This window comes from Manihot esculenta, chromosome 8 (genome assembly GCF_001659605.2).
Source record: "Manihot esculenta cultivar AM560-2 chromosome 8, M.esculenta_v8, whole genome shotgun sequence".
Taxonomy (NCBI): Eukaryota; Viridiplantae; Streptophyta; class Magnoliopsida; order Malpighiales; family Euphorbiaceae; genus Manihot; species Manihot esculenta.
Genome location: NC_035168.2, coordinates 27,152,906 through 27,224,994, shown reverse-complemented (window position 1 = coordinate 27,224,994; position 72,089 = coordinate 27,152,906). Strand labels below are relative to the sequence as shown.

At 39.7% G+C, this 72,089-nt stretch overlaps 1 protein-coding gene and 1 long non-coding RNA gene across 4 annotated transcripts; both read left to right on the top strand.

Moving 5' to 3' along the window:
* The first annotated feature begins 36,199 nt into the window (after nucleotides 1–36,199).
* On the top strand, nucleotides 36,200–56,808 carry LOC110620736. 3 transcript variants are annotated; one of them, XR_002488860.2, is made up of 4 exons: nucleotides 36,200–38,545; nucleotides 38,827–39,107; nucleotides 39,345–39,467; nucleotides 56,745–56,808. It is a non-coding gene; the product is annotated as an uncharacterized LOC110620736 (long non-coding RNA). The 3 variants fall into 3 exon arrangements; XR_006351625.1 differs by having other exon boundaries at nucleotides 36,200–38,752; nucleotides 39,360–39,467; XR_006351624.1 differs by having other exon boundaries at nucleotides 36,200–38,752.
* A 4,072-nt stretch (nucleotides 56,809–60,880) lies between these two features.
* Nucleotides 60,881–64,629, top strand: LOC110621600 (mitochondrial substrate carrier family protein B). The gene is made up of 7 exons (XM_021765869.2): nucleotides 60,881–61,354; nucleotides 61,882–62,058; nucleotides 62,157–62,306; nucleotides 62,465–62,566; nucleotides 62,650–62,720; nucleotides 62,841–62,908; nucleotides 64,057–64,629. Exons 1-7 carry the CDS (start codon nucleotides 61,100–61,102, stop codon nucleotides 64,296–64,298), a joined length of 1,065 nt encoding a protein of 354 aa, XP_021621561.1. The 5' UTR covers nucleotides 60,881–61,099; the 3' UTR covers nucleotides 64,299–64,629.
* Nucleotides 64,630–72,089: the final 7,460 nt, after the last annotated feature.

The following is a 72,089-nucleotide window of genomic DNA, read 5'->3' as shown; positions in this document are numbered from 1 at the left end:
GTTCCAGAGATTAAAGATGCGAGGAACTCGTCGATCCGCGAGATTGACTAGAGTCCCACCAAGAAGTGAGGGTACAGCTGCTCGTCCTCCTGCATTGCCAAGGGTAAGATCTCACCGGTCAAGCAGGGAAGGAACGTCACGAGACCCTAGAAGGTCTTCTGACGAGAGTAGAAGAGGAGTCGAGAGAGGGGGCAGATCAGAGGAAGAAAGAGAGGATATGGATGTTGGTCAGCGTAGAGAGTAAAGTATGGGTCTAGGAAGGTCGGCAGAAGGTATGGGAGAATCCCAAGGAGGTGCTCAGGCCTCGGGGTTTAGCTATCCACCCTTTCCACAGGGCCCGAGTTATCCGATGGGAGGTACGTCGGATTTCTCCAGCTTTGCCCCATATCCACCTTATATGCCATATATGCCTTATCCTTCTTTTTACCCACCATATCACATGTATCCACCCCCACCTGTTCAGCCAAGTCCAGCACAACCTGAACCAAGAGAAACAGTACCTCCACCACCACTAGAACCTGTAGCCCCTGTTATTGAAGCACAACAACCTAGTTCATCAGGGGGACATAAGGTGAAGATGACCGAGTACTTAAAGTTGGATGCTCCTAAATTCAATACAGGAGATGATCCCGTTGAGTACCTTAGTGCAGTTAGAATGATAACCAGTGAGTTGAGAGCTGATGAGAGCAGGGCCATTGAGATGGCAGGGTTCACATTAAAGTGCAAGAAAGCCAGAGAATGGTTCAAGAATTATGTGGACCCTAGAATAGACAACATGACATGGGAAGAGTTCGCCAATGAGTTCGCAGGGTGAGTTTTTCCTGACAGTTCCAGGGAGATGAAGGTTGTCGAGTTCGAACAGCTGAGACAGACAGAGGAGATGAGCATTGATGAGTATACAAATAAGTTCCTGGAATTGTTACCATATGTAGGTCAGGCGTATGATACGGATCAGAAGAAGGCAAGGAGATATGCCACAAGGCTTCACCCCAGGTATTTCTCATTGATTCTTCCAGCAGAAAAAGAGAGTTTCCACTCTATTGTGGATGCCGCCAGAAAAATGGAGGCAAGTGCCATCATATAAGGAACAGGAAAGCGGCAGGTGGCACAGTCTGCGAGTGCTAAGACCCCCAGTGCAGCAGTTTCTGGCAGCAGAAAAGGAGAAAAGTTTAAGTCCAAGAGAGGCAAGTTCTGGAGCAGGATTAAGTCAGGATTGGGAATGGGAAGCGGCTCCAGCTCTGGCACAGGCAATCCAGTATGTCAGAAATGTGGAAAACCACACAGAGGAGTTTGTCTGATGGGATCTACAGCCTGCTATAGATGTGGGCAAGAGGGACATATTGCACGAGAATGTCCCCAGGCGACCTTTATGGCACCATCCCAGCAGATGACCTCCGGCAGTGTAGCACAGCCAGCAGCTTCAGCCGTACCTCAGAGTAGTGGCAGAGGTAGAGGAAGAGGGTCAGCCTCTTCATCAGGGATGGGTTCCCGAGGTGCAGGTCCATCAGCCCCAGCACGGATTTTCACCATGACTCAACAGGAGGCAGATACATCGAACACAGTGGTGTCAGGTAATCTCATCATTGGGTGTTCAGAGGTGTATGCTTTGATGGACCCCGATGCTTCTCACTCTTTCATTGCTTCTAGAGCCGCAGAGAGGTTGGGTTTGATAGTCTCCGAGTTAGAGTGTGCTCTCTGGGTCAGTGGACCTAGATGTGACCCATCATTGGCAGAGTCAGTCTGTCAAGTCAGTCCAGTGTGTATAGAGGGTAGATACCTTCCAGCTAACCTTGTGGTTCTAGAGTTGACAGATTTTGATGTCATTCTAGGGATGGATTGGTTATCTACGTATAATGCTACCTTGAACTGCAGGGATAAGGTAGTCAGGTTCAGAGACCAGGATGGGTCAGAGTGCGTCTTCAGAGGAGACAGGAGAGGGACACCTAGAGGTTTGATATCAGCCCTCCAGGCTCGTAGGTTGTTGAGGAGGGGTTGTCAGGGGTTTCTAGCTCATGCGAGAGAGCTAGACATGCAGGTTAGGGAACCATCCGCAATACCAGTTGTTAGAGAGTTCCCAGATGTGTTTCCTGAAGAGCTTCCAGGACTACCACCTGATAGGGAAATAGAGTTCGAGATAGAGTTACTGCCTGGTACGAGACCGATCTCTATTCCTCCCTACATAATGGCACCAGCAGAGCTGAGGGAATTGAAAGAGCAGTTACAGAACTTGGTAGATAAGGGTTTCATCCGCCCGAGTACCTCACATTGGGGTGCTCCAGTACTGTTTGTTAGGAAGAAGGATGGACCGCTTCGACTTTGTATCGACTACAGGCAGTTGAACAAGGTCACTACCAAGAACAAGTATCCTCTACCCAGGATCGATGATCTCTTCGACCAGCTGTCAGGAGCAGGTTGTTTTTCTAAGATAGATCTGAGATCCGGTTACCATCAGTTGAGAATCAGGGAAGAGGATGTACCCAAGACAGCTTTCAGGACCAGATATGGGCATTATGAGTTCCTAGTAATGCCGTTCGGGTTGACTAACGCCCCTGCAGCTTTCATGGATCTCATGAACAGAGTTTTCAAAGAATACCTGGATCACTTTGTGATTGTCTTTATAGATGATATCTTAGTGTACTCCAGGGATGCAAAGGAGCATGCCCAACATCTGAGGATAGTCTTACAGACTTTGAGGGAGTATGGCCTGTATGCCAAGTTCTCTAAGTGTGAGTTCTGGCTGAGGAGCATTTCTTTCTTGGGGCATGTAGTATCAGATGAAGGTATAGCAGTGGATCCCAAGAAGGTAGAGGCAGTAGCCAACTGGCCTACACCTATGACAGTAACAGAGATCAAGAGTTTCCTGGGTTTGGCAGGCTACTATCGGAGGTTCGTTCAGGACTTCTCAAAGATTGCTGCTCCGATGACCAGATTGACCAGAAAGAACCAGAAGTTCGTATGGTCAGAAGAGTGTGAAGAGAGTTTTGAAGAGCTGAAAAGACGGTTGACTTCAGCACTGGTGTTAGCTCTGCCGATCAGTGATGAAGACTTAACAGTGTTCTGTGATGCATCCCGAGTGGGATTGGGTTGTGTGTTGATGCAGAATGACAGAGTGATAGCTTATGCTTCTAGACAGCTGAAGAAGCACGAGCTGAACTATCTTACACACGATCTGGAGATGGCAGCGATTATTTTTGCACTCAATATGTGGAGGCATTACCTCTATGGGGTAAAGTGTGAGATCTTCACAGATCATAAGAGCCTGCAGCACATCTTGAGCCAGAGAGAGCTAAACTTGAGGCAGAGACGGTGGGTAGAATTGCTCAGTGATTATGATTGCAAGATCCAGTATCACCCGAGTAAGGCTAATGTTGTAGCTGATGCCTTAAGCCGGAAGTCATTCGGCAGTTTATCCCACATTACAGCAGAGAGGAGGCCGGTGGTGAAGGATTGCTACAAGCTCATGGAAGAAGGGTTACAGTTAGAGTTATCTGGTACAAGTGCTTTGATTGCACAGATGAGAGTTACACCCGTGTTTCTAGAGCAGGTAGCTCTGAAACAGCACGAGGACCCTGAGTTAGTGAAAATTGCCAGGACTGTTCAGTCAGGCAACAGTGTAGAGTTCATATTTGACAGTGAGGGGATTCTTCGTCACGGGAAGAGGTTATGCGTGCCAGATAACAGCAGGTTAAGGGAAGACATTATGAGGGAAGCTCATAATGCAAGGTATAGCGTTCACCCTGGAGCCACCAAGATGTATCAAGACTTGAGAAAGGTGTATTGGTGGCCAGCGATGAAGAGAGAAGTGGCACAGTATGTGTCAGCCTGCGAAACATGTCAAAGGGTGAAGCTAGAGCACCAGAAGCCGACTGGAATGCTTAACCCACTGTCGATTCCAGAATGGAAGTGGGAGAATATAGCGATGGATTTTGTAGTGGGGTTATCGGTGACGTCCAACAGGCTAGACTCCATGTAATACCCGGCTAGACTCCGGTATCGGGATTCCTACCGTCCGGTGGAATCTTGGATGTCGGAAGCCTCTAGTAGGGTAGAAACATGTTTTCATAAAATGTTTTAAAGCATTTCATGGTTTTAAGTATGAAAATTAAATGAGTTTTTGCATGAAAAGTCTTTGGAGAAAAACCCAGGTTCGGCCGCCGAAAGTCAAGTTCGGCCGCCGAACATGCATGCGTTTTGGAGGCACGTTAGGCCCCCGAAAGCATGAGTGAGGGAAGTTCAGGTTCGGCCGCCGAAAGTCAAGTTCGGCCGCCGAACATGGCATGCGTGCGGAGGCACTTTCGGCCCCCGAACGTGGTCTGGCCAGCCACTATAAAAGGGGCACTTAGCCGAAATGGGCGAGCTTTCTCCCATTTTCGGCCACAGCTAGCTTCCGACCTCCCTCTTCCAGATCTAGTGTTCTTCCTTCAAATCCCCACCATTTTTCTTGAGTTTTAAGCTTGCATTGGAGGTTTTGAACTTTTGAAACAAGTTTTGGAGCTTTGGGAACCCAGGAGCTCATTTTCGTGGATCTCCGAGTTTAGGTCGTCTCCCTCTCAATCTTCAAGAGGTAAGAACCGATCTTAAGCTCCTTACATGTTTTAAGTAAGTTTTAAGTTGTTTTATGGGTAGAGATGCATGATAGGTTTTAAGTTGAGTTTATGGGTTTGATGTATGTTCTTGAGCAATGTGGCTTGCTTGTGTGTTGTAGTTGGGGTTTAAGTTAGTTTGAGGCCCCTAGGAGCGTGTATGCTTGTGTATGAGTGTTGTAGAAGAGTTTTATGCATGATTAGGAAGTTTGGGAAACTTGGAGGCAAGAGGAGCCAAGTTTCTGCCCTTTGGCAGAAACCAGGTTCGGCAGCCGAAGGGAGTTTCGGCCGCCAAACATGGCTTGGGAGGCAGCTTTAGGCTGCCGAAGCTTGCCCCCGAAAGTTGGAGTTTCGGCTCTGTCCGAGACTTTCGGCCGCCGAAGGTGCCGCCGAACATGCATGAGTTTCGTCTCTGTCTGGGAGTTTCGGCCGCCGAAGGTGCCGCCGAACCTGCCTGACTTTCGGCTCTGGAGGGACTTCCGGCCGCCGAAGGTGCCGCCGAAAGTGCCCTATCCAGCCTTTTCTTGCATGTTTTCTAGGGGTGTTTTGAGGTGTTTTTAGGAGGTTTTTGGGGGTATGTTTAGAGTCTTGTTTATGTTTGTTTGGTACCTCATTTAAGTCCACCTGTGTAGGTTCGGACCTGAGGAACCGAGACCCCCGGCAGTGAGATAGCTGCCTTTGAGTTGTTAAAGCTTCAGTCGTCAGGTGAGTGGAACAACCCCTTAAGTTTTAAAGTAAAGTAAATGAATAAATGAATGAATCATAAAGCATTGCCCATGCATCACTAATGCCATGTAATATTTCAGGATGTTTGCATTAGAACTCACGAATATGCTGCATTGCATAAATTGATGTTGATGTGGATGGTTGATTGGATGATCCATAGTCCTCGATATATTATGATGAGATATGGCATGTTATGTATGAAAGTCCAGGTTGTACCCATTCTACGTCCCTGGCACAAAGAAAGAGAAAGACCGGTTGACCCATTCTACGTCCCGTCATATTAGAATGTTATGTTATGATGTGATATGTAAGAGAAAGACCGGTTGACCCATTCTACGTCCCGGCACCTTGGAAAGGAAGAGGACTAATGGTGACAATATCATCCTTTATGTGATTAGCTGTGATGTGCTGCATTTCATGAAAGCATGAAAAAGAAAAAGAAAAAGTTAAATAATATGATGAAATAATAATAATAATAATAATAATAATAATAATAAAATGAATAATAATATACCTAAAAATGGAGGAATTAAAATCAATGTTTTTAGTTTCTGCTCATTGGGCTTTATAGCTCACCCCCTCTCCCCTAACCCCAGTCTTGTAGGTGCAGAGTAGATAGAGAAGTCAGCAGAATAAGAGAAGTTTATGTAATAGCTTAGCTGTGGACATGGTTTGTTTGTAATGTAAAAGTACGATGTAATGTAATGAAAGTTTAATAGTGTGCTTGACTAGAGTCTGTTGTATTCCTGTACACATGGTCTTGTATGAGATATAATGTTTTTATGATGCCTATGTAACCCAAGCCTATGTTATGTTATGTTACCCCATTGGAGTATTTGTTGAGGACTCCAATGAGAGGTTTATGTTATGTTTGTGCATGCACAGGCTAGGCTTGGCAAAGAAATGTTTGAATGAAAGAAAAGTTTTAAGTTTTTTTTTATATGTTACTGACCATGTATGGGATTAAACAGGTTCATAGGATGTATGTTTGGCTTGCTACGGGTTCTGGCGGCCTTAAGCCGACCTGAATCCTAGCGCCGGTAGCGGTCCGGTTTCCGGGTCGTTACACTCCATATGGGTGATTGTGGATAGACTGACTAAATCTGCTCACTTCATTCCAGTCAGGAGTAACTATTCTGTAGACAAGCTAGCGCAGGTGTATGTAGAAGAGATAGTCAAGCTGCATGGAGTTCCTGTGTCAATCGTACCAGATAGAGGACCTCAGTTCACCTCCAGGTTTTGGCGGAGTCTGCAAGCTGCTATGGGCACGAGGTTGGAGTTTAGCACTGCTTTCCATCCACAGACAGACGGTCAGTCAGAGAGGAACATCCAGACAATAGAGGATATGCTCCGAATGTGTGTGTTAGACTTTGGCGGTTATTGGAGGCAGCATCTACCTCTGGTGGAGTTTGCCTACAATAACAGCCATCATGCTAGCATAGGGATGGCTCCTTATGAAGCTTTGTATGGAAGGAAGTGCAGAACACCTATTTGCTGGGAAGAGGTTGGAGAGAAGGCTCTTGCAGGGCCAGAGTTAGTCGAGATTACCAGCAGAGTAGTGCCTATCATCAGAGAGAGGATCAGAACAGCTGTTAGCAGACAGAAAAGCTATGCAGATGTCCGTAGGAAGCAGATAGAGTTCCAGGAGGGGGATATGGTTTTGCTGAAGGTGTCTCCAATGAAGGGTGTGGTTCGCTTTGGGAGAAAGGGTAAGCTAGCTCCACGATACATTGGTCCCTTTGAGATTCTGCAGAGGATCGGGAATGTGTCGTACAAGCTGGATTTACCTGTATCTATGGAAAGAATCCATCCGGTTTTTCATGTTTCTATGCTACGAAAATTTGTGTCAGATCCGGGACAGGTTCTTAGTGAGCCTGATGTGGAGATCTTAGGAGATCTCACATATGTAGAGCAGCCAGTGAGGATCATTGACACCCAGATCAGAAAGTTGAGAAACAAGGAAATTCCGATGGTAAAAGTCCTGTGCAACCACCATAACCTAGAAGAGTGCACCTGAGAGACATGGGAGTCTATGCTCCAGCAATACCCATATCTGTTTTGAGGTTAGTTTTCCCTTTTTCTATGTGTTTATGTGCTTCGTGTTTGAGGAACATTCGGGGATGAATGTTCTTAAGGGGGGGAGAATGTAATACCCGGCTAGAGTTCGGCGTCGGAAGTCCTGTAGTCCGGTGGCATTTCTGATGTCGGAAGCCTCTGAAAGGGTACGGTTTATGTTTTCCTATGTTTTGAACGTGTTTTCATGTTTTAAAGTGTTAAAAAAGTAACCAAGGCAGAAAAGCCAAGGTCCGGCCGCCGAAGGTGACTTTCGGCCGCCGAACGTGCATGGCATTCGAGTTCTCATTCGGCCGCCGTAGTTGGTCTGGCCAGCCAACTATAAAAGGCCCTAGGTCGGTCAAATGGATAAGATTTTCTTTCCATTTGCACGAGCTGAGGTGAGACTTGATCGTCCTTGGGTGATTTATGTGTTTTCTCAAATCTTTCATGGTTTTGATGGATTTTCATGTGGTTTTGAAGTTTTTGAGCAAAAGAGCAAGTTTGGAAGCTTGGAGAGTTTGAGAGAGGATTTCTCCATATCTCCACGTAGGGATCGTTCAATCTCTTATTTGGAAGAGGTAAGTGAAGATCCTGACCTTCCTTTCTTGATTTTTGAAGGTTTTATGGCAGTTTCATGGGTAGTATGCATGAGTAGGGTAAGAGGAGGTTTTTGGTGATCTTTGGTGTATATGCATGTGTAAGTGTTATTTGGTATGTTTGTTGCAGGTGTTAGGAGAGGTTTAGACCTCTTTATGCATGTTATATGGTATATGCTAGTTGGGAGTAGTTGCTATGCATGTTGGATAGGTTTTGGGTGAAGTTTGCATGAAACAGAGCAGGTTTCTGCCCAACGGGCAAAACCAGGTTCGGCCGCCGAAGGAAGGTTCAGCCGCCGAACCCCTTGTGGAGGCAGTTTCGGCTGCCAAAGCTTGCCCCTGAACATTGGGACTTTCGTCTCTGGAGGCAAGGTTCGGCCGCCGAAAGTGCCGCCGAAGGTTGAGTTTCGTCTCTGGACGAGACTTTCGGCTGCCGAAGGTGCCGCCGAACATGCATGAGTTTCGTCTCTAGAGGGGAGTTTCGGCCGCCGAACCTGCCGCCGAAAGTGCCATGTCCAGCTTTCTTTTGCATGTTTTATGTGATTGTTCTAGGATGTTTTAGAGGGTTTTTGGGGAGTTTCTTAGAGATGTTCTTGAGTTAGTTTGGTCCCTCATTTCAGTCCACCTGTGTAGGAACGGACCAGAGGAACCAAGGAGTTCAGCAGTGAGCACTGCTTCAGAACCTGCAGAGTCAGTACAGAGTCAGCCAGAGGTGAGTGGAACTGAACTAAAGCTTTGAATATGAGCACTCAAACATTTTTAGCATGTTTCATGCATCATTTATGCCATGTTTATAGTATTGCATTAGTGAGCACGAAGATGTTGCATTAATCAGTGCATGTACAGATCGGGCGTAGCTTGGATTCATTAGCCCCCTAAATGAAGACCTGAGGAGCCCTGAAAGGGCCGGGCACACGGTACCATAGGGTGCTGAATGAAGACCTGAGGAGCTCCTTCGCGGGCCGGGCAATGTGGGGGAATTTTGAATTAGTCCGTCTGAGATTATGTGATTTACTTGTGTTGTGATGCATTCCATGAGATCATGTTTTATAACATGTTTTATATGTACTACTCACTGGGCTAGTATAGCTCACCCTCTCCCTTAACCCCAGTCTTGCAGGTTCAGAGTCCAGAGGTGTCAGCAGGGTACAGATAAAGAGCAGAGTTATGTAATAGCTAGTGTGGACATGTCATTGTAACAGATAGTGTATGTTGTATAGATGATGCTTGACCTTATGAGTTGTAATCCCTTTTGAATACATGGTCTGTTATGAAAATGCTTTTATATTGTATATGTATGCAAAACCAGGCTTAACAGTATATGAGTTGACCCGCCTAGAGTAAAGATGAGAGCTCTAGCAGGGGTTTTACAGTACAGCGATAATGTATGCACAGGTTAAGCCTTGGAACAGAGAAAATTTTTAATGTTTACGGAAAATGGAGGATCATGTATGGGATTTCACAGGTACACAGAGTTTACAGTAGGCTTGCTACGGGTCCCGGCGGCCTTAAGCCGATTTGGATCCTAGCGCCGGTAGCAATTCGGTTTTCCGGGCTGTTACAGAAATACCAACACAATCTTTAAAGCTGAAATGTAGCAAACTCATCCTTAACGTGTGACCATGCAATTAAGTTCAATCAAATTCTTAAGTTAGTGCATAAAGAAACATATACCCAACTAACCAAGAAAGTCGCTTAAAGTTATAATTTTCACCAATGAATCAAGAATTCAGTTTTTATTTATTTTATCATTTTTATTTTTATTTTTTATGGTCTTGGTTCGAGATGTTTTTCTGCTCCTATGAGGGTATATTCTCCTAACACTAGTTTTTCTCCATGCACAGGGGACATCCCTTACTTAAGGGGAATGGGCCCAAACCATCCAAACCAACTGGTGCTGGTAAACCATATTATTAGTGGTATGTTTCAAACTATTGATGGCCCTTATGGGGTATAATTCTCCCAATCACTAGCTTTCTCCATTCACAAATGACATCCTTTGTTCAAGGGGAACAAATGTCATACCATTTGAACCAGCCAATATTGGTAAACCACTCAATATTATTAACAAATATTTTATTTTTTATTTTTTATTTTTTATTTTTTATTTTTTATTTTTTATTTTTTATTTTTCATTTTTTATTTTTTATTTTTTTATTAGTTCCCTGGGATAGTGTTAAGACTCACTGCAGTAGGTTAAAGTAGAGTTTTAAAATGCACTATTGGTTTTTTATCAAGCAATATCAATTCACTTAAACATAAGTTTGCACATTTCCACTCATAAAGAAAAAAATGCTAAAATCTCCTAATGATTTTCATAAAAAAAAATAAGAAAATGGCATTTGTGCTAGCTACCTAAAATAATTTAATTTAACTCTGAAATTCATTTTTTTAAAGAGAATAAACAAGTCAAACAAAATTTTAAAAAATTTAAAATAAAAACAAATGAACAGCATGTATATGGATAGACTCTCCCCCACATTGGGACACAATATCCTCAATGTGATAAAAGATACAAGACAACTAAGCAGGTATATATTCAGCTCTTCCACCACACTTGGATCACAACAAAAAGCAAGAAGAGAGTTTAGAATATGACCCGAAAGGATGTCATAGCCTTCTACTACCGCTGCCGATGTTGAGAACGAATTGTAGTTTGCATGTCGCTAACTTTATTCGTTAGGCGTGCTAGATGAGTAGCAACGCGCTCCAAGATGTTTTCGAAGCGACTCTCCATCTGATCAATTTTGGTGTTGAGGGCTTAAAAAGATTGCTGGACATCAAATGGAGGATTAGCCATGGATGGAGTAGGGGCAACAAATAAAATAGAAATAAATAAAGCTCAAAACAGGGGGACATTCTTGTTACCTATCATAGGGTTGGTTATGGGCATAACAAAAAACATAAATATACCTCTATATAATTTTTTTAATTATTATTTTAATATTTTTTTAACAAAAGAATTAAAATCTAACTAGAGAATGGAAAGAGTAGTTCTAATTTATAGTCGTAGGTAGACTTTATTTGAATATTATGGCTATCAAATATTTGGTGTTGGATCACTAAAAGTGATCTCCTTAACTGATTTCACCTTAAATCCTTTATAAAATGGCTTGAGAAATACTTGTTGGGATGGTAATTTCAAACTGTATGAAGTGCGATTCTCATTTATGAATGGAGGTGGTTGACTGAGCAGTGATTTATGTTCCACTTTTATTCCCTATACTTTGTGAAATCTCTCAAGGATCTCTTTCTCTTTTTTCTCTTTCTTTGATTTGGCTAGTCTTTCTGGAAAATGAGGTTTAATTATCCATGTATCATGTTCAGCATGTTCAGGTGTTGGAGTTAATTTACTATCTAATTTAGGTACTGTACTTTTAGTCTCCAAATCTGCACTTTCGTCGTGCCTACGACTTATCTCACAAGGATTTTGCAGCAACTCTTTTTCACTTCTCAATGTAACAGCACTTACATTCTCCCTTGAATTGACTATTGTTTGGGAAGATAATTCCTCTTGAGACTCCAATTTGCTTAAGGAGGTAGCTAGTTGGCTCACTTGTGTTTTCAAATTTTGAATCCTTTCTCTTGTTTCCTGTTGAAATTCTTGAGTGTTAATTACTAAACTTTTGTAATATCCTCAAGAGGCGTACCTGAATTTGATGAAGATGTTGGTTGTTGAGGATTTTGGAAACAGGTCGGTGTTGCTCCATAGTTGAAATTTGAATGATTTCCCCATCCTTGATTATAAGTATTCAAGCAAGCATCATATTGTTTTCAAGAAGGATCATAAAATTCACCTATTGCATTTACTTGTTGTTGCAAGTTTCTTATAGCAATACTTTTCTACCAAAGTGATCAAATGTGAAAGTTGTGATGCAAGAAAAGAAAAACATAGTTCATAATAGCTTAGATTTGGATACATCACGTTGTCGCAATACATCCCTATAAGTAAATCCAAGATTTAGCTACAAGATTAAATAAAGTCATTGAAAAGAATTAATAAACCGATTTAAAACCAATCTCTGGCAATGAGGCTGATTCGCGGTTGTCGAAGCCGGTCAAAAATAATCTTTCCGGTTATCAACAATTTTACAAATGTAGATAGTGGTGAAAGGATCGAATCCACAGGAAATTGAGAACTTACCTATTTTCCTTATCAAGACCAAGAGAATTAACTGAAACAAAAATAAACTGAAAGAGAAATAAACTGAAAGCAAAATAAACTGAAAGCAAAATAAACTGAAACGAGATAAAACTTAAAGCGGAATAAACTGAAACGAGATAAAACTGAAAGCGAGATAAACTGAAACGAGATAAAACTGAAAGCGAGATAAACTGAAAGAGAAATAAATGGAAAGAAAAATAAACTGAAAGCGAAATAAACTGAAACGAGATAAAACTGAAAGCGGAATAAAAATAAAGTGCAATAAAAGTAAAATGGGGGGTTGAGATTGATTTGATTAACAAACTACTGAAAACAATTAAAATAAGCGAATAATAAAATAAAAGAAAAATAAATAATAAGAAAGCTCTAGTTGAAGAATTGGATCCACTTCAGTTGTTGGGATTGATCATTGACACTTAGTTTCTTTTGATTGATTCAATAGATTAGTTATGGAGATAAAAGACGCTTCTCACCACCATGTCTCTCCTTATGATTAAACCAATCAGGGAACGTCCTCTAATTAATTACTAATTAACAAATTGCCAAGGAATTTCCTTGGGCCTTAGGCATCAAAACAATTGTTAATTGCATGAAGAGATAGAGAGATCCAATCCTAACTACTCAAACGCATGAGATGTCGTTAGATCATATAATTTCCTTAGTTTTTACACCAAGTGTTCTTATGTTTGAATAATCCAAGCAATTACGGACTTAAATCATCCAAACTAACATATTTTTACTTTGCAATCAAGAATCAATGTAGATCTAAACAACAAAGCAACATTGAAATCAAGCATGAAATTGCACAAATATTGAACAACCAAAAGTTAAACAATGTTTGATCAAGTCTCCCAATCCATAAAACAACTAAAGCATCACCTAATCTTCAACTAAAATAAAAGATTTCAGCCTCTCATGGCTGAAACAAAAATAAAAAATAAAGAAAAGAACAAAGGTAGAAGAAGAGATGTGAATCCCGCAGGTGTCTCCAATGTGGTGTGTAAAAGTTGTGTGGAGGCTCCTTATGTGTCTTTTTATAGTTGAAAGTGTTGCCCTAGGTCATACTTGCTTCCTAATTAGTGAAGAGGCTGCCCAAAATGCTGAAAAGGAAAGAATCGCGTTGCAAATTCTCCAGAAGGAAGGAGGCGCGCGGATCAGGCTTCAGAAGAGGAAGGATGCACGCGGATTGCAGAAGAGGAAGTGGAGCGCAGTCATTGAATGCAGAAGGAAAAGTGAATATGTCCAGTCTTTCCTTTTTAGGTGGAGCCTTCGTTTGGATTTTGAATGCTGAATGCAGAAGAGGCAAGTGCGTCTTCATGAGATCTTGCTGCCTAAATAGAAAGATTTGACTGCTGCAGTGTGTGCATATCTTTGAATGAGGAAAGAAAGATCTGCGATTTGAATTTCAAATAATCTTCTGACTAAGCTTTCCTTATTTGCTTTTGCTTCTGCACTTCTCTTATTTGAGGACTTTCCTTTTCTTATTTGAGGACTTTCCTTTCCTTATTTGACACTTTCTATAATTGGCTTCACCTTCTGAATAAGGAAAGAAGAATCTGCAATTTGAATTTCAAAGAATCTGTTGATTGCGCTTTCCTTTTCTGGCACTTTCCTTATCAGAAAACTTTTCTTATTTAGCACTTTCTATATTTGAAAACTTTCCTTTTTTGGCACTTTCCATATTTGGCACTTTTTGGCAGTTTTAAGAGCATTTTCTCCAGATTGTTTCTTTACACCTAATATCTGCAAAACATGATTAAAACCACAAAATTAGGTAGAAAAGGTACAAATAAACATCAAGAACATTGTAATACCCGGCTAGAGTCCGGCATCGGAATTCTACGTTCCGATTGAGTTCAGGATGCCGAAAGTCTCTAGAAGGGTTAGATTTCTGGTTTGCTAAAAGGTTTTGGTATGTTTCATAGTTTTAAAGCATAAGGAAATGAGTTTTTGAGTGAAATGAACCAAGGCAGAAAAGCCAGGTTCGGCCGCCGAAGTTGAGGTTCGGCCGCCGAACATGCATGGCTTTCGGTTTTCCGTATGGCCGCCGAAGGTGGTCTGGCCAGCCACCTATTAAAGGCCCTCAGTCGGTTGAAACGATAAGATCACCGTTTCTTTTACCTTTTGAGGTGAGACCCTGTCCTTTTTAGAGTTTTCTTCATGTTTTCATTACATCATGCAAAGAGTTGATTGATTTTTATGGGTTTTTGAAGGTTTTGAGTAAAAACTACAAAGTTTTGAAGATTGGAGAGTTTGAAGGAGAGTTGCTCCAAAACTCCACGTGAGGATCGTTCATCTTCTTGGTTTCAAGAGGTAAGTGAAGATCCTGAGCTTGTTTTTATGTTTTCTGAAGGTTTTATGCGGTTTTGGGGGACAGGTGCATGAATAGGGTAAAAAGAGAGGTTTTGGTGATGTTGTGAGAAAGCTTGTATATGTGTTCTTTGTTTTGTGTTTTTGGGGTTTTTAGGTAGGTTTTGACCCCTTTGAGCATATACTTGGGTGTATGCCAGTTGAGGAATTGAGGTGATTGAGATTGGGAGAGTTTTGTGCTTTTGGCGAGAGGCAGAGCAAGTTTCTGCCTTGCGGATGAACTCAGGTTCGGCCGCCGAAGGTACATTCGGCCGCCGAACCCATGAGGAGGTGGCTTCGGCTGCCCAAGCTTGCCCCCGAGCTTTTGGACTTTCGGCTCTGGAGGGGAGTTCGACCGCTGAAGGTGCCACCGAAGGTTAGACACTTTCGTCTCTGGAGTGCCTTTCAGCCCCTGAAACTTGCCCCCAAAAGGGTTCAGCTGCTAAAAGTAGAGATTCGGCCGCCGAAGGTGCTTGAGTTTCGGCTCTGGAGAGGACTTTCGGCCGCCAAACCTGCCATCGAAAGTGTCCTGTCCAGCCTTCCTTTGCATGCTTTGCATGGATGTTTGAGTGAGGTTAAGGGGATTTGTGGGCAGTTTACTAGAGTTATTTCATAAGTTTGGTCCCTCATTTGAGTCCATCTGTATAGGTACAGACCAGAGGAACCAGAGAGAGCAGCAGTGAGTACTGCTCCAGAGTTTTCTGAGCCTGCAGAGTCAGTCCAGATAACCAGAGGTGAGTGGAACTAAACTTAATTCTTTTAATTGAGAAAAGAAATGCTTTTAGCATACTTCATACATCATGCGAATATAGTAGGTTGTTTGCATTAGAATCCACGAATATGTTGCATTGCATACTTATTTGTTGATGTGGGTGAATGCTGAATGATCCCATAGTTCCAGACAGGAAGACCAGGACCCCATTCTACGGCCTGGCACGTATAGTAAAGACCAGGACCCCATTCTACGGCCTGGCAGGTATAGTAAAGTCCAGGTGCCTAGTCTACGCCCTGGCAAATGGTAAGTACAGGTGTTATATACACATATACATATACACAGTACAGGAAGTCCAGGACCCCAGTCTACGGCCTGGCACGGCACAGTTACTGGGACTATGTGGTGACAGGTTTATCCTTGATGTGGATTGTCTGTGATGTGATGCATTCCATAAGATCATGTTTTAATGACTTGTTATACTGTTCTACTCACTGGACTATAGAGCTCATCCCACTCCCATAACCCCAGTCTTGCAGGTTCAGTGTACAGTGTACAGGGAAGATCAGCAGGGTATAGAAAGAGTAAAGAGATTTGTAATAACTTAGCGTGGACATGTAATAATAAAGAGATGTACTAGTTGTGTATACAGTTCAAGTTGTGCTTGACTTAGTTATTTTGTGTTGTAAATCTTTTGTTATGTACATGAGCTGTATATATGTATGTTTTACAGAGTATGTGAAAATCCAGGCTTAACAGGTATGAGTTAACCCATCTAGAGCAAGCTCTAGTCAAGGGTACTGAGTACAGAGTACAGAGATAGTGCATGCACAGGTTAAGCTTTGGGTCAGAAAAGAGTTTTTATTTTCACAGAAAATGTATGATCATGTATAAGATTTACAGGTACATAGAGAGTATAGCAGGCTTGCTATGGGTTCTGGCGGCCTTAAGCCGACCTGAATCCTAGCGCCTGTGACGGTCCATTTTAGGGTCGTTACAGATTGGTATCAGAGCCCTAGGTTCACATGATCGGACCTATAGCGAGAGTGTCAGGCTCATAGAGGTAGAGGAAGTCATGCACAATAGGGAAAACATGTCCACTAGGATAGGATGTTGCGTCCTGTCTATTGGATGCCATGATATGCATGTGCCTTATTGAGAATGAAATGAGCAGATTTCGTGAGTCTGTCCACAATCACCCATATAGAGTCTACCCTGTTGGATGCTGCCGGTAAGCCCATTACAAAATCCATCGCTATATTCTCCCATTTCCATTCTGGAATCGGCAGTGGGTTAAGCATTCCAGCCGGCTTCTGATGTTCTAATTTCACCCTTTGACAAACCTCATAGGCTGTTACGAACTGCGCCACTTCTTTCTTCATGGCTGGCCACCAATATACCCTCTTCAGATTCTGATACATCTTGGTGGCTCCTGGGTGAACACTATACCGCGCATTATGAGCTTCCCTCATAATGTCTTCCTTCAGACTACTACTATCTGGTACACAAAGTCGACTCCCATAGCGAAGGATCCCTTTGCTGTCAAATCTGAACTCTGCACTGTTGCCTGACTGAACAGTCCTAGCAATTTTCATCAATTCAGAGTCCTCATGCTTTTTCTGAGCTATCTGCTCCAGAAACATTGCTCCAAAACTCCACGTGAGGATCGTTCATCTTCTTGGTTTTAAGAGGTAAGTGAAGATCCTGAGCTTGTTTTTATGTTTTCTGAAGGTTTTATGCGGTTTTGGGGGAGAGGTGCATGAATAGGGTAAAAAGAGAGGTTTTGGTGATGTTGTGAGAAAGCTTGTATATGTGTTCTTTGTTTTGTGTTTTTGGGGTTTTTAGGTAGGTTTTGACCCCTTTGAGCATATACTTGGGTGTATGCCAGTTGAGGAATTGAGGTGATTGAGATTGGGAGAGTTTTGTGCTTTTGGCGAGAGGCAGAGCAAGTTTTTGCCTTGCGGATGAACTCAGGTTCGGCCGCCGAAGGTACATTCGGCCGCCGAACCCATGAGGAGGTGGCTTCAGCTGCCCAAGCTTGCCCCCGAGCTTTTTGACTTTCGGCTCTGGAGGGGAGTTTGACCGCCGAAGGTACCGCCGAAGGTTAGAGACTTTCGTCTCTGGAGTGCCTTTCAGCCCCCGAAACTTGCCCCCAAAAGGGTTCGGCTGCTGAAAGTAGAGATTCGGCCGCCGAAGGTGCTTGAGTTTCGGCTTTGGAGAGGACTTTCGGCCGCCGAAAGTGTCCTGTCCAGCCTTCCTTTGCATGCTTTGCATGGATGTTTGAGTGAGGTTAAGGGGATTTGTGGACAGTTTACTAGAGTTATTTAATAAGTTTGGTCCCTCATTTGAGTCCATCTGTATAGGTACAGACCAGAGGAACCAGAGAGAGCAGCAGTGAGTACTGCTCCAGAGTTTTTTGAGCCTGCAGAGTCAGTCCAGATAACCAGAGGTGAGTGGAACTAAACTTAATTCTTTTAATTGAGAAAAGAAATGCTTTTAGCATACTTCATACATCATGCGAATATAGTAGGTTGTTTGCATTAGAATCCACGAATATGTTGCATTGCATACTTATTTGTTGATGTGGGTGAATGCTGAATGATCCCATAGTTCTAGACAGGAAGACCAGGACCCCATTCTACGGCCTGGCACGTATAGTAAAGACCAGGACTCCATTCTACAGCCTAGCAGGTATAGTAAAGTCCAGGTGCCCAGTCTACGCCCTGGCAAACGGTAAGTACAGGTGTTATATACACATATACATATACACAGTACAGGAAGTCCAGGACCCCAGTCTACGGCCTGGCACGGCACAGTTACTGGGACTATGTGGTGACAGGTTTATCCTTGATGTGGATTGTCTGTGAAGTGATGCATTCCATAAGATCATGTTTTAATGACTTGTTATACTGTTCTACTCACTGGGCTATAGAGCTCATCCCACTCCCTTAACCCCAGTCTTGCAGGTTCAGTGTACAGTGTACAGGGAAGATCAGCAGGGTACAGAAAGAGTAAAGAGATTTGTAATAACTTAGCGTGGACATGTACTAATAAAGAGATGTACTAGTTGTGTATACAGTTCAAGTTGTGCTTGACTTAGTTATTTTGTGTTGTAAATCTTTTGTTATGTACATGAGCTGTATATATGTATGTTTTACAGAGTATGTGAAAAACCAGGCTTAACAGGTATGAGTTAACCCATCTAGAGCAAGCTCTAGTCAGGGGTACTGAGTACAGAGTACAGAGATAGTGCATGCACAGGTTAAGCTTTGGGTCAGAAAAGAGTTTTTATTTTCACAGAAAATGTATGATCATGTATAAGATTTACAGGTACACAGAGAGTATAGCAGGCTTGCTATGGGTTCTGGCGGCCTTAAGCCGACCTGAATCCTAGCACCGGTGACGGTCCATTTTGGGGTCGTTACAAACATAATCAAAAAGTGGACTAAAATATGCTCTATCAAATACCCCCACACCTTGCTTTTTGCTTGTCCTCAAGCAAATAAACATAGTCAAACAAGCTTTCTTTGCTACTTGATCCTTATTTCCACTTAAGCTCTTACTTTAGACACCTATTTTGAATCATTGCAGTGAAGAATATATGCATGAAGATTACTTATCTTCTTTCCTTGTTTTCCTTTTGCTTACCATGGCTAGGATTTGTTTTACTCAAGAGAGAGATCATACATGCACATATTATTTATTCAGATAAGACTTTTTCTAGCTTTCAGAGTGACTTGCCCTTACCTTGAAGTACCATATTTAGCCTTTTGTATTTAAGTTTTGCTTGAAAAAGTCACCAACCTTTTGACGTGAAGGTACATATTGGTGATACCCACCCCCAGTTACTCAGTTGGTCACCTGTCCAAGTGGCTACTAGCTCTGTTCATAGTCTTTTGACAATTGGAACAGTTTTCAATTGTGCTTATGAAGTCTAAGCCTTTACTGAATTTCTTTAATCAATGATTTGGGCAAATCAACACCAATTGCTAAATCAAGTCATGTTAAGTTTATTCACACAACTTTCAATTTATTCTCTCTAATGAGTGTTATCAATATATTTTTCACCATGGCAAACTCAAATATTCAATTCAAAAGGCAATTCCCAAATATGACTATAACTCACTGCAATTGATTCAACATAAGTTTAAAGAGTCATCACATCAATGGGGTCATGGAAAGAAAAGCTCATCCAACATAGTTCATAAGTTTGAGTAGAGCAAATCAAAACACAAATGAGAAGCTGTGGAAAAATGAAAAAAAAAATTGAAAAAAAAATCACAATCAAAATGAAAACAAAAATTCAAACTGAAAATTAAAGCAAAAATTAAAAATTTGGGAATATGCACCCCCACACCTAAATCATGCATTGTCCTCAATGTATAGAAAATATTAAAATGCAAAAGAAACTGAGTACTTCCCTGGGTGTGGTGTGCATGGTGCGATCCACTTGATCAAAGCTCAAGTAATTGGGGAAGGAAAAAGCGTCCCAACTGTATTGAGCAAAAAGTGTAGCACTCCTTTTGATTTGGTCATAGCCCATCCTATTTTTTCCATGTACTCATGAAGTAACATGATTAACTTCTCTTCTTTTAGATGAGGTGTGCCTCCAGCCCTTATGTTTGCATTTTTGAGATGATTGGGCAGAACTTTGAACTCCAATTCATGTTTTTCTATGGCTAGCTGCAATTTAGTACTGAATTCAAGCAAAACAAACTCTACCTTATCCGGAGGTTTGGGAAGGCATTGATCCGTATGGTCCTTTGGTTTTGGATCTTGGATTTCCGTTTGTTCCTTGTGAGCAAGGGCTGTTTGCGTTGGCTCTATGGCTACATTGGTTTCAGATTGCTCCTTCTGCACAAGATTGGTCTGCAATGGAAGACTGGGAGGAGTTTCATGCGATGGAAGCTGAAGAGAAAGGTTCGGCGGCCGAAAGGTGGTGGAGTTCGGCGGTCGAAAGGTGGTGGTTTCAGTCTGCGCAAGGCTGATCTAAAGAGGTGCGATTGGCTCTCCTTTGTTCTGCGCATGTTTGCAGTCCACCTGTTGGATGCAACAGTCAGTTTCTTTCAGTTCTGGCTCTTTCTGGCTCTCTTCCCTGCAAAGATTATTGTTCAGAATATCATCTTGATTCATATAAAAAACAACTTTGCTCAAATAATCAATGACATCTAAACTATCAACCGGTTCTGTTTGACCAGTTTGTTTGGACAAACAGTTTTCTAGTTGTTTCTCTTCAGCAGCTTGTTCTTGAACTTGCGAACTTTCATCATCTTCCTCATCATCTTGAAACTCGTCCTCTCTTCTTAACATGATTGCATTCAATGATTTGTTTAATTGATCGTCTTGCTATAGGATATTTTGTAAAGTCTTCATTATCTTATCAAGATTGGAACTTTGAGGTGTTGCTTGGGCTTGATAGTTTTGGTAGTGGTTAGCCTCTGCATAACTGAAGTCTGGATAGTCTCCCCAACCTGGATTGTATGTATTATAGTAGAGATCATGTCTTGGTTGTTCGTAGAATCCTCTATATGCATGAACTGGTTGGTCATACTGATAAAGTGTGGGACATTGATCAGTTGGGTGTCCCACATATCAACAGATCCTACATGGCCTTGGTGGCTGGGATGCTTGAACCTGTTGAACTAGTCCTATGGAAAATTCTTTCATAAAAGATGTCAGTAAAGAAAAATCATATCTATTTACCTTATCCATAATTAAGATCTGCGATGGTGACTGTGCCTTTTGGTGAGATGTTTGGCGGCCGAATGAGGATGAGGTTCGGCGGCCAAATGTGTTGCAGAAGGTGCTCCTGCGCAAAGGTAGTCTTCACTCTTTTTTTTTTTTGTTTGTTTGTTATGGTCCTGAAAGAAAAACAAATAAGTTAAATCTTCACTCTGTTTTTTTTTTTTTTGTTATGGTCCTAAAAGAAACACAAATAAGTTAAATCAACTCCCCGGCAACGGCGCCAATTTTTGATTCGCGGTTGTCGAAGCCGGTCAAAAATAACATTTCCGGTTATCAACAATTTTACAACTGTAGATAGTGGTGAAAGGATCGAATCCACAGGGAATTGAGAACTTACCTATTTTTCTTATCAAGACCAAGAGAATTAACTGAAATAAAAATGAACTGAAAGAGAAATAAACTGAAAGCAAAATAAATTGAAAGCAAAATAAACTGAAACGAGATAAAACTTAAAGCGGAATAAACTGAAACGAGATAAAACTGAAAGCGAGATAAACTGAAACGAGATAAAAATGAAAGCGAGATAAACTAAAAGAGAGATAAACTGAAAGCGGAATAAAAATAAAGTGCAATAAAAGTAAAATGGGGGGTTGAGATTGATTTGATTAACAAACTACTGAAAACAATTAAAATAAGCGAATAATAAAATAAAAGAAAAATAAATAATAAGAAAGCTCTAGTTGAAGAATTGAATCCACTTCAGTTGTTGGGATTGATCATTGACACTTAGTTTCTTTTGATTGATTCAATAGATTAGTTATGGAGATGGAAGACACTTCTCACCACCATGTCTCTCCTTATGATTAAACCAATTAGGGAATGTCCTCTAATTAATTACTAATTAACAAATTGCCAAGGAACGTCCTTGGGCCTTAGGCATCAAAACAATTGTTAATTGCATGAAGAGATAGAGAGATTCAATCCTAACTACTCAAACGCATGAGATGTCATTAGATCATACAATTTCCTTAGTTTTTACACCAAGTGTTCTTATGTTTGAATAATCCAAGAAATTACGGACTTAAATCATCCAAACTAACATATTTTTACTTTGCAATCAAGAATCAACATAGATCTAAACAACAAAGCAATATTGAAATCAAGCATGAAATTGCACAAATATTGAACAACCAAAAGTTAAAGAATGTTTGATCAAGTCTCCCAATCCATAAAACAACTAAAGCATCACCTAATCTTCAACTATAATAAAATATTTCAGCCTCTCATGGCTGAAACAAAAATAAAAAATAAAGAAAAGAACAAAGGTAGAAGAAGAGATGTGAATCCCGCAGGTGTCTCCAAGGTGGTGTGTAAAAGTTGTGTGGAGGCTCCTTATGTGTCTTTTTATAGTTGAAAGTGTTGCCCTAGGTCATACTTGTTTCCTAATTAGTGAAGAGGCTGCCCAAAGTGCTGAAAAGAAAAGAATCGCGTTGCAAATTCTCCAGAAGGAAGGAGGCACGCGGATCAGGCTTCAGAAGAGAAATGATGCGCGCAGATTGCAGAAGAGGAAGTGGAGCGTAGTCATTGAATGCAGAAGGGAAAGTGAATCTGTCCAGTCTTTCCTTTTTAGGTGGAGCCTTCGGTTGAATTTTGAATGCTGAACGCAGAAGAGGCAAGTGCGTCTTCATGAGATCTTGCTGCCTAAATAGAAAGATTTGACTGCTGCAGTGTGTGTATATCTTTGAATGAGGAAAGAAAGATTTGCGATTTGAATTTCAAATAATCTTCTGACTGAGCTTTCCTTATTTGCTTTTGCTTCTGCACTTCTCTTATTTGAGGACTTTCCTTTCCTTATTTGACACTTTCCATAATTGGCTTCACCTTCTGAATAAGGAAAGAAGAATTTGCAATTTGACTTTCAAAGAATCTGTTGACTGCGCTTTCCTTTTCTGGCACTTTCCTTATCAGAAAACTTTCCTTATTTAGCACTTTCCATATTTAAAAACTTTCCTTTTTTGGTACTTTCCATATTTGGCAGTTTTAAGAGCATTTTCTCTATATTGTCTCTTTACACCTAATATCTGCAAAACATTATTAAAACCACAAAATTAGGTAGAAAATGTGCAAATAAACATCAAGAACATAATGAGAAAGTGGACTAAAATATGTTCTATCAGACGCCAAAATTTGATGGGTGTTAAAACCACCAAAAATAAATTTCTGCTTTAAAATAAAACTTGTGATAATTGTAAGTAGGGTCAATCCCATAGAGACTGGTAAGTAAATTAATTCTATTGAATGAACAAAAATAAAATAAAATAAAATGAGGAGAGGTTTTGAATGTAGAGAAATAAATCAAATCAATTCAATGAAAGAAACAATTACATTGAAGAGAAAAAATCAAGATGAGAAACATTCAGCTAAAGGAATAATACTAGTTTCAGTTTTTGTTGGTTGATCACAGATATAAAATAATTTCAGTTTAATTATTGATAAATCAGTTATAAATATCAAAGACGCTTCAGGTATCCAATCCTTTCTTAGATTTTAAACTAGTTAAGAGACGCTCATTAACTAGTTCTAACTCTTGGACAACCATAGGAGACGCTCTTAGGATTTAATCCAATCATTGTATTAAGAATTCAAAGGACCTGATTCTAACTAACAAACGCGAGACGACATTTAAGTTAGATTATACTATTCCTTAGGAAGGCCTTATGCAACCTAATTTACTACTTATTTCAGTTTAATTAAACAATTACAGATTTAATTAACCTGAATAGCAATATATTATTTTATCAATTGAGTAATGGCATCTTAATGCAACAATCAACAGAATAATAATAAACAATAAACACAAGAATAATATAAATACCAAAAATAATTGAGGAAACAATAGAATCACATAAATCTCACAACCAATTGAATTGAAAAATTAATTATCCTTTAACTGAAAAAAAGCAACTTAGCCACACATGTTCATGGCTAAAAATGGGAGATGAAAGATGAGACCATCAGAATGTCCTCTTTTTATAGTGCTGAGAGTTTTAATTTAACTTAAATACAAGTAGCTAAAATCAAAGTCGAGTACATCTTAACATATAAGAGTTATCTGTTTGTTTCTCGAATTTGAAGCTAGACTCTATTCATCAAGTAAATTATACCCATAACGTAGTCCATAACACAGCTTGTCTAGAAATTAGAATTCAAGTATGACTCTATTCCTTATCCTTCTATAAATTTGGTTGTGACTATGTTTGATCTCAGAATGTAGAGTCCAAATTGGATTTTTCTCTTGTTATTCTCCAATCCTACCAAGATAACAAAATTTAAATGAATCAACCTGTTTTAAATGAAATCAAGCTCAATATCAAAGTATTTTAGACTATTAAAACTACATAATTGTGCATATTATCTCATATAATCACTAAGATCTTCTTGCTCGAAATCCACCTTTTCCTCTAGACTTTGTCTCGATTTTGCATCCTTAGCATTCTCAAATTCATCATCTAAAGAGATGTCCTTATCTTTAGATCCGAATGAACTCTCAATTATTCTCTGAGGAACTCCACCTTGATCTTTAGTACTTTCACTGTTCTTGTTCTACAATGTAAGAACCTGAATGGTAATAGTCTCATTTCCTGAGATTTGCGCTGTAACCTCTTTCTCTTTGAACACTTTTTCTTCATTGAATCTGACATATCTGCTAATGACACACTTCTTCTCCTCCAGCAACCAAATCCTATAATCTTTAACTCCTTGAGGATATCCAATGAATATCTCCTTTCTTGCTCTTGGCAACAGTTTACTCTAATCTGTATAAATGTAAGCCACACAACCAAACCTCCTCAAGTGTGGATAAGAAGGCTTAGTCTCTGACCACATCTATTCAGGAACATTCAACTCTATAGCAATAGATGGAGACTTATTAATCAGGTACACACACGTAGCTGCAGCTTCAGCCTAGAAATTTTGTGATAAATCCGACTCACTGATCAAGCTTCTGATCTTTTTTATTATTGTCCTATTCATTCTTTCTGCAGCACCATTCTGCTATGGTGTATAACCATATGTTTTGTGCCTCCAGATTCTCTGTTTCTTGCAAAATGAATCAAACCTTTAATTATAGAATTCAAGACTATTGATTGTCCTTAATGTCTTGATCTTCTTTCCTATCTGATTCTCCACTAAGCATTTCCATTCCACAAACTTTTCAAAAGCTTCATCCTTTGATTTCAGAAAAAGAATCCAAACCTTTCTTGAGTAATGATCAATAAAAGAGATGAAATACTGATATTTTAACAGAGAGAAGGGAATATTTGGTGATCCTTATAAATCTGAGTGAATGTAGTCAAGAATTTCCTTTGTTGTATGCTTACCAGTTTCAAAAGACAATCTATGAGATTTATCAAGGACACAACTTTCACAGAAACTTAGAGATGATAGTTTGGTACCTTAAAGTAGTCCCTTTTTTACCAAAGTTTCCATTCCCTTCTGACTCATATGTCCAAGCCTACTGTGCCAAAGACAGGTTTGATTCTAAGTAGCCTCAAATGGATTTGCTTCACCAGAAATAGTTTTGTCTTGCAAAATATATAGACCTTCTATCAACTCTCCTTTCATTATAACCCTGAACCTTTGACAACCTTCATTATGCCTTTCTCAGTCTTGTACCAATTATCCTACAATTCTAGTGCACCAAGAGAAATAAGGTTTCTCTTGAGTTCAAGAATATACCTCGCTTGAGTTAACATCACAGTGGAGCCATCATGAATCATAATCCCCAATATCCCAACTCCTTTGACGTCACAAGTTGTGTTGTTTCTTATCTTGACTATGCCTCCATCTCTTTCTTCAAATGTGGCAAAGCATTCTTTTCTCGGGGTCATGTGGAATGTGCAGTCTGAATCTAATATTCACTATTTTTTAATCTTTGACTCAATGATGGATAATACCTCTAAAGTTTATGCAGTCAAAACTTCAGAATCTTGCATATTGATATTTGCAATTACTACTTCACCCTTCTCATTCTAAAAACCCTTTTGATTGTTTTTTCTTGAGTAGCAGTCCTTCTTAAAATGACCTTTCTTGCCAAAATACCAGCATTCTGCTTTGCTGTTGGACTTTGATCTTGCCCTCGATTTCTTCTTGCCCCTGTTCTTGTTGTCTCTATACTCATATCTTCCTCTTACTAGCAAACCTTTACCCTGATTTCTTGTACCCTTCTGAGCATTGAATTTTCCTTCTTTAGACCTTGTTGCAGACTTCACCTCTTCAGCCGTGATACTAGTTCTTGAATACTTCAGAACCTCCCTCAACAGTTCATAAGGAGGAGGCAAGAAATTCAACAGATACACTGTTGGAACACTTCCTCCACATTAACCTGCAGATTCTGCAAATCGGATAGCCTCTTCTAGAAAATGTCTAATTTCTCCTCAATGGTCTTGCCCTCGTCCATCTTGAAGCCTGAAACCCTCTGCATCATGTACATTCTATTAGATAAAGATTGTTTCAGGTAGAGTATCTCCAGAAGTCTCCAGATTCCAAAAGCAGTCTTCTCATGGATCACTTTTTTAAGAATCTGATCTGAGAGACACGGAACTATCAAGTTCATGGCCTTCTTACTCCTTTCTCTTCTTGACCATTTGACCGGCTACTCAATCTCTTTCTCTTTTGATCTTACTTCTTGATTCGAGGTGATGATTGAAGCAACTCCAGAAGATTTTGAGGTTTCAGGAGTTGAAGAAAAAATTCTTTTCTGGACTGGAGTTTTGAGTTTCTTTGGTTCATTTTCTTCCTCAAGATTTCATGTTTTTGGATCATCATTGATAGCATCTTGCAGTCCATGATCTCGAGACTTATCTTGATCTTTTCTTTCCAAAGCATGAGATCTCCTCTCCTATCAAACTTCTCAACATCAAGTTTCTGCATCATCGACGCCATTCTTTTCTCAACCAGGCTTCAAGAAAATTGACCGGCAATGAACCTCCCCGCTCACAAACCGTGCTCTGACATTTCAAAAAACTGACTAGCAACAAACCTCCCTGATCACAAACTGGGATCTTGATCAGTCCAAATTTAGACCATTTTATCATGATGTTATTGATGTTAATTTACACTTTTTCTGCCTAATTTTGTGATTTTGATCTTATTCTGCATAAAATGGAGTAAAGAGGTCATTTGGAGAAAATGCCCTTAAAACTGCCTAAAATGGAACAAAGGAGAGCAAGCGTGCCAAGTTGCAACTGAAGAGGAGATAAATGAGGAAAGTAATTTGGAATTCAAATTTTAAATCTCCAAGAGCATTCAAAATTCAAGATTCAGCTTATTAAGGAAAGTGCTAAATAAGAAAAGTGCTAAATAAGGAAAGTGGCAAATAAGGAAAGTGCAGTCAGCAGAGCAATTTGAAATTCAAAATTCAGCTTGTTAAGGAAGCCAAAGAAGACATACTTGCCCCCCAAGTCTTGCACATTCAAAATTCAAAATTCAAAAAAGAGGCTCCACCTCATCAATGCACTTGGACGGCAACGGCAACAATTTGGGTAGCAAGAAAGATCAACTTGGGCAGCAAGGAGACCTAGGGCAACACTTTCAACTATAAAAAGACACATAAGGAGCCTCCCCATGCTTTTTCTACTCTCCCTTGGACACACATATGGGATTGCAAGTGGCCACATCTCTTCTTCATCTCTTTCTCTTTTTTGGTTTTGTTTCAGCCATGAGTGGCTGAAACCTTTTTTTTTAGTTGAAGATTGGTTGATACTTTAGTTGTTTTATGGATTGGGAGATCTAAACACACATTGTTTAACTTTTGTTTTTCAATATTCATGTAATCTCATGCTTAATTCCATTGTTGCTTTGTTATTTTGATCAATATGGCCAATTGATTCTTGATTGTAAGGTAATAAATTGTTAGTTTGGATAATTTTGAGTCCGTAATTGCTTGGATTGTTCAAACATAAGTAACTCTTGGTGTAAAAACTAAGGAAATTGCATGATCTAGTGATATCACCATGCGTTTGGGTAGCTAGAATTGGGTCTCTCTATTTCTTAATGCAATTGACAGTTGTTAGATGCCTAAGGCCCAAGGACGTTCCTTGGCAACTTGTTGATTAGTGATTAGTTAGAGGACGTTCCCTAATTAATTTACGCTTAAGGAGAGATATGGTGGTGAGAAGCGTCTTCCATCTTCATAACTAATTTATTAAATCAAATAAAGGAACCTAAGTATCAATGATCAATCCCAACAACTTAAGTGGATCCAATTCTTCAACTAGAGCTTTTCTCATATTTGAATTCCTTTACTTTAATTATTTGCTTTATTTTATTGCTTTCAGTATTAGTTTAATTGAATCAATCTCAAAACCCCCCCCTCCTTTTTAATTTGCTTTCAGTTTAATTTGCTTTCAGTTTAATTTGCTTTCAGTTGATTTACTTTCAGTTTATTTTCTTGGTCTTGATAAGGAAGATAGGTAAGTATCAATTCCCTGTGGATTCAATCCTTTCACCACTATCTGCAGTTGTAAAATTGTTGATAACTGAAAAGATTATTTTTGACCGGTTTCGACAATCGCACAGTCAAAAATTGGCGCCGTTGCCGTGGAGTTGATTTAACTAATTTATTTTTCTTTCATGACCAGATCTGAACTCAAGGAACTGATTCATGGCTACGATAAGTACATCTATTCTCACTGCTCAAATTTCTGAACTAACCTCTGTTGTAAAAAGTTATGTCATAGGTCAAGCTCAACAACTTCAGCAATCTCGGCTATGTGGGATTTGTGCACATGTAGGATGCCCAACTGATCAATGTCCTATACTTCATGAGGATGACCAGCAAGTACATGCATTTTGAGGATTCAATAGCCAGCCTAGACATGATCCATACTTTAACACATGCAATCCAGGTTGGAGAGACCATCCGAACTTCAGTTATGCAAGGGCTAACAACTACCAAAATTATCAAAGAAATCAAGCCCAAGCAGCACCTCCAAGTTCCAATATGCACCTTGAGGAGATGGTGAAATCATTGGCAATTTCTGTGCAAAGTCTCTAACAGCAGATGAATCAAATAACCACCTCAGTAAGTGCAATCATGTTAAGAAGTGAGGAAGAGCTTCAAGATGTAAAGGCTGATGATGGAAGTTCACAAGTATAAGGATAAGCTGCTGAAGAAAAACAGCCAGAAAACTATTTGTCCAAACAAACTGGTCAAACAGAACCTGTTGATGGTTTAGATATCATTTATTGTTTGAGCCAAGAAGATTTTTATATAAATCAAGATGATATGCTAAACAATGATTTTTGCAGGGAGGCTAGCCAAAAAGATGAAGAAAGCCAAAAAGAGTCAAAACTGAAAGCAAAAGTCTGCAACCTTCAGCAGGTGGACTGCGACCAAAGGCAGAAATACAAAGGTCCACCTGCACCTCTTCAGCTCAGTTCACAGACAAGCCATGGACCGCCCGTGCCACTTCAGAAAGCGGAAGTCAAAAATCGTCCAAACAGGAGGATAAGGTAGAATTCATTTTGCCCAAATTCAGTACCAAATTGCAGCCATCTATGGAGAAATATGAATTAAAGTTCGAAGTGCTGCCCAATCATTTCAAAAATGCAAACATAAGGGCTAAAGGCACACCTAACCTGAAAGAAGAGAAGCTAATCATGTTACTTCACGAGTACATGAAAGAAATAGGATGGGTTACGACCAAAACAAAAGGCGTGCTACACTTTTTACTTAATTCAGTTGGGACTCTTTTCCCTCTCCCAATTACTTGAGCCTTGATCAAGTGGAGAAGGTCCAACACATGACCTTAAACTAGGGCGCTCACAACCACAACAGGGGAGTACTCAGTTTCCTTTGAACTTTAATTTTTCCAATACATTGAGGACAATGCATGAATTAGGTGTGGGGGTGCATATATCTCTGAATTTTTATTTTAAGTTCATTTTAGCTTTTTTTTTTTTTTAGTTTGCACACATTTTTCATTTTTGTTATTTTTGCTTTCAATGCACACACATGTAGCCACAGTTTTTTTTTCTTTTTTCTATTTTGATATGCTTTACTCAAACTCATAGGTTATGTTGAATGAGCTTTCTTTTCATGACTCCATTGATGTGATGACTCTTTAAACCTGAGTTGAATCAGTTGCAGTGAGTTGTATTCATTGTTGAAAATTTTCTTTTGAATTGAATCTTTAAGCTTGCCATGGTGAAAGATATATATTACTCATTAGAGAGAATGAATTGAAAGATGTATGAATGAACTTAACATGACTTATTTTAACAATTGGTGTTGATTTGCCCAATTCATTGAGATAAGAAATTCGGCAAAGGCTTAGACTTCAAAAGCACAAATTAAACTATTCCAATGGTTGAAAGACTATGAACAGAGCTAGTAGCCACTTGAACAGGTGACCAATTGAGTAATTGGGAGTGGGTATCACCAATATGTACTTTCAAGTCAAAAGGTTGGTGACTTTTTCAAGCAAGATTAAAGTGCAAAAGGCTGAATAAAGTACTGCAAGTAAGGGCTAGTCAATCCGAAAGCTAGAAAGAGTCTTAATTGAACAAAAATATGAGCATGTATAATCTCTCTCTTGAAGAAAACAAATACTAGCCATGGTAGGTAAAGGGAGACAAGGAAAGAAGGTGAGTAACCTTGGTGCATACATTCTTCACTGCAATGCTTCAAAGTAGGGGTCTAGAGTAAGAGCTTAAGTGGAAATAAAGGATCAAGTAGCAAAGAGAGCTTGTTTGACTAAGTTTATTTGCTTGAGGACAAGCAAAAGGCTAGGTGTGGGGGTATTTGATCAGTCCAAATTTAGACCATTTTATCATGATGTTGTTGATGTTAATTTACATTTTTTCTGCCTAATTTTGTGATTTTGATATTATTCTGCATAAAATGGAGTAAAGAGGTCATTTGGAGAAAATGCCCTTAAAACTGCCTAAAATGGAACAAAGGAGAGCAAGCATGCCAAGTTGCAACTGAAGAGGAGATAAACGAGGAAAATAATTTGGAATTCAAATTTCAAATCTCTAAGAGCATTCAAAATTCAAGATTCAGCTTATTAAGGAAAGTGCTAAATAAGGAAAGTGGCAAATAAGGAAAGTGCAGTCAGCAAAGCAATTTGAAATTCAAATTTCAAATCTTCAAGAATCCCTTTCCTTATTGAGGAAGCCAAATCTGAAGAAGATGCACATTCAAAATTTGAAATTTAAAATTCAGCTTGTTAAGGAAGCCAAAGAAGACATACTTGCCCCCCAAGTCTTGCACATTCAAAATTCAAAATTCAAAAAAGAGGCTCCACCTCATCAATGCACTTGGGCGGCAAGGGCAACAACTTGGGCAGCAAGAAAGATCAACTTGGGCAGCAAAGAGACCTAGGGTAATACTTTCAACTATAAAAAGACACATAAGGAGCCTCCCCATGCTTTTTCTACTCTCCCTTGGACACACATATGGGATTGCAAGTGGCCACATCTCTTCTTCATCTCTTTCTTTTTTTTTTGGTTTTGTTTCAGCCATGAGTGGCTGAAACCTTTTTTCTAGTTGAAGATTGGTTAATACTTTAGTTGTTTTATGGATTGGGAGATCTAAACACACAGTGTTTAACTTTTATTTTTCAATATTCATGCAATCTCATGCTTAATTCCATTGTTGCTTTGTTATTTTGATCACTATGGCCAATTGATTCTTGATTGCAAGGTAATAAATTGTTAGTTTGGATAATTTTGAGTCCGTAATTGCTTGGATTGTTAAGTAACTCTTGGTGTAAAAACTAAGGAAATTGCATGATCTAGCGATATCACCATGCGTTTGGGTAGCTAGAATTGGGTCTCTCTATTTCATAATGCAATTGACAGTTGTTAGATGCCTAAGGCCCAAGGATGTTCCTTGGCAACTTGTTAATTAGTGATTAGTTAGAGGATGTTCTCTAATTAATTTATGCTTAAGGAGAGATATGGTGGTAAGAAGCGTCTTCCATCTCGATAACTAATTTATTGAATCAAATAAAGGAACATAAGTATCAATGATCAATCCCAACAACTAAAGTGGATCCAATTCTTCAACTAGAACTTTTCTTATATTTGAATTCCTTTACTTTAATTATTTGCTTTATTTTATTGCTTTCAGTATTAGTTTAATTGAATCAATCTCAAAACCTCCCTCCTTTTTAATTTGCTTTCAGTTTAATTTGCTTTCAGTTGATTTACTTTCAGTTTATTTTTCTTGGTCTTGCTAAGGAAGATAGGTAAATATCAATTCCCTGTGGATTCGATCCTTTCACCACTATCTGCAGTTGTAAAATTGTTGATAACTGAAAAAATTATTTTTGACCGGCTTCGACAACTACACAGTCAGATCTGATACCACTTGTTATTGCTCTGATACCACTTGATGTTGCTAGAGGCTTAAACTCCAATCTCCGATGAGCAATGTAACATAAAAAGATAAAGTAAAGAAAAAAAAAAGAAAAACAAAGAAGAAGAAGACACAGAGAAATTTACGAGTTTAGATTGATATTTTTGGATCGTTCTATGTCTCGGAAAAAGAAATCCTTTATTCACTATGAGTTTCAGATAAGAGAATAACCACACTAGTACAAGCTCAATTACAGATCAACAAATGGCGGAAAAACAATCTCAGCGCTTTTTTGCTTCGCGCTCTCTTTTTCACAGCACAAAAAAAAAAAAACAGAGGAACGTCTGTTCCTTAAATAGCATATTTGACGACCTTGGTAATAAAAAGACCAAAATGCCCTCCGTTTGTTTAATGAAGCTGGGTAAACAAAACATGGTCGTTCCTCTTAATATTCTCTCTCTTGTCAGACATGTTGAGAACTTTAAAAGAATCTATGCATTCTGGCTTTATGGGTACTCCAGCCCTTTTTTCATCAAGCCTGCCTTATTCAGTCCTACTTCCATTGGACAGGTCGGCCCTTTCATAAATCACCCTATCTATAGGTCGTCACACCTAGTCACCTCGTCTGATCATCTGCCAGATCGTCTGATCTCTCTATCTTTTCTCCAGAAATTTCGAGCACTTTTAAAGAATTTGAATATCAGTCCTTCAACAGCTATGTCTCAACATAATTTTATCATTGATTGCACTTATCATGAATCTGTATGTGTGTATATATATATATTTATATATGTGTGAAGTTTTAGCAGCATCCACCTGCTTCAACACAGGTTATCATGGTGAAGGCAGATTGGTGGTTCTTCAATTTGAAAGTTCAATGACATTTGATAGAGGATTATCTTTTTGATGGCTTGCATAATGTGAGCACTCTGAGTAGCCATCAGATTGGGCTTATACAATTGGGTAATATTTCTCGGATAATTTAGATTTGAAATTGACTCTAATTATTAAAATAAATTTAAATAAATTTGAGTGAATGAATATATGTAGGCAATTCTTGTATGTAACTGGCGCAGTTCTGATTTTCTTTTTAAAAAAAATATATCTTATATTAAATATTTTAATACAATTAATTTCTAATAAAATTTAAATTCGAAATGTTTCCATCTTAAAATCAACACTATATCAATCATCTAAACTTCATTGATATTTTTATATTAAAATTTAAAAACTGAATAAAATAAATTTAAACTAAGGTCAATTATCTACTTTTATATTAAATCTAAAGATGAATTAAAGGGCAAGGGTAACAGGGAGTTACTTTTTTTTAATCATTTTAATTTTTAGAAATTATTTTATGTTCTTGATGATAACCAAATCAATAGTATTATGATAAATTTGGATAATTTAGATACATTTAATAATTTTCTCAATTCTTAAACTTTGATTATTAGTTAGAAGGAAAAAGATTAAATTAAAGCTCTGATGAAATTTAGGTTTCTTTTATAAGACTTGAGAAAATCAGCAGAGAGTAAAGAAAAATGTAAAAAATAATTTAATTTAAGTGTTTATATACCTTGTAAAATTCAAAAATAAAAAATTTTTTTATCAGTATTTTTCTCATAATAACCAAAAAAACTTCAAAACTTCCAACTGAATTACGAAGGGCGAGATTGTTCAATAATTTGATTTGAATTGAACAAAAATCACCTCTGAACTGCATGAATGACAAGTGAAATTACAAAAGCTCATTCAGCTAAAGAACAGAGATGATTGCCAAAGAAGTAAAATTACAAAAGCTGCGATTGATGATCCACTAGTATGAAGGCTACATGGCCTTTTGTGGTATTGGGGCTTTTTTGAAGCACAAGACATGCTATCTCCACCACTCATTTTAAAATATTTACTTATATATCTATTAAAAAAAAAAAAAAAAAAAAAAGAATAAAGAAGAATACCTTCAATTATGTAGCTGAAAAGTTATAATCTATTTTTTTTTTATTCTTTTGTATATGCTCCGCTGCTTATTATCCTCCATTGCTTATTATTCTCTCAATCTTATAATTTTTTTTTTCACTTTTTATAATTATTTTAAAATTATTATTCACTTTATTTTTTTTATATAACTTTATTTTATTTTATTTTCAAAATAAATTATCATTAATTATTATTTTTTTAAATAAATATTCAAAACATGTTTTAGTATTTAATAAAATTTAATATTTTAAAAATATGTACGACTCAAAAATTAATAAAAATAAATTATTTTTTTTTAATATATATAAAAAATAAACTAAATAAAAATTATGAGACAAATGAAGTATAAAATATTAAATATTTTTTATTATATAAATGGTAAATTATATAATTTTTTTAATAAAAAATATAAATTTTATTTGATTTTTTTTTTGAAAGCAGATTTTAATCGATTTAAATGGTACTTTTCTTTGAAGAGAAATGGTCTGCTTATTATATGGTAAATTTTTTATAAGTAATTTAATGGGGTTGAAAAATTAATTTACTTTTTCTGCAATAAAAGAAGTGAAAATGTTAACTTTCCAATAAGATGAAGAGAAAATGGTAAGCTAAGTAAAATTTTAACACTTCCAAAACTTAAATAAGTTGAATTAACTTGAATCAAACAAGGTAATACAATCCATCCAATGAAAAATTCTAAAAGATTATGATGTTTTGTGTGGCAAATAAATCAATGGATTTATATATGACCTTTTAGAAACTCACTTTTGGTTAGATTTTAAAAGGAAATTTTAAATTTGTTCTTATTATTTAATATTAAAAACCTCTGGATAATTAAAATGCAGCTTGCAACAATTTATACCACAAAGTCTGTTCGTATCTTTTAGTGAAATTTATTATTTAAAAATAATTATATGTAAAAATATATATATGAGATTGTAGGGTAATTTTGTTTTTTATAAAGTAAATTTGTATTTTTAAATAACTACTATTTTATCATATAAAATGGGAAGATGGAGAGGAATTACTAGTATTGTGCAATAAAAAAATATCATTCTATAAAAGAATAAGTTTGAAAATTATAAAATATTTTTTAAAAATTGTTATTTTCCTTTCTGAAAAAACTAAATCAATCTTTATATTAAAAATAATTATTTTTAGAGATAATTGATATGAAGAAGTTAAATTTTTACGAGTTTTGATCATTTAATTTAAATTTTTAATTCTTTTATGATTTAATTTAAAATTTTAATTATTGGTATGAAAAACTAAAGTTTTAAATATTTAAATAATTTTATTTTTAATATAAAGAATATTATTGTAATTTCTCAAATTAAAAATTTATAATCTTATTTTTTTTTTCGCTGAAAATCATTCAATATTAATTTATAAGAAAATTCAAAATTATAAATATTACGGACAAAAAAATTTAGTCGGTGATTTTTGATAACTTACTAATGAAATACACAAAATTAAAAAATAAAATGTGTAGTTCACAATAAAAAAACATTACTGATGAAATATTTTATTGGTAATATTTTACTTAATTTATTATTAAAGTATTTTATCACTGATTAGTTATCGTGGGTAATGATTTCAAGATTTTTTAAAAGTTAAAAATTTTTATAAACTACATTACCAATAAAAAGTCGTTGACAAATTTCACATGATTTTGTAAAATAATTTTAATTTAAATATATTATTAACCAATATAAATAGTTAGTAATACTCGTTTGTTTTAATTTTTTTATATGTATTACCGACGGAGGTCATCAAAATATTATTATTATGAGTGAAATTTTAATGTAATTAGAAAAAAGTTAATTATAACTAATAAAATTAAAAAGTTAATTTTTTAAAAAATAAAAACTTAATATTTACCTAATTTTATTATAACATATAAGTATAATTTACTTTTTAATTATTCTAAATATATATTTTTTTAAAAATTCCCCCAATTAAAATATTTTTCCCTCCTCTCTCTACGCTCTCTTCCCTCTCTCTGACGCTCTCTACGAATCTCTCCCTCAACTTCCTTTTCTCTCTCTCAATCGTGACTGCGTACCGACCGGTGGTCTTTCCATTATAACTCATTTGTCCATTCCTCTCTCTTTTCCTCTCCATCGATCGTGGTTATCCCTCCATCCATTACAACTCCTCCAACTGTTCATCCATCCATTTCTTTGTTCAATTTCATTTCCAAGTTTAATTTATTTTTTTAATTTATTTAATTAGATTTTATAATTAGGGTTTTGTGATTTTTCCATTACTGTTACAAATAATTTCTTGTTATATTATGGGTTGCCGGCTTAATATCTTTGCAAGAATGATAGAATTGTTATCTTTATAATATTTTTATCGGCTGAATATCTTTCTCATAGAACATAAGAGTTAAAGTGAATAAACAATCCATTTTCGCCTATAAACTTAGAAATAATCTATGAATGTAATATTTCGGTGGTAATTTTGCTGTAGTACATAAATGGTGTCACCAAAACAAATTTAACTTAACATAGCACAAACACTTTGATAAATAGCACTTTTTTTACTGAATGTTTGCTGCATTTATTAATCATCAGACAAGTTTCTATATGTTATTTTCTTTGATATGAATCTGAATCCTACATGGAAATTATGCTCTGAAGCTTGAAGCTGATGATATTACGCATTCCATAGTGATATTAGGCTTGAGAATGAGTTTGGTTGTCATTTTGCTCCATATAAAAATATACTAACAAAACACTTACATGTCAGCATAAGCATTGTCTAGTTGTCATTTTGCTCCCCAATCTCATCAACTGCTTTTGTTAATTAGTGAAAAAGTAGTACCAAATTCACTTATTTTAGTGCATGAGCAATGTTTGCTTTCATATTAATGATTTAAAGATATGTTTGATATCATTGTTTGTTAGCCACTAAACATAAACTTGATAACTTAAAATCTGAGAGGCAACCAGTAATAAGAAAAGGGATTTTTGCACTTTTTGAGTTATAGTGGCTTGGGATGGTACTTATATTACCAAAGTGATGCTACACTATTAAGATAGATAAAACCACTTATATTTCTGCAGATATTAAGATAAATAAAACCACTTATGTTTCTGCAGATTGCAACCTGCAGAAACTGTTTGGTTTCAACCAGCAGAAACAGTTTTATTTCTGCAGGTTGTAACCTGCAGAAACTGTTCTGTTTCATGTAGAAGAAGAAACTATAAACATAAATTCATGGACAGAATACACCCATACCCAATTCAATAGATACCGGTATGCTTAGAGAATAATGAGTTTTATTTTACTTTAGCCAGCTTCTTAACTTGAAGAAAAATAAAAACAACATTAGTAAGAGCTGCACTAAAATCAAATAACTCAGTTTTCCATCTTTTATTCTACTTGGTATGATGGAATAATTCCATAGCCATGATCTTCTCTTACTTCAAACTCCAAATCTTTTTTCCTTGCAAATCGACCCTTGACTCTTGGTCTATTCTCTGCATTAACCTTCCTAGTTGCATATCCTATTTTCTTCTCAAATTTTATTGATTTCCCTTTCTCTCTATATCTTTGGACTCTTGCTTCTGTTGGTCCATTCTCTGCATTAACCTTCCTAGTTTTCAAGTGCAGAAGAAAATCAGAATCAATAGTAATCTTGTACAAAAAAAATTACAGAAAGAAATTTCAGGGAAGCTTTAAAAGGATATGTAAGTTAATATATGCAGTTGTATCTGATGATCTCAATCAAGGAGAGCCATTGAAATTTTCTGGAACACTTGAGCAATAATTGCTGAGATTCCTTGGGAATTTAACCTGGTCTTGAAAAATTTCCATCAGGAAAACTCTTAGAAGAAAAATGAAGATTTTAGAAATATAAGTAAGTGTGTATTCAAGAAATAGATCTTTGTGGCGGCCCATTCTAGCTAAATCAAATTTAGAATAGAATAAAGAGGAAAGTGAGAGACAAGCATTAGGGGAGAGAATCTCAGGTAGCGTTAAGGGAAAGTGAGAGACAGATTGTGTTGATTGTTTGGGAACGTCTATGTTTTAGGAGAGATTCTGCCAAATTTTTTTATAGATAAACTATTTTATTAATATTATTTAATGATTTAGAGATATGATTAGAAGCAAATATATTGCAGGAGATTCTCATAACTTGAATACAAGAATGCATTTTGTATCTGAAGATGAACATGTAATGTCATCATCACATCCGGTAAACTCTGAGGCTGAAGTAGGTGACCATAATGCAGCACTTGTTAGCTCATACGGTTCACATCCTGATTCTTCATTTACTGATTCTTCAGGATGACAATACTTAAAACTTCATGCAGGAAATCAGTGAGTTAAATAATTATAATTTGATTAGTTCATTAAATACCAAATACATATATAATAACTTGCAATATATTAATAAATTTTCTTGCATGTGGATCAAAATGCACCCGAGTGATCACAAATAGCTTTAAAGAACGAATGGACATTGAAGGCTTCAATTGGAAGAATGTCTCACAAGAGACAAAAGATTTTTATTATAAAAAATTTAAGGTAATATATTTGTTTTTTTATACTTTTTAATAGATATTAATATGTTTTTCATTTTAATTTTTGACAATATGCAGAAAAGATACTTTTGGGATCCGATCGTAGAAGTAGGGATAAAGGCAATGTGGAAAGTAAAGGTAGCAATGCACTGTAAAGATATTATAGCAGATCTTAAAGAAAGAGGCCGACATACGTGAATGAAGAAGCTTAGAGACGATGGGAGCAGCATTGGAATGGCCCTAAAGTCATTCGACGGTCTGAACAGAATTTAAGAAATTGATGAGGTGCTGTAAATGCTCTTGGACCGACCACCTATATAAGTGGATCAATAATGTATGTTGAATGGTCGCAGAGACTTGTGAGTATTTTTTACAATAAAAATTAAATATCTAATTTTGTTTTATAATTTACTTAAAATGTTCATATATAAATTATTGATAGAACATGTATTGTTATGCATAGTTTGTGAGGTTTTATTATTTCTAATGGGAAAATTTGTTTAAAATTTAAGAAAAACTATGTCTCATTTTATATTAATTTATAATAAATTTCAATTATTTAATATATACGCAATGTATATGTTTGTGATTCACAGATATTATTTGTTCAGGAGAAAGAAATGGGTCGAAAGCTAATTTTGAATGAATTGTTTGCCCACACTCACACTTGGAAGCATGATAAAGAGACATTTGTGGACCAGAAATCAAAGCAAATACATGTACGGTAATAAAGTATTATATTTTTCATTGTCTATAATATAATGAATTAATTAAATTATTAATTTTGATGATTTGAGATCTAGAAAATAGGGTTTTACAATGGGTTCTATAAAACTGGAAAAAACTTAGACCTAGAGGAGAGTATTTCTCCTTTTATATGTTTCCTTTTGTCTGCTAGTGACGTGCTACCAGAACGTATATCATTGGTCCACCTGTCCCTGCTACGTTGATACGGACGTACGAGGGAATCAGATCTCTGCTCCACGCGTAACGGCCTCTGATTCTTTCAGGACGCGTAGGCGGGTGGATCCACACGAGAGACAAGCAGATCTACTTCCTGGTTCCGGGTTAGGCCAGAGGATGAGGTACGGGCCGAGCCCAACGAGGATCGGCTAGTCCAGTCGGAAGGGTCGGGCTGGCCTTGGAGAGGATGAGCTGGATTTAGTGCGAGTCGTGAGGTTTAAGGGCTTCGGGATGATGGGCCTGCATCGTGGGCTGGGCCTCAGACCGGGGAGGAAGAGCCCAGCGGTCATCAATTGCCCCTTTACCTTCTCGTCAGTTATCAGGCGACTGACGAGGGGGTAAATATCGAGAGTAATAATGACCGCGCCGCTCCAGGATAAAATCGTGCAGAGCGACTTTTTACCTCATTACTGTTTTGCATTTCAAATTCTTTCTGCCTTCTTGCAACCTTTGCTCTCTCTTCTGTCTTCTCTGCGATTTACCTACATCGTCCTTCTTCCTCAGCCGTCTCCAAGGTACGCTCTTTTCTTTGTTATTCTATGGGGAAACCAAAGCTTCCTGACGTTCTTAACGTTGAGTCTAATATCACCCTGTCTGTTTTGAAAAATTTCTTTTCTCGGGAGTATTTAGATACACCCCTTTTTCGCATCCGTGCCCCTTATCCAAACGAAAGGATTGTTTTTCCCGATCCTCCTCCTTCTGACCTGATCGATCCCCAACGGGACCTGAGCCTGGTCTTTTTTGCTAAACAAAGGGAGTTTGGCTTAACTTTCCCTTTCTCTCCTTTCTTTACGGAGGTCTTCCGGTACTTCAGTATAACTCCTCGGATGCTAGTCCCCAACTCCATTCTGTTTATGTCCTCTTTTGAGTCCGTGTGTCTAAGCCGGGGGATCACACCCACGGTGCCTTTGTTTGTCTCCTTCTTCCGATTAGTCAGAGCAAGCCACTGTTTTTATTATTTTTCTCCTCGAGGAGGGCTCTCGATCTTTTCGAGTCATAAGGATTTGATAAAAGGCTGGATGGAGGGCTTTGTCGTAGTGGAGCTCAGGAAGGAGTCCGGGCTAGTCTGGGATCTAGAGCTCTCCTGGGAAGAAGTTGCACTGAACTGCAATGACCCGCCCCAGCTGAGTCTTACCGAACAAGTTGGATTTGTTTGGCTGACCTCTATTGAAAAGAAATATGATGTTGAGAAATGCATGTTTGTGTCTAATCTTCATGATATTAGTGAAGCGGGTATTTTACTCCACTCAGTAGTGTTATTTTGTCTGGGTAATCTTTGTGGCAAATTGTTTTGTTCTGTATTAATTTCGCACTTTTGCAGCTTCCGACGTGAAGATGGAACAGATCAAGCCCCCGAAGAACCTTGTATTATCCCGTGAGAGCATGAACGCGGCTCTGGATGCTCTTCGAGCCGGGCTGTCGGTGAAAGAGGCCACCCAGGAGGTAGCTAAGACTATTTCCATTAGGACGATGACTAAGACCCCAGCTCTGCCCTCTGGTCGAGCTTCCAAACCGAGCTCCAGGGGTGCCAGGTCTTCCAGACCCTCTAGTCGTGATGGATCGAGCTCAATTCCCCAGTCTTCTCCGACCTCCAGATCTCGGCTGGCCTCTGTAGAAGAAGTGAAGAAAGCTCCTTTAGATACGGCTAGATTGGCCGAGGGCGTCGAACTGGAGAGGACTGATTTATCTTTGCCTTCAAAGAAAATCTCTGAAGGAGGAGTTGAGGTCTTCCCAACCACTAACAAGGCTCCTGCAAGCGACTGGGAGGTCATCTCTGTAGAGGATGACCCCTTGTTATTAGGGACATCCTGGTGAAGACAACTGAGTCCAGATCGACTGCGGGGGTTACTGAGGAGGTCAGGAAGAAGCGCCCCCTTTCATCTGATGCTCCTGCCCCCGTTCCCAAGAAATCTCGGGGTTCTAAGCGTGCTGCCCCTGCATTGCCTCCCCTCGAGAAGGAGAAAACTGCAGTGGTGCCCCTGCTTTCTGCTTCAAATAATGATATCTTGAATGTCGAGGATATCACCCATCAGACTCCGGCGACCGTGGTTGCTGAAATAATACGAGAACGAATGTTCGGTGGGGTCACTCAGGCTTCGGATCCTCGCCTGCTGGCTCTTTCTGGTCATCTGGCCAGCTCTACTCAAGAGCAGGCGGCCTTCCGAGCTCGGTCTAGAGAGCAACTAGGAAACACTGCCAGGGAGATGCTTTTGATGGTGAGTTCTGCTTGATTCTTTTATACTCTTAATTCGCTTCTACCTTTCTCTACCTCTCAGCTTTGCTTGTCTTCTTGTTTACTAGGTTACTGGCATATTCATGGAGATGGATGCCCGGGATCGTGCCCTCAAGGACTCGGTGGACCGTCAGATCGAGGAAGCACGTCTTGAGGAGAATTTATCCGCATCCAGCGATGCCCGGGGCAATCTCGCCGCGGTCCAAGAGGACTATAGGTTCCTTCAGTTCGATTTACACGCAGCCAAGGAGGCCCGTAAGAAGGCAGAGGAGGAGACATCTGAGGTGCGAAAGCATGCCCAGTCCCTAGAAGCAGAATTGTCTCACATCCGGAGGGTTCTCCAAGAGTCTGACGAGAGGGCAGCTGCGGCAAAGGTTCGTTGTGGAGAAGTTCTGAAGCAGCTGTCCTCCACCGTGGATGCTCTGCGCGAAAGGGACGAGGCCGTGAGCCAGAAGGAGGAAGTTCAGCGCCAGTACGAGCAGCTGAAAGTAAAATTAGATGCTGTGCTGGCTCAAAAGAGTGAAGCTGTGGCTCGGGTTGTGGTCCTGAAGCAGGAGCTGAGTAAGCAGGAGCTGAGTAAGCAGGCCGATAGCATTAAGGGCTTGACTTTGGCAGCAGAGGAGTCTAAACTTCAGAATCAGCAACTCTGCTAACAAGTCAAGACCCTAGAGACGAGATGCTCAGCCCTGTCTGAAAAGGCCAAATTAGCCGAGGATAAGGCCCAGCTGGAGGTTGAGAAGCATTTGAAGGAGTATAAGGAGTCCCCCGAGCTGAAGAAGGAGATCCAGCAGGCCAGTGAAGCTTACCTCCAAGATTACAAGAATTCTTCTGAGCTAAGAGCCGAGATAGCTGAGGCCTGCGAGAGACGACTTACGGAATATAAAGCTTCGAATGAGATGAAAGAGGCCATATGGTATAAAGGACTCCGCATGTTCGTCTCTGGCTTCAACCGAGGTTTAAGGGAGGCCAGACATAATCCATCCATCCCCTTGACTGTACTTTGAGCCAAAGAGGAGGATTCCGATGGTGAGGATGTGATCTATGAGGAGGACGATATGCCTTTGCCCAAAGGGGCTTCTCTTACTGCAACTGGGCTTTCTGAGGCAGAGTCTGAGCTGAATACGGAGGATGTGGGAGTCCTCGAACCTGAGGGGGGCGACGTCGAGCCTCAAAAGGGAGGTGTAGAACTAGGACAGGGAGGTGCTGGACCTCCAGGGCTGGAGATTGTTCCTTTTGTAGGTGTTGGGGAGTCTGGGCGAGAGGGGGCCAGACCTCCCGTGGGCACCAATGTAGACAATGTAAACACAGATAGTGTAGACAGTGTAAGGGATAATATAGACGCTAGTGTAGCTGAGGGTGATGCCCCTAAGCATGCGAGTCCTCTGAGGACGGTCTTTCCTCCATCAATCTTAGATGATTAGATTGTAAATTTCTCTATACTTTTTAATGAAATTTTACTTTTGTTCACTGTTCACACTTAAACTGTTCTGCCTATTTTTCAACTTCATAAAGCTACCTATAGTGTTACAAGCAATCTGGCTTGTTGAGGGTGAAATGTTTAAGCCATGTACTTGATAATTTTTCTAAGGAATCCACTATTGTTTTTCCTTTTTATCTTTAAGCCCATCAGGACCAAAACTCTATCAATTGTCTGAACTTTTGACTTATGCACCTATCTATTTTACTAAGATATTCTTATTCATAAGCTTTTTCCGAGCTGAACTAGTCTTTAACCATGAGCTCGGTTCTTGGCTATATGTCCGATCTTATGAGAAGTCAGGTCATGTACCTTTTAATGGTGACGAGTAGGGCTGACTTTTTGCTTTTAGTACTGACCTGTCAGGGGATGAAGTTGTGGTCTCTTCTGCTCATACCATTGGGTTTCTCCCCGAGTTGCCCCTTTACCTCCTCAACATTTTACTACATGAGTGGTGAGGGGGTAAATCCCTAAACTTTGTTTGTGATCGCGTGGGCTTATTTTAGCCGACCTTACCTTTCGTCTTGGTTATGAGCTCGGATGTCTGTTCATGGCAAACTGACTCGAGCTGTGAGCACAGTCCTTTGCCTTCGTTTATCCTCCTATGTGTTCCTGCATTTATGGGCCTTTTCATAGAGGGAGCTCGATTCTCTGTTATTTCCTCTATACTTAGCTTCATTCTACCTAAGTGTTTCATGTTGCGAGTCTATCCGAGTTAGGAGCTCGGTTCTTTGCTCTTTGCTTAGGTTTTTATGCCTATAGTCCATGACGCTGCTTATTTGGCGAGCACAGGAGTTCAGAATTTTGCTTTTTTCGCTTTGGTGTCCCGAGCTCGTTTGTGAGGTCGGACTTAACCTTTCTTTTTCCGAGCTGCCTACTCTCGAGCGTTTTGTGGTTTTTTTTTGTTGTTTAGACCTCTCTCTGGGCTAGTTGAGCTGGTTCAGGACTAGCGGTCACTTTTCGAGGTCGGTGCCTCTTATGATTGCCCCAATCTTTTGTGGGAGGTTGGAACTATGTCCTTTTACCTCCCTGGGATCCGTGAGGTCTTCTACTTCTCTGAGATCTCTGTATCTCAGTGAGGTCTTCTAGTGCCGGGAGATCTTGGGGATCCTGGTCTTCTACCTCCCTGGGATCAGTAGGGTCTTCTATCTCTCTGAGATCTCTGTATCTCAGTGAGGTCTTCTGGTGCTAGGAGGTCTTGGGGATCCTGGTCTTCTACTTTCCTGAGATCAGTGGGGTCTTCTATCTCTCTGAGATCTCTATATCTCAGTGAGGTCTTCTGGTGCCAGGAGATCTTGGGGATCCTGGTCTTCTACCTCCCTGAGATCTCTATATCTCAGTGAGGTCTTCCATCTCTTGAGATCTCTATATCTCAGTGAGGTCTTCTGGTGCCAGGAGATCTTGGGGATCCTGGTCTTCTACCTCCCTGAGATCTCTATATCTCAGTGAGGTCTTCCATCTCTCTGAGATCTCTATATCTCAGTGAGGTCTTCTATCTCTCTGAGATCTCTATATCTCAGTGAGATCTTTTGGTGCTAGGAGATCTTGGAGATCCTGGTCTTCTACCTCCCTGAGATCTCTATATCTCAGTGAGGTCTTCTGGTGCCAGGAGATCTTAGGGATCTTGGTCTTCTACCTCCCTGAGATCTCTATATCTCAGTAAGGTCTTCCATCTCTCTGAGATCTCTATATCTTAGTGAGGTCTTCTATCTTTCTGAGATTTCTATATCTCAGTGAGATCTTTTGGTGCCAGGAGATCTTGGGGATCCTGGTCTTCTACCTCCCTGAGATCTCTATATCTCAGTGAGGTCTTCTATCTCTCTGAGATCTCTATATCTCAGTGAGGTCTTCTATCTCTCTGAGATCTCTATATCTCAGTGAGATCTTTTGGTACCAGGAGATCTTGGGGATCCTGGTCTTCTACCTCCCTGAGATCTCTACATCTCAGTGAGGTCTTCTATCTCTCTGAGATCTCTATATCTCAGTGAGATCTTCTACCTTTCTGAGATCTTTATATCTCAGAAAGGTCTTCTGAGCTTTGTTCTTTGGTTTCTGCAGAGAATCATTAATAATAAAGATAATCTCGTTTTGGAATGAATGATGTTATTTTATCCATTCATGTTTTTCAAAGTACAATGCTTTTCTTTACAAATATTTCAGGGGAAATATCTCTTCAGGTGTTGGATATTCCAGGCGTGGGGCTCAGGATTTTCTTGCATATCTTCGATTCGGTATACTCCTAGCTTAACCACTTTTGCTATCCTGAATGGGCCCTCCCAGGTCGGTGCCAACTTGCCCACTGCTGCTCTTTTTCCCGTAGCTTCTAAGTTTCTTAGGGCCAGGTCCCCTACCTTTAGACTTCTTTCCCTGACCCTTTGGTTGTAATAACGGGCTGCCCATTGTTGGTAAGCAGCAGTTCGGACTTGAGCTTCCTCCTTAATTTCTTCGAGAGCGTCCAAGTTGTTCCTTAACTTGTCATCGTTGCTGTTCTCGTTAGCAAATTGGACTCGATGAGTGGGGATTTGCAGCTCGACTGGGACTACGGCCTGTGCCGTAAGCAAGTGCAAAGGGCGTTTGTTTAGTGGACGTTTTGGGGGTAGTTTGGAGTGCCCATAGGATACTATTGAGCTCTTCTGCCCAGTTCGCCTTTGCCCCATCTAGCCGTTTCTTTAATCCCTGGAGGATAGCTCTGTTGGTAACCTCTGTTTGACCATTGGTCTGAGGATGGGCCATTGAAGAAAACTTGTGCCATATGCCCATGTTTGTCGTAAATGCTTTGAAGGTGCTGCAGTCAAATTGTCTGCCATTGTCAGATATGAGTACTCTCGGTATGCCAAACCTGCAGATGATGTTTCCCCATACGAAGTCTATCATCTTGCGAGCTGTGATCGTGGCTATTGCTTCCGCCTCTGGCCATTTGGAGAAGTATTCTACAGCCACCACTACGAATTTTCTCTGCCCCGTGGTCTTGGGGAAGGGTCCCAGGATGTCTATTCCCCATTGTGAGAATGGCCATGGACTTGATATACTGGCTTGAGGAGTGGCTGGGACTTTGATGGCGTTAGCAAATCTTTGGCATACGTCGCATCTTCGGACAAACTCTTCTGCCTCCGTTTTAACAGTGGGCCAGTAGTACCCTTGCCTGAATATTTTATTAGCTAAGGTTCCTGCTCCTTCGTGAGCTCCGCACATTCCCCTGTGTATCTCTTCCATCACTTTTGTAGCCTCATCCGGGCTCACACACCGGAGCCACGGGCTGGATTTCCCTTTTTTGTATAAGGTCCCCCTTATTGCTTGATAGTTGGCAGCACGAGCTGCTATCTTTCTAGCTTCATCTTTATCCTCAGGGAGCTTTCCCCTCTCCAGGTATTCTAGGTATGGGGTCATCCAAGTCGGGCTTTGTTCCACCTGCAATACCGTGTTTGTTTTATTAAAAGCAGGCCTGTGGACGTGCTGTATGTACACTTCATCAGGGAGCTGTTCTAATTCTTCTTTGGACAACCGACTAAGAAGGTCGACTTCCTCATTTTCTTCTCGAGGTATTCTTTGAAATTTGATGGGAATTCCCCGACTTATGAGTTCAGCCTCTATAGCTTTTACTTTTGCCAGGTATTTCTACATGGTTGGGTCTCTGGCTTGATATGCCCCTGTTATCTGGTTGACCACCAGTTGTGAGTCGCTATTTACTTCGAGGTCAGTTGCCCCTACTTCCATTGCCACCAGCATCCCGTTTATTAAGGCTTCATACACCGCCATGTTATTGGAGGCTTTGAATTCTAAACGTAGGGCATAGCAAACCTTAAATCCTCCAGGCCCCTTAAGCATTATTCCAGCACCGCTGCCTTTGGCGCCTGAAGCCCCGTCTACATATAACTTCCAGCTGAATTTTTGGAAAAGTTCTTCCTTTCTTTCCTTCCCCAAAACTTCTGAGGATGATTCTCCTTGTTTCTCACTGAATGTGCACTCTGCTATGAAATCAGCAAGGGCCTGAGATTTTATGGCTGCTCGGGGTCGATACTCTAGGCAATAAGGACTAATCTCAATGGACCAAGCTAGCATCCGACCTGAGGTCTCCGGTCTATGCAAAATCTTCTTTAAGGGTTGATCTGTCATTACAACTCCCTGATGGCTTTCCAGATAAACCCTGAACTTTCGGACTGCCAGTAGTAGAGCATATGCTATCTTCTCAATATTCAAATATATGACCTCGGCGTCTTTAAGCACCTTTGACATAGAAAATAGGTTTCTGCTCTCCTTCTTCCACCCTTACCAATACTGCGCTGACTGCTTGCTCAGAGGCCGCCAGGTATATCAGAAGTTCCTCCCCTTCCATGGGACTACTAAGCACGTGAGGCGAGCTGAGATAGCTTTTGAGTTCTTTGAAGGCTTCCTGACAGTCTTCTGTCTATTCGAAGTTTGGCACTTTCCTCAACTTCTTGAAGAATGGTAAACACTTTTCTGCCGATCTCAACATGAATCGATTAAGCGCCACTACTCTCCCGGTCAGTCTCTGGACGTCCTTTACACAGGTCAGTTCTGGCATATTCAATATGGCTTCTACCTTCTCTGGGTTGGGCTCGATGCCTTTCCCACTCACCATGTACCCCAGGAATTTTCCTCCTCTGATGAAGAAGGCACATTTCGCTGGGTTCAACTTCATTCTATACTGGTCTAATACTCCAAATACCTCCCTCAAATCTGCTATGTGCTGCTGGAAAGTTAGGCTTTTGACTACCATATCGTCTACATAAACCTCTACATTTCTGCCGATTTGGCTTTTGAAGATTTTGTTCATTAGTCTTTGGTATGTTGCCCCGGCGTTTTTTAGCCCAAAGGACATGGCTTTGTAGCAGTATGTCCCATCTTTTGTTATGAACGAGGTCTTTTCTTTATCTAATCTGTCCATTGGGATTTGATGATAGCCAGACATAGCATCCAAAGAAGACATGTAATCGAAATCGGCCGTAGAGTCAACCATTTTATTAATATCAGGGAGGGGATAATAATCTTTAGGACATGCCTGATTTAGGTCAGTGAAATCTATGCACATCCTATATTTGCCATTGGCTTTTTTGACTAGTATAGGATTAGCTAACCACTGTGGGTACATGACTTCCCTAATAAAGCCTGCCTCTTCTAGCTTCAGTACCTCCTCCTTGGTAGCCTGTTGCTTCTCCCTTCCTACTACCCTCTTCTTCTGCTTTACCGGTCTGGCTTTAGGGAGGACATTCAACTTGTGCGTCATCACTTTTGGATCAATCCCTGGCATGTCAGAAGGCTTCCAGGTGAAGCTTGATGCGTGACTTCGGATCAGGGCCATGACCTCAATTTTCTGTTCTTTGGTGAGGCCGGCATTGAGACTGAAGACTTTATCTGTTTCTACTTCTGATAAGGGAAAAATCTCCAGTTCCCCCACCGGTTCTGTTCTGGCCTCTGTTTTCTCGTCTCGGACCTCCAGGACTTCCGAATCCAGCCTCTCCTCTGTTGAGCTCGGCTCTGCTATCGTGGCTAGGTACACTGCCCTTGCTTCCTCCTGGCTTCCCCGAACTATTCCCACCCCTGCTTCTGTTGGGAACTTCATTGCCAGGTATCTGATACTGGTGACGGCCTCAAAGTCAAACAGCGCAGGTCTTCCCAGGATCGCGTTGTAGCTCAGAGGAAGTTTGACTACCAGGAACACCGCATAATGAGTGCGAGTCCTCGGTGCTTCTCCTAGGGTGAGGGCCAGCTTCACCTTCCCTTCTACGGGTACTGGGACTCCTCCGATTCCTTTGACCGGTGCCTGATCCCGGACCAGCTGTTCTTCAGGGATTCCTATCTGCTGGAAGACCCGGTAGGGTAGCAGGTTGACCTTACTCCCATCATCCACTAGAATTTTCTTCACCCGATAGCTGTGGATGACAGCTTCAATGACAAGGGCATCGTCATGAGGCATTTGAACACCTTGAGCATCCTCCGGAGAGAAAGTGATGGCCACTGGAGAGTGTTCGACGACCTGCATGACCTCGGCGCCACTGCTTTCTCCCTCTTGACTCCTCTTCTTTCCTCTACGGCTCATCCGACCTCCTGTGCCCCCCACAATCATGTTAATGGTCCCACTAGACCCATCATTCACTGCTCCCGCTCTTCTCGGCGCTTGGGTTGCCGAATTGGGCTGAGGTCTTTGTCCTTCCGGTTTCTTCACGAAGTTCTTTAGGTGCCCTCTTTTTATCAGCCTCTCGATTTCTGCGATCAACTGGAAGCAGTTATTGGTATCATGGCCATGAGTGCGATGGAACTGACAGTATTTGTCAGGATTTCGCTGGTCGGCTTCTGTTCTCAGGGGTCTGGGCCACTCTACGAATTCTTTGTCTTGGACGGCCATGAGTACTTCGGCTTTAGAAGCGTTAAGTGGGGTCAGCTTCTCTGGGACCCACGGAGGGAGTGGCCTTTGTTCTGAGACCCGAGGAGGGAGAGGTCTTTGGTCCCTTCGTTCCCAGGGCTGTCTGTAAGGCTCAGGCCTTTTGCCATGTTTCTTCTCATGCTTCTCCGGCCTCCTTTCTTCCGGGGCTTTCTCCTTACCTACCGCTTCCTTGGCGAATCGGCTTATCACTAAGGCATCATCCTGCCTTATATACTTTTCAGCCCTCTGCATCAGTTCTGCTAGTGAGGTCGGAGGCTTCCTGCTTAGTGAGCCGAAGAACTCAGCAGAGGTCGTTCCCTTCTGCATGGCCTCCACCGCCCTTCCCTCATCGAGCTCGGGAATTTGCAGAGCCTCCGTATTGAAACGAGCGACGTACTCCCTGAGCGATTCGTCTCTTCTCTGCTTGATTGTTTCCAGGTAGCTCGTCTTCCTATCTGCAGGCACCCCGGCAATAAACCGGCTGATGAAGCGAGTGGCCAGATCTCCAAAACTGCTGATACTTCCAGCCTCAAGGTTATTAAACCACGCCCTCACTGGCCCCGAGAGCGTCATTGGGAATGCCTTGCACATCAAGGCATCTGACAGAGTCTGCAGCTCCATGAAAGTCTTGTAGTTGAGGACATGCTCTCGTGGGTTTTCAGCTCCGTCATAAGCCGTCATTGATGGCATCATAAACTTCTTTGGAACAGTTTCCTGCTGTACCCACTTCGAGAAAGGTGAAGAAGTGGGCAGAAAGGTTTGGCTCTGATCCTTCTTTCCCAGCTCGGCCAAGAGCTGCTCTCTCAACTTCTGCAGCTTTTGGTCTACATTCTCATCTTCCAGCCTAGGTTTCTTCTCTAGGTGGTATTCCTCCTCCTCTGCTTCACTTCTCGTCCACTTGGTTGTCCCGGTGGAATAGTTGTCAGCCTCATCATTCTCTATCATCTCCCTCGCCCTCCTTCCATGGACTCGGGCCTCCAGTTCTTCCTCTTCCCCGGCTCTTCTCCCTTTTTCTCCGGTATCGCGGCTGCTGGTTTGAAGGCGGTTAAGGGCAGGTTGGGGCTCATTGGTTTGGGGTTCTTCTACCACTGGGAGTGTACTTATCGGGGTGCTGAGGCCCCTTTGTTGCATCATTTGCCCCAACCAGTGGGCGGTGTTCTGTAGTTGGAGGGCCATGGTTTGAAGGTCCTGGTTAGATAAGGCAGCATTAGGAGCATTCCCTGCCAAGCTTGGCGAGAGATTGAGAGGAATGGGTGTTTGGTTATTTAGTGTTGTAGGGCTAGAAAAGGAGAACTGCTGCCCCTCTTGGGCAGATCTCAGGTCATTTGGGATGTTAAGGTTGCTTTCATTGTGATTAGCCATCGTGGATCTCAGTGGGTTTTGTTAAGAGTGGAACTCCGGTGATGAAAAGATCTCCTTCGTTTCCCACAGACGGCGCCAATTGATGATTTGAGATCCAGAAAATAGGGTTTTACAATGGGTTCTGTAAAACTGGAAAAAACTTAGACCTAGAGGAGAGTATTTCTCCTTTTATATGTTTCCTTTTGTCTGCTAGTGACGTGCTACCAGAACGTATATCATTGGTCCACCTGTCCCTGCTACGTTGATACGGATGTACGAGGGAATCAAATCTCTGCTCCACGCGTAACGGCCTTTGATTCTTTCAGGACGCGTAGGCGGGTGGATCCACACGAGAGACAAGCGGATCTACTTCCTGGTTCCGGGTTGGGCCAGAGGATGAGGTACGGGCCGAGCCCAACGAGGATCGGCTGGTCCAGTCGGAAGGGTCGGGCTAGCCTTGGAGAGGATGAGCTGGATTTAGTGCGAGTCGTGAGGTTCAAGGGCTTCGGGATGATGGGCCTGCATCGTGGGCTGGGCCCCAGACCGAGGAGGAAGAGCCCAGCGGTCATCAAATTTTATTATGCATATAGGATGCTATTATGGCTAGGAGGGATGAGCTTTCACAAACTATATCCGAAAATATAGATGAAAATCAACTTTATTTAGATGTTATTGCTGGAGGGGACAAGAGACGGAAAGTGTATGGACTTGGATCTGAATCATCATAATTCTATCTTTTAATTGGATCATATTCTAGTACAATATGCAACCCTTAAAATACTACTTTATAAGAGCGAGTACATGAGTGTTAGAAGCATATTGAGGATGAAAGAAGTCGTGTCAATCAGTTGAAAATGCAAATGGAGCGCATGAGGAGTTCTATGATGGAAGAGGTCATGAGATTAGTAAGAGACTTACTAACTCCGCCACCACCACCTCGCCAAGATTAAATATTTGATATTCTGTGAACATTGTTATTATATAGCTAAAAAACTTAATTAGTTATATTTTACTTCATTATCTTGAATTTTATGTTTGACATGTTATTAAGATATTATAGATTTTACACGTAATATTGTGTTATTAATATGCTCATACAAATTCATTTTTAGCTTTTATTAATTTTATTTTATAAATTAATTATAAATTTATAAAAAAATAAAATAATACCGATTATATTACTTTGGTCAGTACATTTAAAATATAATTTCAAATAAACACTAGCCAATTTACTATCAACATGTAGTCGAAAATTAGCGACCACTTATTGGTCGGTGAATCAGTCACTAAATAATCCTCAATGATGAATACCAATGACATGATCGACCAAATCCAAAACCTTATCAATCACTTCTGATAGGTAAAGTTACCGATCAACTTTTGGTCGGTAAAGTTACCAACCAAACATTTCGTCGGTAAAGTTTATCTACCATGACAATACTCTATAACTTATTTATTACCAACAATTCATCGGTAAAGTGATTTACCGAACAATTTTGCCTATTTTTAGTCGGTAATTATCGTTGGTATATTTTTATTTTCTTATAGTGAGGATGAATGAGGGGTGAGTTTTTAGGTACCTGTCACCCGAGGGTGAGCATCTTGTGCGACCGACCTTGAGTATCTAGGTTTACTGGATACGAATCACGAACATTTCATCACTGGGATTTAATGCAAGACCTCCAGCATGTAAGGCCTTTTGGACAAGTATTGAGTCATATTAGAAGTCTCCCCCTACAAGTCTTTGGTTCTTTAGATTCTAGATGAGGTGTGTCGCTTTTCCTTTCTATGACACTTCAGGTATTGAAAAATGCATTTAAAGCAACTGTTTAAATACCCCCCTTTTCTCATTCACCATTTTTGCTTTCTTTCTGCATTTCTTTCTTCGACAAACTACTTTTTTGCTCTTTATTACTAATCCTTTCAGTATCTTCTCCTTTGTCTGCGTAACTAGGTAATTTACTCGTATTTTTCTTTTGATAATGAGTCAAGCGTCCTCTTCACCTACCCCCGAAGTATGTGTTCATGCCGTGAATAGCTCCTCTTATTTTTCTTCTTTGAATTCCTTAAATTCTCAATCCACCTCCACTCATAGCCCCATTCATATTCCTGCCCCAATAGTGCTCTTGAGAGCGAATCCTTCTGAGGGTGAGACCATGCTGATTCATGATATCCCCTTCGTGATCTTGAAATGGGACTTACTCAGGTTGTATAACCTCTACCAGATCCCTAGAGGTTTATTTGAGATTTTCTACGTAGTCTCGAAGCTCGAGCAAATGGTGCAACTAACCACAGGACTCTTATGGTATATGAGGCATAACTAAAGTTAGGGCTTCAATTCCCTATCAATCCATTCTTTTCACAAACTCTTTGTGGCCCAACTACATCCCAATAGTAGATTCTCGTTGCTTTCAAATTCATCTATACCAACTATGGGATTAAGTGTGGCTATCTTTTCTCAATTATACTAATTAGATACTTCAATTAATGATGAGTACTGGTTCTTCAGCTGACAAAACGCTAGACCTTGTTTGACTGCCTCTCTTTCTCCTTAAAGAGATGGAAGGACAAATTTTTCTTGGTAAAAAACTAAGGATCTGAGGGTTTAGGGTGGTTGAGGATTGAGTGGAATTGCACAAAGAAGGAAAAAGACCTGCCCGATTTGAGGAAGAAGTTGTGGCCACACTTCAAAAGATAGCTGTGGGAAAGAAGATGGACGTGAATGTGACTATAACAATGCTAGTACTTTCATGGCAGAACTAACAACACCTCGAGAGGTCTAGGGATGAGGGTCCCAGCAATCAGACAATAATCTCCCAACCTGGCCACACAACTAATCTCCCAGACCAAGGTACATAAAAAAAAAACTTTGACTATTGATTTGTAATACTTACTCACTGCTTTTGCTATGCAAGATATAGTTAGTAAAGGCAAGTGGGCTAAGGCTGCTCATACTATGAGGAATGCTAAGGTTACCAAGAAAGGCAAAGCTCCAGCCATGGGAGCTAGTGCCCCACCTTGCTAAGCGACCTCACGGTGAAGAAGACTCTACCCCTCCAGTCATAATGCAGGCTCCCACAGCCCTTACTGCACGAGCAATTTCTCCTTCAGTAGTTGAGGATAGGGTTTAAAGGATCACTCCCCTATCCTCATCTGTTATCCACCTGCCCTAACCCAAATTGAAGCGGGTATAAGTGCTTCATGGCTCTGAAACATTCAGCACCTGGCACTCGCCCTGACTCAAGTAGAGTCGCTGCTTGAGAAGCCTTGCCTCTTCCTTCTCATTGCTAAGAATTCCATGCTCATTGGGGATTGACAATGACTTGGTGATCTGGAAATGGACAAGCTATATCATAATGCCATTCATACGGCTATGGAAAACATCCTGTCATACTTCCTAGCCAAAGAGAGGGATTAGGCCTTGAGAAGAAACTATGGGTCCCTGGAGATAGAGAAGAACCTCCATCTAGAGGAGAACCAGAGGCTCAAGGCCTGGGTGAAGGAGGTGGAAATAACCGTGAAAGAAACGCTGAAGTCAATGGATAAGCTTCAAGTTGACTTGGACCAAGCGAACTCCCTAATGACTAAGCTTGAAGCAAAAGCCAAGGTTGCTGAGGAATCAATTGAGGTAGCAAATCTAGGTGCTAGAGGCTTAGGCTATTGTAACGACTCGAAAACCGAACCGCTACCGGCACTAGGATCCAGATCGATTTAAGGTCGCCGGGACCCGTAGCAAGCCTAACATACCTCCTGAACATCTGATAAAATCTCATACATGATCATACATTTGCATACAAACTTTAAACTTTTCATATACCAAGCTTGACCTATGCATGCATCATAACTATAAACATAAAACCCCATACTAGAGCCATCATCAAATGCTCTAGTAGGGTCAACATAACATACATCAAACTTGGTTCAACATAACTCATCATTGAAACATTTATTAAAGATCATGTACAAAAGGGATTTACAACCAACATTAGGGCCAAACACAATACTAAACCATGAAACATTTCTCTACATTACATTATCTTACATTTCATGTCCACTACTAGACTATTACATACACAAAGCCTTTACCCTTGCTGACTTCCCGGTCTACCCTAAACCTGCAAGCCTGGGGGTTAGGGAAAAGGGGTGAGCTACTAAAGTCCAGTGAGCAGAACAATAAAATAATTATTTAAACATATGCTTTCATGAAATGCATCACAACACAAACAATTCACATCAAGGATCGATTTGTCGCCACTAACCCTCTACATATCCAACTGTGCCAGGGCTGTAGAATGGGCCTCACTGGTCTTTCTCTTAACATGACATAACGTAACATATCCAATACGCCAGGGGCGTAGAATGTGCCTCACTGGTATTTCTCTTACATCGTGCCAGGGGCGTAGAATGGGCCTTACTGGACTTCCATACCGTATCGTTACATATCATCTCGAGTGTAATACCCGGCTAGACTCCAGTATTGGAATTCCTACCGTCCAGTGGAATCTCGGATGTCGGAACCCTCTAGAAGGGTAAAATCATGTTTTTATAAAATGTTTTCATATATTTTATGGTTTTAAGTAAGAAAGGAATTGAGTTTTGAATGAAAATGACCATAGAGGAAAATCCAGGTTCGGCCGCCGAACATGATGGAGTTTTGGAGTCACCTTTGGCTTCCGAAGGTGGTCTGGCCAGCCACCTATAAAAGGCCCCATGGCCGAAAATGGGCGAGTTTTCTCCCCTATTTTCGGTCAACAGTGAGTCCATGCCCTCCCATGGTTGGTTTTGATAATTTTCCTCAAATCTTTCAAGTTTTAACGAGTTTTAACTTGGTTTTTGAAGTTTTTGGAGCTAAGATCAAGATTTGAAGCTTGGAGACCCCGGATCTCTCTTCCTCCATTTCTCTAAGTTTAGGTCGCCTCCCCTCTCAATCTTCAAGAGGTAAGAGTAGATCTTTAGCTCATTCCATGTTTTAAACAAGTTTTATGAGGTTTATGGAGTAGAAATGCATGTTTAAGTTAGTTGATTGTTGTTAGGGTTAATGTTGAGTTTAGGATAATGTATGTTGTATGAGTTGCTATATGTGTTGTTGTTGGGGTTTAGAAGAGTGTGAGACCCCTATATGCTTGTTTGCATGAGTATGCATGTTGTAGAATAGCTAAATGCATGTTTGAAAGTTTTGGGAGGCAAAATGTGCATGAGGAGGCTGAGTTCTGCCACTTTGGAAGAACTCAGGTTCGGCAGCCGAAGGCACTTTCGGCCGCCGAACCTGCCTGTGGTGGCATGTTTTGGCTGCCGAACCCTGCCCCCGAAAGTTGGACTTTCGGCTCTGGATGGGAGTTTCGGCCGCCGAACCTGCCGCCAAACATGCATGAGTTTCGGATCTGAAAGGCACTTTCGGCCGTCGAAGGTACCGCCGAAGGTGCATGACTTTCAGCTCTGGAGGGACTTTCGGCCGTTGAACCTACAGCCGAAAGTGCCTTGTTCAGCCTTGCTTTGCATGTTTTCTATGATTGTTTTAAGGTGTTTTAGGGGGTTTTTGGAGAGATGTTTAAAGTCAAGTTCATGTATGTTTGGTCCCTCATTTGAGTCCATCTGTGTAGGTTCGGACCCGAGGAACCGAGGACCCCAGCAGTGAGATAGCTGCTTCAGAGTCTTTTCAGAGCTAGCTTGAGGTGAGTAGAATGACTCTTTATGTTGCAAAGTAAATAAATAAATTTTGAGCATGTTCATGCATCACGAATGCCATGAGATATATTAGGTTGTTTGCATTAGAATTCACGAATATGTTGTATTGTATAATATGATGTTGATGTGGATGAACATTGGATGATCCATTAGCCCTCGTATGATATGATATGATATGATGATGATATGGTATGGAAGTCCAGGAAGACCCATTCTACGTCCCTGGCACATTAGAATGTTATGATATGTTATGTAAGGGAAAGACCAGAGACCCATTCTACGTCCTGGCACTATTGGATATGTAGAGGGCTATTGGTGACAAGTTCATCCTTAAGGTGATTTGTTTGTGATGTGATGCATTTCATGAAAGCATGAATTTTAATATAATGTTTTACTATTCTGCTCACTGGAATCTAGTAGCTCACCCCTTTCCCTTAACCCCCAGGTTTGCAGGTGCGGGCTAGACCAGGAAGTCACCAGGAATAGGAGTTTATGTATGTAATAGATTAGTTGTGGACATGAAAGACAATGTAATGTAATGTAATGTAAAGTATTGTGTAATAATGTATATTGAGGTTTAATACTGTGTTTGACCCTAGTATGTATAGTTAATCCCTTTGCACATGATCCATGAAATGTTATTTTATGATGTTTATGTTTAACCAAGCTTAGTGTATGATATGTTACCCCATTGGAGCATTTGATGAGGGCTCCAGTGTGAGGTTTATGTATATGAGTATGTGTATGCACAGGTTAAGCTTGGTGCATGAAAGAAAAAGGATTACAGTTTTTATGAGTATGTTTGATCATGTATGGGATTTAACAGGTATACAAGATGTATGTTAGGCTTGCTACGGGTCCTGGCGACCTTAAGTCGATCTGGATCCTAGCGCCGGTAGCGGTCCGATTTCCGGGTCGTTACATCGAGGGCTAGTGGGTCATCCAAAATCCATCCACAACAATAACATATTATGCAATGCATCATATTCGTGAATTCTAATGCAAAACAACCTAGTACATATCATGGCATTCGTGATGCATGAACATGCTAAAAATTTCATTTACTTTAAAACATAGTTTAGTTCTACTCACCTTTGGCTGACTCTGAAACAGCTAACTTTGCTGGCCTCCTCGGTTCCTCGGGTCCGATCCTACACAGGTGGACTCAAATGAGGGACCAGACAAACTCTAATATGACTCTAAACATCTCTCCAAAAATCCCCTAAAACATCATAAACATGCATGGAAAAACATGCAAAGGAAGGCTGGGCAGCGGACTTTCGGCGGCAGGTTTGGCGGCCGAAGGTCCCTCTAGAGCCGAAAGTCAGGCACTTTCGGGGGCAGGGTTCAGCGGCCGAAAGTCCTTCCAGAGCCGAAAGTCCTTCCAGAGCCGAAAGTCACAACCTTCGGGGGCAGGTTCGGCGGCCGAAACTCCCCTCCAGAGCCGAAAGCAAACCTTCGGGGGCGAGTTTAGGCGGCCTAAAGCTGCCTCCAGGCAGGTTCGGCGACCGAACCTGGGCTCTCCCAAAGTGCAGAACTCGTTTCTGCCTCTCACATCCAGCCACCAAAAACCTCACAACATGCATTCAACTATTCTAAAACATGCATAAACACTTATTCAAGCATTTAAGGGCTTAAAACTAGCCTAAACCCCAACAAACATCAACATGGCATCACATTTAGCAACAAACTAACATAAAACCTAACATTTTACAACTAGCCTAAGCATGCATCAAAACCCTTAACCTCTTCTTAAAACTTACTTAAAACATAGAAGAAAATGAGGATCTACACTTACCTCTTGAAGATCGAGAGGAGAGGTGATCCAAACTTGGAGATCAGGAGAAATCGAGCTCCAGGGGTCTCCAAGCTTCCAAACTTGATCTTAGCTAAAAAATCTTCAAAACAAAGTGAAAACTCATCAAAAACTTGAAGGGATTGAAGGAGAACAACAAATCGACCATGAAAGGGCGAAATCTCACCTATGCCCGAAAATGGATAGAGAAAACTCGCCCATTTTCGGACAAGGGGCCTTTTATAGGTGGCTGGCCAGACCACCTTCGGGGGCCAAAGGTGCTTCCGCAAGAGCCCAATATTCGGCGGCCGAACTTGAGGTTCGACTGCTGAACCTAGGTTTTCCTTCCTTAGTCTTTTCTTTCAAAACTCAATTTCTTTCTTCATTAAAACCATAAAAACATATAAAACATTTTAGAAAACCTTTATTTTACCCTTCTAGAAGACTCCGACATCCGAGAATTCCGGATTCCAACGGAGATTCCGCCGGAAGGTAGAAATTCCGACACCGGAGTCTAGCCGGGTATTACAGCTATGGAGAATCGGGTTACTGCTACTAGAGTGCCTAAGCTGGAGAAAGAGCTAAAAGAAGCAATGGCTTGGGGAAGGAGTTTGTATGTGGAGGCTCAAAATGCCATTAAGAGGGAGCCGGCCTTGTGTTTCACTTATTTGTTTTTTTTTTTTTTAACCTTTCATCTTACACTTCATAACTAACTCGCATGGCTTGACCGGTACTTCTTAGCAACTTAACAAAACTATTCAACTAACTTTTAATTTGCCTGTCTTGTAGATTATTATTGTTCATAATGCCTTAGAATAAATTTAAATTTTACGAGGATTGAGGCTCCAAACTCGCCTGGTACAAATCCGCCTCATGCGTTTCATAGGCAATTGATGCCTCAGGGAATTCTTTAGGACTTAACACCTAAAGCTCACTTAGTGACGATTCGCCTCATAGCAATTTTTAGCAACCAAGGCCTTAGAAGATTTCAGGAGCCAACACTGAAGACTTATCTAATGGTGACCCGACTTATGACGATTTTTTAATAACTAATGTCTTAGAAGATTTCAAAAACCAGAACTCAAGACTCGTCTGGCGGTGACAATAAGTACCTTAGAAATATTTTATTAGCTAGCTCCTCAAATTTTAAATGGTTTACTAATTAATCCATCTGGATTAGAGATATTTTAAATTTTTTTTATAATACTTAACAATTAAAACTAATAAAATAATTAATTAATAAATTTTTTAAACCGTTAGAAATATTTTAATAAATTTTTCAAAATCGAGTGATGAACTAATAAATTTTTTTATATCATATCAATATTTATAATTCTCGATTTTTAATTTTAAAAATATTTTTTAATATAAAATAAAATTGCAATACTTTCAGATGAATAAATTTTATTTTTTTAATGAAATAAAAAATAAAAAATTACAGTAATAATGGACGCATCTTAAATTTTTAAAAATTAAAATGTTATTGAATCTTTCAATAAGTTAAATAGTTCACGTCACGTATTAATGATTTTGAAAGTTTTTATTTCTTTTAAAAAAATAAAAAAATAAAAGTAAAGTTTAAAAATAGTTACAAGGATATATTTAGGAAGTTTTTAATCTTTTACATATTTATTTTGTTGGTAAAACATAAAGTTATGTTGTATTTTTTAAACTATTTTTTTAGTTTTATTGTTTACCCAGTAAAAGATTTTTTTAAAATACATATATTAAAATACGTTTTACTGAATTAAAAATATGTTATATAATGATATATAATTTTTCTAAAGAATTATTTTATTTATAACAATATTTCATTAAATAAATAATTATAAAAATTCTTATAACATCAACTTTTAAGAAAAAATATATAAAAAATAATTTTTATATGAATTAATATAATTTATTTTGATATTATATTATACATATATATAGTTAGAATTTATTTATAGTTTATAAATATTATCAAAATTACATTATAAAATAAAATTTCATTTAAAAATTTATTCATAAAAATTATATATTGTATTTATAAAATATATTACAAATACAAAATAATTAATTATTTAAATATTTAGTTCTAGATATACATATTAATTTTTTTAATACAATAAAAGTTCACAGACCAAATTATTTTAAAATTGAAAGCAATATTAGGTCAATTTGATTAAAAGATCAATTTATTAAGGGCTAACCTATTATTCATAATATAAAATAAGGAGTAATATGTAAATTTGCTACATTAAAGATGCCGAGAAGAGAATTTCGTCCAACGCACGCCGACCTTCTTTCTCTTTTCCCGGTTGTCGAGTAAAAATGTTTTGGAACCCCAAAAAAATAGTCCACACTGGTCCGCCCTTATTAGGGTTTGGGTTTAGGGTTTTTCCATGAGTTTCATCTTTCCCCAATTTCACGTCCAAAATTCTTAGACCTATGTGACGCCAACTACAGAGGCACCTACAACTGAAGAAATTGAACATGGAAGCAAGGGTTGGTGTGGTTGTTGAGGGAGGACAGAGAGCCCTCAATTCTGCCGCTGTTCATGGAGGTGTCGTTGATGCAGGTGCTCGGAAGTTTTTGCACCAGCATCACAGCCATAACCACAATAAACAGCAATCTTTTAGCCCTCAATCGCAGATAGGAACTGTACAGCAGCTGCTTGCTGGTGGTATTGCCGGTGCTTTTAGTAAGACCTGCACCGCTCCTCTGGCTCGCCTTACTATCCTCTTTCAGGTCTATTTTCCTCTCTTCTACTCCTTAATTGGGATTTTGTTAGTTGAGGTTTTTGTAAAGAAAGAAAAGGGGAAAACTTGGTTCAATTGGCGTGATGTTGAATTAGAATTAGCTCGTTGCACGTGAATTGAATTTTCTTAAATAGAGAGCTTTTGTCTAAAGCTCATATGAGGTAGCATGAGTGACTGCTGTATTGACATTGAATGAATTTGGTAAAAGGAAGTTTGTATTTCTCGTTGCATATGTTATGATAAGAGGGTGAAGAACAGTTGGCTTACCTTCGGCCCTTATGCTAATTGGCTGAAAAACCCTCGACTATCATTAGGTGTTTTCATGATGTTTGAAATTTTTGTTATATTAACTCGTGCTGCTCTATATTTTTAGTACGGTCTGTGTAATATTTGTTATTATTTTTAATCTTAAACATGTAGTTGACCCTTGTACCATTTTACAATTTGACTTTCTTGTACGTAGTTGCTGGTAATTGTTTATTCGGCTGACTTCTTCTTACTGTCTTAATCTAATAGGTTCAGGGTATGCATTCTGACGTTACAGCATTAAGCAAGGCTAGCATATGGCATGAGGCTTCTCGTATTGTACATGAAGAAGGGTTTAGAGCATTTTGGAAAGGCAATCTGGTTACTATTGCACATCGTCTTCCTTATTCTTCAGTGAATTTCTATGCTTATGAACGCTACAAGAGTGTATGTGATGCAGGATTGATAACTCTTGAAATTGAAGTCAGATTGATATGTGATCTTATTGATTCTAAACTTTCATATTGTCCTTTGAAATTTTGTAGTTGTTACAGTCAATTCTTGGTGTGGAAAAGCAGAGAGGGAGTGCAACTGCAGATCTTGTGGTGCACTTTGTAGGTGGTGGGTTGTCAGGAATAACAGCAGCCTCTGCAACATATCCACTGGATCTTGTGAGGACACGACTTGCAGCGCAGGTAACTACAACATACTTGGGTGAGTAAAGAGCTGCTTTGGCTTCGGGGTGTGAGGTGGAAGTTTTAACTGACTGTTTTGATGCTGCTTAGGTTTATTTTATCCCAAGCATGCATTTCCTCATTGAATTTCCTTTTTCCATCGGTTTTAAACTTTACAGAGGAACACAACCTATTATAAAGGTATTGGGCATGCATTTCATACCATATGCAGAGAAGAAGGGGTTTTCGGCTTGTACAAGGGACTTGGAGCAACACTATTGGTATGATTTGTTGTATATTTGCTATTGTTTTTTAGCTGCATCTTATTAATTTTGAATACCAATTATGTTATTTTGTTTTGCAGGGAGTTGGTCCAAGTATAGCAATAAGCTTTTCTGTTTATGAGTCCCTCAGATCTTTGTGGCAGTCCCAAAGGTGAAGACTCATGAGCAATATTATCATTATATCCATGTGCAGTGTTATGTTTAAAGTTTCAAGCTTGGCATGCTTATGTTTTTAATGATTTAATACAAGTTTTTGTCACATTGACTGCAGACCCAGTGATTCTACTGTTGTGGTTAGTCTTGCTTGTGGTAGTCTTTCAGGTATTGCATCATCAACAGGTGAGTGACCTATTTTGTGATCCGCTGCTCAGTTTTCAGTTCTTTTACAATTCTTGGAGCACACTATGTACTTGATTTTATTTTGTCGCTGTTTTTGTTATCAGGTCTTTATATGTCAGGTCCTGTTTATTGGCAGTTGCTTTAGATTTTCTTTTGACATTGTCTCTGTGTTGCTGTGAAGTAGGAACTAGAAATTTGTAAACCTTGCTAATATCTGTCCTTTCTCTTCTGAATTATGTGGTCCTTCACATTTCAATGTCTTTAATTTTTTTTTTTGTTAAAATTCTGTGCACTTAGTTCTTCAGTTTAATCATTTTAGCTCCAAAAGCTGTTCAAATGAAATAACCTTTTGATCTCCAAGTTTTCATATATATGCTTCATTCTTGAGAAAAGTGAAAACCCAATTGTATAATTTGCCAATTATGGTGATTTATGCAATCTACCTGACTTTTTATGGTCTCTAAACTTTGCATATGTCATTCATTGCTAAGTAGATGCATTAGTAACTTGGAGTATCTATGCTCATTCATTGTGATTTTCTTGTTCAGGTTTAAATGTGAGTATGAATTGATTGTTATGGTTCTTGTATTAGGAGAAATAATTTCTGGTGCAAATTCTAGAGTGAAATTTTTTTTTGGTTTGTACTAGAACTAATTGTTTGGAACCATGTGGAAGCCTTCAAGTAGTTTGTGTAGCATGATTTGTGTCTGATATCTTTTATGTTGTCTTCATATGCTAATAAATTCTCATAAAACTTTAGCAACTAACAATAGAGTTGAGCATATTGCCATTATTCATGAGAAACTTCATTATTTGTCTGCCTTTATAAATATACTTCTGCTGCCTCTTCGGCAGAGACCTGTTGGCATGGCAACTTTCCTGCATATTTATAAGTAGCTATTTTATTGTGATTGTTTTTATTTCTGTTGTCACTGCTAGTATGATGTTAGTAGTAATCCCATCCCATTGATAATTTGTGGTTACTTTTGTTTGTTTATTAGAAGCCATTTTCATTTTTTTTTCTTTTGATTATGTCCGGTTATTCTAATAATGTACAGTAATATTTCGCTGAATAAAAATCACTAATCTTCGTTTGTTGTTGGCCATTCTTGTCCTGTGGATGGCTGTATGTTTATAACAATATACAGCGACATTTCCTTTGGACCTTGTGAGAAGAAGAATGCAGTTGGAAGGGGCTGGTGGTCGACAACGTGTTTACACAACTGGGTTGTTCGGAACATTCGGGCATATAATCCGGAACGAAGGGCTGCGAGGCTTGTACAGAGGGATTCTGCCTGAATACTACAAGGTAGTTCCTAGTGTTGGTATTGTCTTCATGACATATGAGACGTTGAAGATCCTTCTATCAAGTGTCCCCGCCAGTTGCTAGTTTGGGCATCTCAGTACTACATTCTACTTTAAAAAGTGTCGACGAGAGTTATCTGTTTGGGTAGGTAAAAATGAAGAAAAGAAGTATCGATTTTATTATGTGTTAGAAGGTTGGATTAGAAATGCTATGGTGAGAAATTCCATGGTGGTAAATTTTGCGGTTGCTGCCATGGGACCTTATAATTGTTGATGTATAGTTATATTCTGAAAGTGGCGTAGGTGAGAGAATTAACACCTAGGTACTTAACATTTCATTGGTGATCACCTCACAATAACAATTTTGTTATCCCAATGTGTTCATACTTGCTTCTACGGGTTTTTTTCTCATTCAAGGTGGAAGTAATTATAAAAAAAAAAAGGATCGGGTTTGTAGAAAAGAATATCAGGGAAAATTATCATTAAATTCATAGTGGATTAATTTTTTTATCTTTAAAATTGACATTTAAATATGTTTATAATCAGTTTGGAAATTAGAGTAGTTTTTACTTATTATTTTGTTAGTTAAAAAGTTAAAAGCAAGCATAAATATTTTAAATATATAAGAAATATATAGTAGTTCATCAGGTAATATTCAATCTCGGTCGTGTTTTGAGCATTCAACTTAAATATATTTTTTAATATTTCTTGAATATGATTTTCTTATTATAAAATTTCCTATTATTTGATATTGCAAGTTTCTATGTTAAAAAAAATAAAAGATATTTCTTTTTCATTTCTTTAATAATATTTGTCCACTTTTCTCTCTTTTAAAAAAATAGTTTTAATACTAAAAAATTTTAAATTTTATAATAAAATATTATCGTTAAATATATTATTAATTTTATAATAATAATAATAATAATAATAATAATAATAATAATAATTTCTTCAGTTGTTGTCTAATAATGTTGCTCAATGTGAAATGAGTTGGCAATTTGTAAAAGAAAAAGAGACAATTTGTAAAAGAAAAAGAGGTTGAAAAGTTGTAAAAGAAAAAGAGGTGAGAGGTGAAGTGACTTGTGTTTAGAGGTAACTATTATGATACTCAAGTTAGTAAAATTTTTTAAATAGATGAGTGAATTAATAAGTAAGAAGAGTAATATAAGTGTAATAAAATGCGAATTTTAAATTAATGTTATGATTGACTTGTATACTCTAAGAATATTAGGTTAGTGATTTTCTCTGAGAATCCGGTTCACACCGGTTAGTGAATATAAAATCTCGTGATAATTGAAATTTTTAAGGATTGAACTTCAAAAGTTCTTAACGGTAGAACGAAACCTACAAAGTCCCTGCCAACTCTCCTGGGTGGGTCTTCATTGAAACCGGACATCTTACATACGATTGCTTTGATTCCACATCTTGAAGTGATCAAGTTTAGATGTCCGAATATCTTGGTTTACGGGGATGTCACCATGTGAATCAATAGCAGGTCGCCAACATGTAACATATTTTGGGCGAGTACCGAGTTATATGAGAAGTCCCCAATAAGTTTTTAATTCTTCAGATTCACAAGTCTCCAGTTGGTTCTCACTGCCTGGACACGTGATGTGACTGGATTGGTTTCTTATCCCATGCCTTTTCATTTGCTTGATGCTTCGTTTCTTGAGACCTATTAAGGATAGCCGTCAAAATGGCTCTATAAATCCTTCCTCCTCACTATTACCATTTTTGCGCACATATCCTTTTTCCTTGAAAAAAATCCCCATTCTTCTCTTGTTATGTTCTTTTTCAAGTCTTCTAGAGAAGTGATTTCTTTGCTATTGTCTCTTTCTCTTATAAAAAATGAATAAGTCTTCTTCCTTATCTTCTTCTGGGGATAACTCCTCCTTTAGCTTATCCTCTGGTTGTCCCATCTGTACTCCAGCTCTCATAGTCTTTTTATAAGCCATCCACGATAACGAGGCCCCACTAGTAAACAACATCCCTTCCATACTAACAGAGAATAATGTAGAGCGCCTATATGATGCCTATCAAATCCTCCAAAACACTTTCAAAATATATGTTCCTCATCAAAATGTTCATGCAGATGACCTCTGTAATACCTGGCTAGACCCCAGCATCGGAATTCCTACCTTCCGGCGGAATCTCCGTTGGAATTCGGAATTTCCCGGATGTCGGAGCTTTCTAGAAGGGTAAAATAAAGGTTTTCTAAAATGTTTTTATGGTTTTAATGAAGAAAGAAATTGAGTTTTGAAAGAAAAGGACCAAGGAAGGAAAAGCCAGGTTCAACCGCCGAATATTAGGCTCTTGCAGAAGCACCTTTAGCCCCCGAAGGTGGTCTGGCCAGCCACCTATAAAAGGCCCCTTGTCCGAAAATGGGCGAGTTTTCTCTCTCTATTTTCGGGCATAGGTGAGATTTCGCCCTCCCATGGTTGATTTTGTGTTTCCCTCCAATCCCTTCAAGTTTTGATGAGTTTTTACTTTGTTTTGAAGATTTTTAAGCTTAGACCAAAGTTTTGAAGCTTGGAGACCTCCGAAGCTCGGTTTCTCCCAATATCCAAGTTTGGATCACCTCTCCTCTCGATCTTCAAGAGGTAAGCGTAGTTCATCACCTTCTTTTATGTTTTAAGTAAGTTTTGAGGGGTTTTAAGAATGTTTAATGCATGTTTAGAGTAGAGGTAAAATGTTAGGGTTTATGTTAGTTAAATGATAAATGTATGTTTATGTGATGCTATGTTGATGTTTGTTGGGGTCTAGGCTAGTTTTATGCCCCTATATGCTTAAATAAGTGTTTATGCATGTTTTAGAATAGTTGAATGCATGTTGGGAAGTTGGGATGGTTGAATGTGGGATGGCAGAATCGGGTTCTGCCACCCAGGAGGATCCAGGTTCGGCCGCCGAAGCAAGGTTCAGCCGCCGAACCTGCCAGAGGAGGTAGTTTTGGCCGCCTAAACTCACCCCCGAAGGTTTGGACTTTCGGCTCTGGAGGGGAGTTTCGGCCACCGAACCTGCCCCCGAAGGTTTGGACTTTTGGATCTGTGGAGGACTTTCGGCCGCCGAACCTTGCCCCCGAAAGTGCTTGACTTTCGGATTTGGAAGGACCTTCGGCCGCCGAATCTGCCGCCGAAAGTCCCCTGCCCAGCCTTCCTTTGCATGTTTTCTATGCATGTTTTATGATGTTTAAGGGGGTTTTTGGGGAGATGTTTATAGTCATATTAGAGTATGTTTGGTCCCTTATTTGAGTCCACCTGTGTAGGATCGAACCCGAGAAATCGAGTAAGTCAGCAGTGTTAGCTGTTTCAGAGTCAGTCAGAGGTGAGTAGAACATAACTTCTTTTATTTACAAAGCAATCAAACTTTTAAGCATGTTCATGCATCACGATATGTAATAGGTTGTTTGCATTAGAATCCACGAATATGACGCATTGCATAATTTGCTGTTGATGTGGATGGATATTGGATGACCCACTAGCCCTCGATATGATGTGATATGAATATGATGTGTAAGTCCAGGTCGAGGCCCATGCTACGCCCCTGGCACGATTGGTTATGTTATGTTATATTATGTTATGTTAAGAGAAAGTCCAGGATGAGGCCCTGTAATACCCGGCTAGATTTCGGCATCGGAATCCCTACCTTCCGGCGGAATCTCCGTTGGAATCTGGAATTCTGAATATGCCAGAGGTTTCTAGAGGGGTAAAATGTGTTTCAAAAATATTTTCACATGATTTTATGGTTTTTAAATAAAAAGAATTGAGTTTTTAAAAAGAAAAGACCAAGGAGGCGTTTGCCAGGTTCGGCCGCCGAAAGTGAAGTTCGGCTGCCGAACGTGGAAAGGCTTTGGGAGCGCTTTTGGCCTCCGAAAGTCTTGTTTGAACGAGCCAAGGTTCGGCCGCCGAACCTCAAGTTCGGCCGCCGAACATGAATGAGTTTAGGGGGCACGTTAGGCTGCCGAAGGTCTCTGACCAGGCCACCTATAAAGGGCCCTCAGATCGGAAATGGGCGAGTTTTCTCCCCATTCTCGAGCTCAGGTGAGTTTTTGTCCTCCCTTGGCCGTTTTCATGTTTTTCTTCATCTCCTTCATGTTTTCATGAGTTCCATGGTTATTTTGAAGAGTTTTAAAGCTTAGACCGAAGTTTTGGGAGCTTGGAGCTTTTGGAGCTTGGATTCTCCACACCTCCGAGTTAGAGATCATGCAACCCTTGATCTTCAAGAGGTAAGTGTAGATCTTTGCTTTCCTAGTGTCTTTTGAAGTTTTATGAAGGTTTTAATGGTAAAGTATGGGTAGATATGCATGTTAGGATTTATGTGGGTTTTATGCCCAATGTATGTTATGTGATGCTCATGTATGTTTATATGATGCTATGTTGAATGTTTAGGCTAGGTTATGCATGTGGGAGAATGTATGCATGAGTGGGAAAGAGAAAGTGAGATTATGGGTTATTTTGATGGTTTTGGCCTATATGGGTCATAAGCTATCTATGTATGTTTTGATGTTGTTTTTGGAGTTTAATCAAGCTATTAAGCTCCTTTGTGCATGGTTAAGGGTTTATGCATGTTTTGTTAAGGTTGGGTGCTTGTTTTGGGGTGTTGGAAGGTTTGGGAGGCTTCAATGCATGAGAAGCTGAGTTCTGCCCTTCTGGGAAGAACTCAGGTTCGGCCGCCGAAAGTGGCTTCGGCCGCCGAAAGTGGCTTCGGCCGCCGAACCTGTCTGTGGATGCATAGTTTGGCCGCCTAACCTTGCCCCCGAAAGTTGAGTTTTGGCTTGAAAGCAAACTTTCGGCTGCCGAAGGAAGGATTCGGCCACCGAAAGTGCCTGACTTTCGTCTCTGGAGTGGGACTTTCGGCCGCCGAAGGTGCCGCCGAAGGTGTCCGAGTTTCGTCTCTGGAGAAAGGGTTTGGCCGCCGAAGGTGCTGCCGAAAGTGCCCTGTCCAGCCTTTTCCAGGTTGTTTTCTATGCATGTTTAAGTGATGTTTTAGAGGGTTTTTGGGTAGTTGTTTATGAGTTGTTTAGAGTGTGTTTGGCGCCTCATTCGAGTCCACCTGTGTAGGATCGGACCCGAGGGATCGAGGAGGCCATCAGTGTTAGCAGTTGCAGAGTCAGTTCAGCGTCTGCCAGAGGTGAGTAGAACTCAACTTAATCTTTATTTTATGAAATCAAATGCCTAAAGCATGCTCATGCATCATGTTTATATGTAATAGGTTGATTGCACTAGTTACACGAATATGAAGCATTGCATTATTTACTGTTGATGGAGATTGGACCAAGGACGACCCCACTAGCCCTAGATGTAATACCCAGCTAGACTCCGGTATCGGAATTCCTACCGTCCGGTGGAATCTCGGATGTCGGAAGCCTCTAGTAGGGTAGAAACATGTTTTCATAAAATGTTTTAAGGTATTTCATGGTTTTAAGTATGATGATTTAATGAGTTTTTGCATGAAAAGTCTTTGGAGGAAAACCCAGGTTCGGCCGCCGAAAGTCAAGTTCGGCCGCCGAATATGCATGCGTTTTGGAGGCACGTTAGGCCCCCGAAAGCATGAGTGAGGGAAGTCTAGGTTCGGCCGCCGAAAGTCAAGTTCGGCCGCCGAACATGGCATGCATGCGGAAGCACTTTCGGCCCCCGAACGTGGCCTGGCCAGCCACCTATAAAAGGGTCACTTAGCCGAAATGGGCGAGCTTTCTCCCATTTTCGGCCACAGCTAGCATCCGACCTCCCTCTCCCCAGATCTTGTGTTCCTTCTCCAAATCTCCTCCATTTTTCTTGAGTTTTCACCTCTCATTGCAAGTTTTGAGCATTTAAGACAAGTTTTGGAGCTTTGGGAACTCAGGAGCTCATTTGCTTGGATCTCCGAGTTTAGGTCGTCTCTCTCTCGATCTTCAAGAGGTAAGAGCCGATCTTAAGCTCATTATATATTTTAAGTAAGTTTTAAGTTGTTTTATGGGTAGAATGGCATGTATAGGGTTGTATGAGTTTTTAAGCAAATGTTATGTTTTTGAACAATGTGGCATGTTTGAAGTGTTGTAGTTGGGGTATTTGATAGTTTGAGACCCCTAGGTGTGATGTATGGTGTGTATGCATGTTTTAGAACAAGTTTATGCATGATTGGTTAGTTTTGGAGGCATAAAGGCATTAGGGAGCCAAGTTTCTGCCCTTTGGCAGAAACCAGGTTCGGCAGCCGAAGGAGCTTTCGGCCGCCGAACATGGCTGGGGAGGCAGGCCTTTCGGCTGCCGAAGTTGCCCCCAAAAAGAGACTTTCGTCTCTGTCTGGGACTTTCGGCCGCCGAAGGTGCCGCCGAACATGCATGAGTTTCGCCTCTGTCTGGGAGTTTCGGCCGCCGAAGGTGCCGCCGAACCTGCCTGACTTTCGGCTCTGGAGGGACTTTCGGCCTCCGAACCTGCCGCCGAAAGTGCCCTGTTCAGCCATTTCTTGCATGTTTTTCTATGATTATTTCGTGATGTTTTAGGGGGTTTTTGGGGAGTATATTAGAGTTGTGTTTATGTATGTTTGGTCCCTCATTGGAGTCCACCTGTGTAGGTTCGGACCCGAGGAACCGAGGACCCCAGCAGTGAGCCAGCTGCTACAGAGTTTATCAGAGCTAGCCAGAGGTGAGTGGAATAAACTTTAAGTTTTAAAATAATTGAAATATGAATTTCGAGCATGATCCATGCATCTCGAATGCCATGAGATATTGTAGGTTGTTTGCATTAGTATTCACGAATATGTTGCATTGCATTTATAATGTTGATGTGGATTGGTTATTGGATGATCCTTTAGTCCTCATATGGCATGATAATGTTACGGCATGATATGGTATGGAAGTCCAGGTTGTACCCATTCTACGTCCCTGGCACGATGTAAGAGAAAGTCCAGGTTGTACCCATTCTACGTCCCTGGCACATTGGTATGTTATGATATGTTATGATAAGGGAAAGACCGGTTGTACCCATTCTACGTCCCGGCACAGTTGGACTATGTAGAGGACTATTGGTGACAATACCATCCGAGATGTGATTAGTTGTGATGTGTTGCATTACATAATGGCATGAAATTTTAATATATGATTTCACTATTCTGCTCACTGGGCTTTGTAGCTCACCCCTCTCCCCTAACCCCAGATGTGCAGGTACAGGGTAGACCAGGAGGTTAGCCAGAGTTTTGAAGTATGTGTATGTAATAGTTAGATGGTGGACATGACAGTTGTACTATAATGTAATGTAAGAGATTACAGTATGTTATGTAATGAGGTATATTGAGGTTATAGATGTGCTTGACCCTATGAGTATTGTTATCCCTTTTGATGCATGATCTTAGATTTTGATGATACAGATGTTAGCCAAACTCAACACATGTATATCGCCCTTTGGGGCATTGATGAGATCCCATAGAGGGGTCAGATTATGTATATGTTCAGTGCATGCACAGGTTGAGTTTGGTGTATGAGAAATGAATGAAAGAAAAGTTTTAATTTTTATGTATGATTGTTGATCATGTATGGGATTAAACAGGTTTACAGGTTACATGTAGGCTTGCTACGGGTCCCGGCGGCCTTAAGTCGACCCGGATCCTAGCGCCGGTAGCGGTCCGATTTTTGGGTCGTTACAGAATGGTATCAGAGCCCTAGGTTCATAAGGTCGGACCTAGAGTGTCGGGCTCATAGATGTTATAGAAGGTCAAGCACAATAGGAAGATCATGTCCACTAGGATAGGATGTGTAGTCCTGTCTTGCATGATGATGTGAATTGCCATGACTTTGTGCATGTGCATTAATGATATGCTATGCTATGTGATGTATGTGATGAGGGTTCATGTGTGCCCACATGAACCATATGATGCTAATGTTTATATGATGTGTACTGTCTTTCAG

Bases quoted from the DNA above. Each gene is read 5' to 3' on its own strand.
- LOC110621600 (XM_021765869.2), top strand. From the start codon at position 61,100: ATGGAAGCAAGGGTTGGTGTGGTTGTTGAGGGAGGACAGAGAGCCCTC. The intron at 61,355-61,881 runs GTCTATTTTCCT...TTAATCTAATAG, and splicing joins GCCTTACTATCCTCTTTCAG to GTTCAGGGTATGCATTCTGA. The intron at 62,721-62,840 runs GTGAAGACTCAT...CATTGACTGCAG, and splicing joins TCTTTGTGGCAGTCCCAAAG to ACCCAGTGATTCTACTGTTG.